Consider the following 72089-nt stretch of genomic DNA (forward strand, 5'->3'; position numbering starts at 1 on the left):
TACTTCTACTGAACAAAACGTGTGAGCCACAAACTTAAAACAAAGTAACATAAGGAGGTGGACATAAAATATGTGAAAATTAAGGTGTTATCTTTAGAAACCTCTGAGATATTAAAGCAAAGCCTTTTTGAAGGGAAACATGGGCTTTCTGAGCCTTTTTCAGTGTGTTTTTGTGTGCTGTGTGCCCACCTCTGAACCCAAACACTGTAAATTCACCACACATGTCAGCTTTAATGGTCTGATACCACAGTGAGAATTTGGTGAAGCTGGCTCAAACTGTCACACACATTCATTATTTTTGTGCTTCAGGCCTTGGTCTGTGCTTCAGTTTTGGTCTCATTTTGATGTGTGTTTCACATTTCCCTTTAACCAACACTCTTCATATTGGTCCCAGAGCTGTGTGTGGACGCTGTGATGACACACTGCAAAGGAAAGAAACTGAAGTCCAAGCATCACAGAGTTAGTTACTGTTAAACAGGGTTCCCTTCAACGCAGACACTTGAAACTTTACTCAGGTGTGGGTAGAAATTGTAAGAAGACACGGTGAAAAAATCACAGACTTTAGTCAAAGAACCACCGAGATATGAATTAAAACGTGGTAAAACCGGGCCTGTTCAGGCTTCTGACCAGTCTAATTAAAAAATAAAGGGGCTTCCCCTTAACGAAAATGCTTCAAAATTGTCACAGACATGCAGTGAAATTGTCTAATGGCTGGGTAAAAAAAATGGTGGACGTAGGTCAAAGGGTCACAGAGATATCCTCCATTTTGTGAGCACAGGCCTCAAAATAGACGAATTTGAGAGTTTGACCTATGACCTTTCCAAACTAAAACAGGTCATAACTGTGGATCGGATGGGCCGATTTACGTGGGAAAAGGGTTCTGGAAAGCTCAGAAGGAGGACTACAACATATGTCAGAATAGGACTTTTGGGCCCGTTTTTTGGGTCCGACCTGAACTCACATTTTCAGTCCAACTCATCTATGAAAGGGCTTAGCCCTTCAGAGGCTGTGTCACAGCAGGTGCACCCGGACTAATGAACTCTGTTATAGGTCGCACACACACAAACCATACATCTACGGAAAGGTCTCCTCAGGCCCAACGCAGCCGTCTTAAAACAGTAACTGTATGTGCTTCCTGCCAGGAGTTATGAGCCGTTAAAGCATTTATATGGCTTAACCAATTAAGTCTGAAAAAAAGCCTTTAACCTGATTCAAACTCTGTGAAACTTGACACAGCACATCCAGGCCTGCTCTAGGAAGAGCAGCACAAGTTTGGAGTCTCCAGCATGTGTCCTTCTCTACTTAGCCTTAGCAAGGAGATATGGAGATGGGACCAGTTTGTGTGTGTTCAGGAGAGGAATATGTGAGACATATCCAAAAATCAGAAAAATACTATGAAAAAAAGTACATTTATTCAGAAATTTTCTATAAAAATACAGTAATTTAAGATCCAGAAATGTCATCTTCAGTCCAGTATTAGAAGGTCTACCTGAGATCAACATAGTCAAATCTGGTGAGGCTGGGTCAAACTATATGGTTTTGGTTGGAAAAAAGGACCCGGAAACCCATTTAAAATGAATATGTGGATTTCACAGCTCTGGTCAGTGTGTTTTCAGTTTGGGTGGAGCATTTGTTTATTGTTGTTTATTTGTTTATTTATTGTTTATTTATTTATTGTGGTAGCTGTAGCATACTATACTGTATATGTTCATATTAATTCATTTGACAATTAATTAACCATTTATAATATAACACTAAAATTCCACAAATCTTTAATTTTTTAAAGTGTTTATTTGCCTTTTCCATGTTAAACTCCACCACTTCTTTTCCTAGAGTCTTTATGTGCTGTATTTCTGTCCTCACACTCACTTAAACAGCCTGTTGAAGCCCCACTGTACATGACTGTCTCCTTCTGTCAGTCTTAGCTGGTGCCCATCCCCCACCCTGAACCTGCAGTACATGAAACAATGTTTCATTTTGCAGACAGAGGCAGCTCAGACACACAACACACAGCTTTCATTTAACTGATATGTCCAGCAGTCAACAGGAAAGTGCAAAGAACTGCTGTGATGACACACTGCAAAGGAAAGAAACTGAAGTCCAAGCGTCACAGAGTTAGAAGAAAAAGGCACATTTCAGGGCCTAGTTCTGACCAGTCTAATAGCAGATTAAACAGGGTTCCCTTCAACGCAGACACTTGAAACTTTACTCAGGTGTGGGTAGAAATTGTAAGAAGACACAGTGAAAAAATCACAGACTTTAGTCAAAGAACCACCGAGATATGAATTAAAACGTGGTAAAACCGGGCCTGTTCAGGCTTCTGACCAGTCTAATTAAAAAATAAAGGGGCTTCCCCTTAACGAAAATGCTTCAAAGTTGTCACAGACGTGCAGTGAAATTGTCTAATGGCTGGGTAAAAAAATGGTGGACGTAGGTCAAAGGGTCACAGAGATATCCTCCATTTTGTGAGCACAGGCCTCAAAATAGACGAATTTGAGAGTTTGACCTATGACCTTTCCAAACTAAAACAGGTCATAACTCTGGATCGGATGGGCCGATTTACGTGGGAAAAAGGGTTCTGGAAAGCTCAGAAGGAGGACTACAACATATGTCAGAATAGGACCTTTGGGCCTGTTTTTTGGGTCCGACCTGAACTCACATTTTCAGTCCAACTCATCTATGAAAGGGCTTAGCCCTTCAGAGGCTGTGTCACAGCAGGTGCACCCGGACTAATGAACTCTGTTATAGGTCGCACACACACACAAACCATACATCTACGGAAAGGTCTCCTCAGGCCCAACGCAGCCGTCTTAAAACAGTAACCGTATGTGCTTCCTGTCAGGAGTTATGAGCCGTTAAAGCATTTATATGGCTTAACCAATTAAGTCTGAAAAAAGCCTTTAACCTGATTCAAACTCTGTGAAACTTGACACAGCACATCCAGGCCTGCTGTAGGAAGAGCAGCACAAGTTTGGAGTCTCCAGCATGTGTCCTTCTCTACTTAGCCTTAGAAAGGAGATATGGAGATGGGACCAGTTTGTGTGTGTTCAGGAGAGGAATATGTGAGACATATCCAAAAATCAGAAAAATACTATGAAAAACAGTACCTTTATTCAGAAATTTTCTATAAAAATACAATAATTTATGATCTAGAGATGTCATCTTCAGTCCAGTATTAGAAGGTCTACCTGAGATCAACATAGTCAAATCTGGTGAGGCTGGGTCAAACTATGTGGTTTTGGTTGGGAAAAAAGGACCCGGAAACCCATTTAAAATGAATATGTGGATTTCACAGCTCTGGTCAGTGTGTTTTCAGTTTGGGTGGAACATTCGTTTACTGTTGCTTATTTATTTCTTTATTGTGGTAGTTGTAGCATACTATACTATATATGTTCATATTAATTCATTTGACAATTAATTAACCATTTAAAATATAACACTAAAATTTCACAAATCTTTAATTTTTAAAGTGTTTATTTGCCTTTTCCATGTTAAACTCCACCACTTCTTTTCCTGGAGTCTTTATGTGCTGTATTTCTGTCCTCACACTCACTTAAACAGCCTGTTGAAGCCCCACTGTACATGACTGTCTCCTTCTGTCAGTCTTAGCTGGTGCCCATCCCCCACCCTGAACCTGCAGTACATGAAACAATGTTTCATTTTGCAGGCAGAGGCAGCTCAGACACACAACACACAGCTTTCATTTAACTGATATGTCCAGCAGTCAACAGGAAAGTGCAAAGAACTGCTGTGATGACACACTGCAAAGGAAAGAAACTGAAGTCCAAGCATCACAGAGTTAGAAGAAAAAGGCACATTTCAGGGCCTAGTTCTGACCAGTCTAATAGCAGATTAAACAGGGTTCCCTTCAACGCAGACACTTGAAACTTTACTCAGGTGTGGGTAGAAATTGTAAGAAGACACGGTGAAAAAATCACAGACTTTAGTCAAAGAACCACCGAGATATGAATTAAAACGTGGTAAAACCGGGCCTGTTCAGGCTTCAGACCAGTCTAATTAAAAAATAAAGGGGCTTCCCCTTAACCAAAATGCTTCAAAATTGTCACAGACGTGCAGTGAAATTGTCTAATGGCTGGGTAAAAAAATGGTGGACGTAGGTCAAAGGGTCACAGAGATATCCTCCATTTTGTGAGCACAGGCCTCAAAATAGACGAATTTGAGAGTTTGACCTATGACCTTTCCAAACTAAAACAGGTCATAACTCTGGATCGGATGGGCCGATTTACGTGGGAAAAAGGGTTCTGGAAAGCTCAGGAGGAGGACTACCACATATGTTAGAATAGGACTTTTGGGCCCGTTTTTTGGGTCCGACCTGAACTCACATTTTCTGTCCAACTCATCTATGAAAGGGCTTAGCCCTTCAGAGGCTGTGTCACAGCAGGTGCACCCGGACTAATGAACTCTGTTATAGGTCGCACACACACAAACCATACATCTACGGAAAGGTCTCCTCAGGCCCAACGCAGCCGTCTTAAAACAGTAACTGTATGTGCTTCCTGTCAGGAGTTATGAGCCGTTAAAGCATTTATATGGCTTAACCAATTAAGTCTGAAAAAAGCCTTTAACCTGATTCAAACTCTGTGAAACTTGACACAGCACATCCAGGCCTGCTCTAGGAAGAGCAGCACAAGTTTGGAGTCTCCAGCATGTGTTCTTCTCTACTTAGCCTTAGCAAGGAGATATGGAGATGGGACCAGTTTGTGTGTGTTCAGGAGAGGAATATGTGAGACATATCCAAAAATCAGAAAAATACTATGAAAAAAAGTACCTTTATTCAGAAATTGTCTATAAAAATACAGTAATTTAAGATCCAGAAATGTCATCTTCAGTCCAGTATTAGAAGGCCTACCTGAGATCAACATAGTCAAATCTGGTGAGGCTGGGTCAAACTATGTGGTTTTGGTTGGAAAAAAGGACCCAGAAACCCATTTAAAATGAATATGTGGATTTCACAGCTCTGGTCAGTGTGTTTTCAGTTTGGGTGGAGCATTTGTTTATTGTTGTTTATTTGTTTATTTATCGTTTATTTATTTATTGTGGTAGCTGTAGCATACTATACTGTGTATATTCATATTAATTCATTTGACAGTTAATTAACCATTTAAAATATAACACTAAAATTCCACAAATCTTTCATTTTTTAAAGTGTTTATTTGCCTTTTCCATGTTAAACTCCACCACTTCTTTTCCTAGAGTCTTTATGTGCTGTATTTCTGTCCTCACACTCACTTAAACAGCCTGTTGAAGCCCCACTGTACATGACTGTCTCCTTCTGTCAGTCTTAGCTGGTGCCCATCCCCCACCCTGAACCTGCAGTACATGAAACAATGTTTCATTTTGCAGACAGAGGCAGCTCAGACACACAACACACAGCTTTCATTTAACTGATATGTCCAGCAGTCAACAGGAAAGTGCAAAGAACTGCTGTGATGACACACTGCAAAGGAAAGAAACTGAAGTCCAAGCATCACAGAGTTAGAAGAAAAAGGCACATTTCAGGGCCTAGTTCTGACCAGTCTAATAGCAGATTAAACAGGGTTCCCTTCAACGCAGACACTTGAAACTTTACTCAGGTGTGGGTAGAAATTGTAAGAAGACACGGTGAAAAAATCACAGACTTTAGTCAAAGAACCACCGAGATATGAATTAAAACGTGGTAAAACCGGGCCTGTTCAGGCTTCAGACCAGTCTAATTAAAAAATAAAGGGGCTTCCCCTTAACGAAAATGCTTCAAAATTGTCACAGACGTGCAGTGAAATTGTCTAATGGCTGGGTAAAAAAATGGTGGACGTAGGTCAAAGGGTCACAGAGATATCCTCCATTTGTGAGCACAGGCCTCAAATAGACGAATTTGAGAGTTTGACCTATGACCTTTCCAAACTAAAACAGGTCATAACTCTGGATCGGATGGGCCGATTTACGTGGGAAAAGGGTTCTGGAAAGCTCAGGAGGAGGACTACCACATATGTTAGAATAGGACTTTTGGGCCCGTTTTTTGGGTCCGACCTGAACTCACATTTTCTGTCCAACTCATCTATGAAAGGGCTTAGCCCTTCAGAGGCTGTGTCACAGCAGGTGCACCCGGACTAATGAACTCTGTTATAGGTCGCACACACACAAACCATACATCTACGGAAAGGTCTCCTCAGGCCCAACGCAGCCGTCTTAAAACAGTAACTGTATGTGCTTCCTGTCAGGAGTTATGAGCCGTTAAAGCATTTATATGGCTTAACCAATTAAGTCTGAAAAAAGCCTTTAACCTGATTCAAACTCTGTGAAACTTGACACAGCACATCCAGGCCTGCTCTAGGAAGAGCAGCACAAGTTTGGAGTCTCCAGCATGTGTTCTTCTCTACTTAGCCTTAGCAAGGAGATATGGAGATGGGACCAGTTTGTGTGTGTTCAGGAGAGGAATATGTGAGACATATCCAAAAATCAGAAAAATACTATGAAAAAAAGTACCTTTATTCAGAAATTGTCTATAAAAATACAGTAATTTAAGATCCAGAAATGTCATCTTCAGTCCAGTATTAGAAGGCCTACCTGAGATCAACATAGTCAAATCTGGTGAGGCTGGGTCAAACTATGTGGTTTTGGTTGGAAAAAAGGACCCGGAAACCCATTTAAAATGAATATGTGGATTTCACAGCTCTGGTCAGTGTGTTTTCAGTTTGGGTGGAGCATTTGTTTATTGTTGTTTATTTGTTTATTTATTGTTTATTTATTTATTGTGGTAGCTGTAGCATACTATACTGTGTATATTCATATTAATTCATTTGACAGTTAATTAACCATTTAAAATATAACACTAAAATTCCACAAATCTTTCATTTTTTAAAGTGTTTATTTGCCTTTTCCATGTTAAACTCCACCACTTCTTTTCCTAGAGTCTTTATGTGCTGTATTTCTGTCCTCACACTCACTTAAACAGCCTGTTGAAGCCCCACTGTACATGACTGTGTCTCCTTCTGTCAGTCTTAGCTGGTGCCCATCCCCCACCCTGAACCTGCAGTACATGAAACAATGTTTCATTTTGCAGACAGAGGCAGCTCAGACACAACACACAGCTTTCATTTAACTGATATGTCCAGCAGTCAACAGGAAAGTGCAAAGAACTGCTGTGAGGAACACTTTTACTCCTCACTGTCATTACAGGTAAGAGCTGAACAAGTCTGACATACTTTTACTTCATTGTGTAAAGTAATATAGCTACTGGTTTTAACTTTTTAATACTAGGATTAACTTTTTAATACTAGCTGCTAGAATTATTGTGGTAGTTGTAGCATACTATATATATATATTCATATTAATTAATTTGACAATTAATTAACCATTTAAAATGTAAGATTAAAATTCCACAAAAGTATAATTTTTTAAAAGTGTTTATTTGCCTTTTCCATGTTAAACTCAGTCACTTATCTTCCTAGTGTCTTTATTTGCTGTATTTCTGTCCTTTCATTCACTTAAACAGGCCTTACAGTCTCACAGCACAGTTGGGAATTACTGTGACTCCTGCTCAGGCTTAGCTGCTGCCCATCCCCCACTCTGCTGCCCATCCCCCACTCTGCTGCCCCTCCCCCACCCTGCTCCTCTACCTGCACTGACTTCGCAGGGGGCGGAGTGCAAAGCGCATGCGCCGGACAGGCAGAGGACGGCAGAATTCAGTTCAGTTCCATCTCAGAGGAATAGTCCAGCAGTGAATACCAAACTAAATGTTTCAGAAGAGGATTCAGAGACTCAGAAATCGCCATAACCGCTGTGAAGAACACTTTTTCTCCTCACTTTCATTACAGGTAAGAGCTGAATGAGTCTGACATACTTTTGTGTAAAGTAATGACAGCTGCTAGCGTTAACTTTTGAATGCTAGCTGCTAGCTTTAACTTTTTAATGCTAGCTGCTAGCTTTAACTTCTGAAGTGTTTTTAATGTTAATGATAATAATGTAAAGATAAACCTCTTTGTTTTCAGAGTGATGGGTGTTAATAACCATGTGAAAACTTATGTGATTTTTAAAATAAGTTTAAGGTTAAGGTCTAGGGCACACGTCTGTGGCTGTTGCTCCGGGAGAGCGCATGTTGTCGTATAATTATATTTAGGACACTTCTTTGGAGATAGAGACATTCTTAGAGAAATAAAATTCGAACTCTGTCTACACCTGAAACTCCACCACATCCAAAGAAGCAAAAACATTTGCAAATGTACAGACGTGAGTGGGAAGAGTTGAACCTTTGGGTTGACAGCGTTAGTGGCAGTGGGTTCAAGGCAGACTGTAAAAGGTGTGGGCATGTGTTTTTTTTCTGGTGCTCATGGTGTTTTCCATACCCCAATCATCTCCTGAAGTCCATATGGTCAGGGACATCATGATGTGATCAGCTAGATTTCCTACAGTATATGGATGTGAATTTACCAGAGGATGCTTATAATCATGCTGATGTTTCCATAGACTCTACAGGATTTTAGTGACTCAATAAATGCCTAAGTTGTTTATAAGTTTTTAAATGCTTTTAAGTTTTTAATAAACATTTATTTAATAGCCTATATGTAATCAATAAATGTCCTTTGCCTATCTAAAGAAAAAATTAATCAGAATTCTGATATTTTAACAGCACTAAATATATAAATAAATAAATAAATGCATACACACATAAGTTAAAACATTAATTTTATTAAGATAAGATTTAGATTTGGAAAATTTCTTTGTACAGTATTCTACATTCAGTTGTTTATGTTTTTGCAGAATACAGTATTGCACACTGGTTGATCATTAAATTTAGTTTTTTTTGTCAGTGTGCTTTCACTGATTAAAATGTTGCCACCTTTTCAGACAGAACCTGTGATCATAAAACAATAGAAAATTCATAATGTTGAATTTCATTTAGAATTTGGGGCTCATGAATAAGGACAGATGTACAAATTTGCAAGTATTTTTATTTTTTATTTCCTCTTAAAGTAAAAATGTCCTCATGGATCACATAATGATTGTTCATTGGTCTGTTTTCCATAATAGTTATGTTTATTATTGCACACTGCAGTGACTACACAGTTTATCAATAACAGTTCCATGTTAATAAAGCACTTCAAGCTTTAAGTAAGACTAAATGCTTTTATTAAAATTAAATATACCACTCCTTGGGTGGTAGTGGCCCTGAGGAGCCGTGGTGGGCGTCCTTTATTTTCATTTCTGAGAGGCATAAACCCTAGTTAAGGTTGAGATGATTGTTGTGATTTATGGGCCTGTTTCTCTCCATGTTAGCCCCACCTTCATGTCATTACAGTTATTCCAATGTGAGTTGGTATACTTGATGTTGTATTTGATGACTGCAGATAAAATGTGGTTGTGTGGCTCAATCTGACTTGTTTACATGGGCATGTATGTTCTGTGAACCCTTTAAAGATGGTTTTGTAACCGGTGCCACATTTTTCCATTCACTGTACCTTCTTAACCATTTGCTTATTGAGAAATTCATTGGAAAGCTGAGATTCTGAGCTTTCTCTAGTAATACTGTAGGTAGAGGGGGCCACTGCCTGTGGGAGGGGTGGAGGTGCATGCAGGACTACAGTAAGTGTAGTTAATGACAGATGCTTCAGCAGTGTTTTAGCAGGTTTTAGCTGTGGTGTTGCTGTGAATTCTAGCAAATAATTGTGTAGTACTGATAGTGCTGTTTTGGAGTGTTCTACTAATGTGTATTGACAGTTTTTGTTTAGTTTAGCCACCGTTGCTTTTTTAGTGTCTTTATCTGTATTTTCATTTTTTGTATAGTTGATTTATAGTTGTATTGTATGTGTAAATCTTCTATAAATATGTGCATATTTGTGTATGTGGGGGGAAAAAAAAAAAAAAAAAAAAAAAAAAAAAAAAAAAAAAAAAAAATAAATATATATATATATATATATATATATATATATATATATATATATATATATATATATATATATATATACATATATATATATATATCCAGATGTATCCAGGGTGTACACAGATGCAGTGTGTGTATGTGAATCAGACGATGGATGTGTTTGTCAGTGAAATGAGGGGCTCTGTCTACAACTAGACACAAAGTGAACACAGACTATCACACAGGATCAACATGAACTAGAAAGAACCAAAAAGAACGACAACAACATGGACACACAATGATCTAGACAAACTACAATGGACCAACACATGGAACAGAGGAAAGGTTATTTCTTATTATAATTTCATTATGAACATTTAGTTTTTCATAATAAATATTCATTTATAATAAATATTATTTGCTGTAACATGGTTTTATGCATTCGTTACATATAATAGTAATAATAATAATAATAATAATAATAATAATAATAATAATAATAAATAGTAGTAGTAATGGACATATATTGATTGTTAATGTGAAAAAGATAATTCATATAACAGACAGGAGCAGTTGTTTGTTTACCTGCTTTACTAGTTTTCTGCTACTTCCTGTAGCCTTCATCAGAAGCGTCACATGATGTTACAATGACATGAAGAATTCTTCCAAGCCTGTAAGACATGTCATTGTAGCATCATGTGACGCATCTGACGAAGGCTACAGGAAGTAGCTGAAACTAGTAAAGCAGGTAAACAAACAACTGCTTCTGTCTGTTATAAGAATTATCTTTTTCACATTAATAATTGGAAGACCGTATATACCTGTACCAGACTTGACTTGACAAAAGAACTTGCAAAAAACATATTTTCTGGCACTATTTTGCAAAAAAAACCCCAAAAAAACCAAATACAAGCAGCCTGTTATAATGGTTGTCCTTAAAGGGTTATTTAATGGGCATTGCACATTGTTTTAGATAAAATGAAATGCTCCCCAACTCTTGTACAGTACCAGTAGCTTCAACTTATTTTAGAAATAAATCCTGTTTCACATCACTGCAAAGAAAAGACTTGTGGAAGCCACCTTTCTGTCTGTGACTGTTTACGGTGATATACTGTACAGACATGCAGCTACCTCAACTTTGAAGAGCCTTGACTCAGTATATCACGCTTCTTTACGTTTCCTTTCAAATGCAAAATCTCTCACTCACCACTGCACTCTCTATGGTCCAGAGGGCTGGACATCATTAACCGCTCATAGACAAAAACATTGGTTCCTATTCATCTATAAAGCATTGATGGGTAAACTCCCTAAGTACCTCAGTAATCTTCTGTCTGTTAACCATAGTCATGTCCATCTACGTTCCTCCAAGTGGTTCCATTTGACTGTTCATGACCTCTGACAGACTTTGGAAACACAACATTTTCCTACGATGCTCCATGGTTGTGGAATAATATTAAAAAAACTGTAAAACTACATCCACTCATTTCTGTTGATGATTTTAAAAGTATCATGGGGAATGCAGTGAGGGAGGAATGTCATTGTTTCTCTTGATGCCATTATGGTTGATTGACTGGACTGTGTTTTATTGTTTTATAGTTTATTGTGTATCATATATGTGTTTTGTATCATTTGGACTTTGTTGGCTGCTACCTTGGCCAGGTCTCCCTTGCAAAAGAGATTTCTAATCTCAATGGGACTTCCAGGTTAAATAAATGAAATAAATAAATTAAATAATATAAATGCTTTTGAGTACTTCAGGAAAAACTAATTCTGAGGTGATAAGTCTTAGTGTTTTTATTTTCAGATTGAATTGTTATTGAAGCTTAAAGTCTCACCTCAATAAACTGATGAAAATCTTTATTCCACATCATAAACAGTTTGTGCAATCATTAATGAATAAAAATTCATGCTTTCATCTCAAGAACTTACTTGATTATTCAGACACACTTCTGAAATCCAGAAGCTGGTTACAGAGTAAATACAGTTAGCATGGAATTAAGGCAAATATTTGGTTGCATATTTTAAATGTGATGTTTATTATTTGGGAGGGTTTGTCCTTCATTGAATTTATTGAACTGAAATAACTGACTCATATGTTTGTTTATTTTAGGATGTTAGTCTCAGTTCCCCATATGAAAGATGATATACATTATGTTGCTGTCTCCTTTTGTTTTATGTCCAGAGACAAATGACTGACAGACCAACACAAATGGCTGACACTTCACCAAAGGTATGTATTATTCCAAATCTGTCATTATGCCTTTTTCATCACTTAAACTTTCAACCATACAAAGACCTGTTGTCAGTTATGTTATTATGAGAATTAATATCCACCAAGATGCAGCAGAGTTGTATATCTAACAGGTCCTTGAACTACAGTATAACAGATGTCTTCACTGCTCATATAGATGGTAACATCCACTGTCTTCTAACGATGCTCTCTCCTTACAGCTGGGTGAAGTCTCGGAGAAAACTGATTCATCCAACCTTGAGGAGAAGAGAGGTAAAAAGTTCTTGGAACTTCTGGATAAAAACTGGAAATGTGATGTGTCTGTGAGTGCACACCAGAGTTGTTTGTCCCTCCCTACTGAGGGCTAATTTAGAATGACTGATGTTCACAGGTGAAAGTTCCACCTCCACCTCTGATGTCATCAGAAGGAAGACAGGCAGAGAAGTAGATGAAGGTATGACACACTGATGATGATGGTGCACATACAAACCTATACATGAGGGTACAGTCAACCGTCAGTTTATGCATAGATGCTTTCACTGTATATGGTACAGCTACAGTACACCAGCTCAGCTTGGGCTTTTTTCAGATGGAGACCCTGAAATGTCCTCCAGAAAGGGAACAGACCCCCTCTCTGACAGAGAGACAGCAGGTTCAGACACAGATGGTGACTTAACAAACATCCTTGTTATTGGTTTAATTGATTTATGAGGAAGTGAGAAGTTATGTTATTCTTCCCACTTTTTTTTTTTTAAATATATAGGTTTCCTGGCATTTTCATTTTGATTATTTTATATTTAGTGTGTTTTTGTCTTCTCTTAATAATCTTTGCTGCTGTCTTCATATTCAAAATGAATATTTCAATTCAATATCAGTTAGATTTGTTCTTTATGAAACAAACCCTTATGCATCTGGTCTGCCTAATGTTAATCTTGTGCCACTCAGATTATTCATAAACAGTTAACGATACACTACTGAGGGCTAATTTAGAATGACTGATGTTCACAGGTGAAGTTTCCACCTCCACCTCTGATGTTGTCAGAAAGAAGACAGGCAGAGATGACGGTATGAGACAGTGATGATGCTGTACATGATATTTGATCAGTGAATTAAACGTAGAGCCGTCAGATTACACATACAGACAGATGATTTTAGGAGCTTGTGCTTTGCACTTCATCCACAGTATGCAGGCTTATGCTGGGTTATTTTTTAGATGGAGACCCTGAAATGTCCTCCACAAAGGGAACGGACCCCCTCGCTGACACAGAGACAGCAGGTTCAGACACAGACAGTGAGTTAACCATTTTTATTATAAAACACTCTTTCCTCTGGTCAACCAGCTGTTGTGCTATGCCATGTAGATATTATCATAAACAACTGTATTATATTCTGTCTGTTCCTGTTGTAGATGTGAGCCAAGGAGTACCGCTGACACAGAGCAAAAAAACACCTCCAAAAAACACAACAAACACGTGAGTAAGAAATGAAAAAAAAAAACACATGACAATTCAAAGCCTCCATCATATTCTGTTTCTGTAATCGGTCAGCGATGCCAATAAAGCTTCATTGTGATGTCCATGATCTAACAGACCTTCTGTGTCACTCACAGCCCCATCTAAGTCTTCTGTGAAGCGGCCCTGGACTGAGAAAGAGAAGAGTGCTGTGAATAAACACCTGGGCAGGTTTGTAGGGGAGAGGAAAGTTCCTGGCAAGAAGGACTGCACAGCATGCATCGAACAAGAGAGGGCTTTAGCCCAACGGTCATGGAAGGATGTTAAAAACTTTGTTTATAACACCATTGTCGCACATAAAAGAAGAGATGCCTCACGTTTCCTGAGGTTTTGAGGCTGTTAACTCAGATATTGTTCTTTCAAATATTTACACCAAAACAAAGCATTTGTGTACGTTCATGCACTGTATTTTTGTGGTTTACTCTGGCAGTTCAATGTAAAAAAAGTACATTTCTTTTATTTTATTATTGCAGCTGACTGAAGCACTTTACTTTGAAATTGCACTTTAATTTATGCACTTTAATGTGTATTATTATTACTGCAATTATTTGAGGCACTTTAAAATTGCAGTTTGATTTATGTACTTGTTTATGCATTATTGTTGCAGTTTATAAAGGCACTTTAACCCATAAAGACCCAAACATCCACCGTCAACCTAAACCGTCTACTGATCTAAACTGTTTAATACCTGTTGATCCACTAATCCTATCAATACATGTCAATAATTGGAATTGGATCATTGACAGTGGATAGACACGCTGGGTTTATGTTCAATAAAATTAACAAAAGTGAATACAAAATGTATAAAACAAACCCTAACAAATAAAATAAATGACATGAACAGCATAAACCACAAACTGAACAAAACAGAATAAAACAATTATTAACCCCTGCAGTCTGATCTGTGACAGTGGATGGACACTGGATTTATATTAATGATGTATTTACTGAAAGTCACTAATTCCTTCGTTTTTCTTTGTTTCTGATATAATAATCCTCAACTGAGATTTTATGAACATTTACCTGATCAGTGAGTTAAATATAGGAAAATACCTGATGTACACTGAAAAAACACAAAATACAGAGAATAATATGATAATAAATGGATATAATTTAACCAGTCTGTACTAATTCAAGAGAACTCTTTTGGGAACACCACAGAAGTAGCACTGGGTCTTTATGGGTTAAATTTAAATACTAATTTAACTTATATACTTTGTGTACTCAGGCACAGAAAACCGAGGCAGTTTTTACATTTCCAGAGTAATTAAAATAAAAGTTGACTGAAAAATGAATTCCTTTCAGATTTATTTTGAGTTTGATTGATAGATAACTGTGAAGTTTGGTTTCTTGAAAGGAAAAAAATGTATAGTTGAAGTACATCAGTCATGTTGACTAATATTTTTTGTCTTCTGCTCATCTAGGAACTTCAAATGATGTAATTCTACTCAAATATCTCAAGTTTTTAGTGGAAAACACTTAAAATACACCCCCACCCCGCCCCCCCCCCCCAACGGTCCTCAGTCAGAGGGTAGAATGGGTTTAAAAAAATTCAAAAATTTTTTTGTGTGTTTCTACAAACTGAGGTGGAAAATGACATGAGCCTGCCACCTACTGTTGTGATTGGGCATTCATTTGTCTCTAAGTATAGCAGAAAGGGTGGTCCTCACTTCTCAGGTTAATTCACTCGGACCTCACTCCTTATGCTGTACAGGAATGTGTGTGAGAGTGTGTGTGTGTGTGTGTGTAAGTGTGTGTGTGTGTGTGTGTGTGTGAGGTGTTGTGTGTGTGTGTGTAAGTGTGTGTGTAAGTGTGAGTGTGTGTAAGTGTGAGTGTGTGTGTGTGTGTGTGTGTGTTGTTGTGTGTGTCCACTCTTGTAAACACAGGTTCCAGACCAGACCACTTGTGTGAGTCCATGTTCTCAGACGGTTCCTTCAGCAGTCCAGTGTTGGTGTGTAGGAGTCCAGAAGGTCCTGTTCAGCCTGAACAGCCTCCACAGGTCTGTGTGGTCCACATGTTCAGGACTGTGAGGAACCCTGCAGCCTTCAGACTGTGGAGCCCATGACAACAGGCTGGAACTGAACAGTAGGACCAACCACAGCTCACACATGATTGATTCCACATCCTAGTGGAATTACTGTGTGTTCTATTTAATGATCATCTGTGTTTGAATTCAACAGTCCAGTTAGCTCAGTGAGAACAGCCTAATCATTTATGTCTCTGATTAGAACCTCTGATTATTGACATCATCTGGGTTTGATCCAGTTTTCATTCACACCTCCATGTCCTGTCTATGCTTTTTTTTTTTTCTCAGTTAGTCCACCGGTTCAAACTTTAACCACCATGACATTATCAACTATAGGAGAGTTTTGTTTTATGTAAAGTACTAAAGGTACAAAAATGGACCATTTCAACAAACATTTGTACCCTTTTAAGTACAAGCTGGTACCTGTAGTTCTGAGAGTGTAGGGATGGAACCATCACCAGTAGAACCATAAACAGCAGTACAATCCCAGACGGTTAGTATTAGTGTTTAAATTCTAATTCTCATAATAACTGTTTGATTAACACACTTTTAGGGGAAAAACCCTCTGTACAGATCTGCTTTAATGTCAAATATTTGAGTAGAGTTTGAATTTATTCCAGTTTTACTTTTGTATACCTAATATTTGAACCAATATTCACTTTTAAAGTCTGTGAAAAGGTTCGTTAAACATCTGTGTGTTATTTATGCAATAAATTATTTACATTTTTCAAATCAGATTTTATATTTTTTTGGTGTGTTTTTGTCCTTTTGTGTTTTTATAGTAGGTTAAAGTGAAAAAATAATAGACAGATGATCTAGATGAAGTTGTGCTGAAAAAACAGATCCAAACATGGGTATAGTAAACATTTGTTTCTATAGTATATAAAGGCCAAATCAAAAGGACTGAAAAACAGACAAAATAGACTCAGACCACTAAGGGTTAATATGTGAATGTTTCTGACACAGAAGGGACAGTGGGACTGTTATTGTATTTTATTTATTTATTTATTTATTTTTAAATACAACTTGGTTAAATTCTTTCAGTGTGTATTTGTACTTTTTGAACAATTTGAGCACAATTTCAACAATACCGCGATGATAATGAGAACTGTGATAATTTTGGTCACAATAACCGTGATATAAAATTTTCATTTGAGGGGGGGGCTTATTTCAGGACAAAAATTTAAAAAAAATTCCACAGGAGTGTTTAGAACATCTGCATCAGAAAAGCCCCCCCCCCAGTGATAACAGATCTGTGTAAGATGGAAACTAATAGTTTCTACATAAACAAATTTCCCCAAATCCATCATGAATGCCGGTGGTTGGAAACAGAATATTTCATTTTCACATTTAAACAGAACAAAGCCGCTGCAGGAAACTTTAGCTGACATGTTCACATGGACTGGACCCAATCCAAACCCAGCTAGTGTCCCTTATTGTGTATGTGCAGTAGGAGTTCTCAGCAGGTTTGTCCATTTTCAGTCCTACACACGTCTGTCAGATGTTCCAGGGCCGTTTACTGATCACATGTGCAGTCTGAATGAACTGGAGCAGCACATTTAGACCAGGTCCAGGAGCATGTGTGTTTTTATCTAATGACTCATTTTAAAGTGGATTTATGGACTCACTGTCCTCACTGGAACTGCTGATGTCACTGTCTCTTAATGGATGTGGAAATGACCATAAATAGTCCCTTGCCTGATCACAGGTCCAGTTTTCAGGTATACAGTGTAGTTCTCCATTAGTCCACAGGGTGGCAGCACAAAATAACTCAGTGCCATCCACAGAACACACTGGTTCACTGACTGTACATCCAATGAAAAACCTCTGGTCAGTTCCTTCTGTTTCAGCTCCTCCACTCCTCGGTGCTTCGTGGTTCCTCATGAATCCATCTCAGAGAATCATCTGGAAGGATGTTTCACCGCCTTTAAAGTCACATGATGGACCGAGGAGGCGGAGCTACAGGAAGTCTGCCTCACCTTCTGTGACATCATCAGAGGGAGGGGTGAGGAGTGGAGGAGAAGAAGTGAGGAGTGGAGGAGAAGAAGTGAGGAGTGGAGGAGAAGAAGGGAGGAGAAGAACTGAGGAGTGGAGAAGAAGAAGGGAGGAGAAGAACTGAGGAGTGGAGGAGAAGAAGGGAGGAGAAGAACTGAGGAGTGGAGGAGAAGAAGGGAGGAGAAGAACTGAGGAGTGGAGGAGAAGAAGGGAGGAGAAGAACTGAGGAGTGGAGGAGAAAAAGTGAGGAGTGGAGGAGATGAAGTGAGGAGTGGAGGAGAAGAAGGGAGGAGAAGAACTGAGGAGTGGAGAAGAAGAAGGGAGGAGAAGAACTGAGGAGTGGAGGAGAAGAAGGGAGGAGAAGAACTGAGGAGTGGAGGAGAAGAAGGGAGGAGAAGAACTGAGGAGTGGAGGAGAAAAAGTGAGGAGTGGAGGAGATGAAGTGAGGATGTGCTGCTGCTTTCACATCTGTCGATCATCTGGACTCAGCTGATCCTCACACAGTCCTGATCACAGTGACTGTTCCACAGATCACCACCTCCATCTGAAGAAAGAAGAAAATACAAACAGATCAGAAAGAAATGTTTACAGAGACATTTCTGAATTTATTCAAACCACAGAGGAATCACTAAAAATAATCAAACAGACTTCTAATCATGGAGGTGTTCACCAAACCAGAACAAACTGACATTACTTACTCCAGTTTCTCCAGTTTACAGTGTGGACTCTGAACAAGGTCCTCCAGTTCTTTAACATCTGAATCAAACAGGTTGTTCAGACGTAAGTCGAGTTTTATCAGATGTGAGGGATTGGACTTCAGAGCTGCCGCCAGATAAGAACAGCTGATTTTGGACAAACTGCAGTAATTCAACCTGAATAAAGAAGAAATGATGGAGATTCAAATTAATGAACATTTCAGACAAATATATTTAGGTTTTCAACATGAATGTGAAATATTCAACATTCATTTCAACCAAACAGTTTTTACTGACTGTAATTTTTGTAGCTGACAGAAAAATCCAACATTAAATGGTGTCGACTATACAGTGGTTAGAAAAACTCTGTGAACCCTCAAAGTTTTCTGCATGAATTGCTCATAAAATGTGATCTGCATCTCAGTCACCAGTACAGACAAACACAATGTGTTGAACCCAAAACCACACAGCAAATGGGGGGTTAAGTGCCTTGCTCAAGGGCACGTCAGCCAAAAACTCTCCACCAGTCCAGGGAATGGAACCTGCGACCCTTCGGTCACCAGTCGACTCTCCAGCCAATCCAGGCCACGGCAGCTCCAATCATGGAGGACCAAATGGAATCCTGAGTTTGTCAACATGTAAACATAGAAGTAAAGTGACTAGAGTGGCTTCAGAAACAGAAAAACCACCTTTTGGAAAGAGCCAGTCAGAGCCCAGAGCTGAATCCAATAGAGACGCTGTGGACTGAACTCACCAGAGCCATTCACAGCAGACATGCTCAGAATAGAGCTGAGCTGATGCACTTGTGTCACAAAGAATGATCCAAATGTCCCTGGACATTGTGCAGGTCAGATCAGCAGCTCCAAAAACACTGGTTTAAGGTTATTGGTGCAAAAGGAGCTTCAATCATTACATTCACTGGGACTGTTGAAGAGTTGTGCTCAATAAACACATGAAATATTAGTAGTGTTTGTGTGCTATTAGCTTAAACACATTGGATTTGTCTGGACTTGTGACTGACATGGAGATTAGATCAGATTTTATGAGCAATTCATGCAGAAAACGACAACATTTCAAAGGGTTCACACAACTGTTCTTGGAACTGTAAAACAACAGAATGGATGTCAGTTCTGTTTGTTCATAAATGAGGTTCAGCTGCTCCTAAAACAGAACTCTATCAAACTAACACTGAACTGACCTCAGATCCTGTAGTTTACAATGTGGACTCTGCAGGAAATCACACAGCTCCTTCACTGATGAATCCTGGAGGTTGTTTCCACTCAGATTCAGTTTTATCAGATGTGAAGGATTGGACTTCAGAGCTGAGGCCACAGAAGAACAGCTGATCTGGGATAAACTGCATCTCCACATCCTGAAGAAAGAGTCAATGATGTAAATTATATCCATTCAGGATCCAGTTCTACATGTTTAGGGTTTAATCCCATGTTTCAGACTGTTTTTGTCAGATTTCTATGTGTAAACTCAAATGTCTAAAGTGTCAGACAAATGTCAACAGTAAACAGACCAGTATTTACACATTATTTCTACATGTGTATAAATCTGCATCAAATAGAGGGAATGTTTCCTTATTATTCACATTAATGTCAGTATTTAGTGAGTGTCAAACTGTTGGAATCTGTTTTCATGCTTTGATGTCATAGAAATGCAAACCCCAGTGGATGATGTTCTCTATGACATCACCAAAAGTCTAAAGCTTTGCCATTGGAGCTGAAGTACTGTCCTGCAGTAAATGCACATCATTATTCCACCACTGTCACTGATGGAAATGTTTGAGCTGAATATTCCCTTTCTCTCTGATGTCATATTAGTTGGAGTGAACAAACACTGAAACTAGGACTGCTTTTCTTTGGAGTCTTTCCACCTATACATCTGTAGTTTCAGTTCACAACTCTCATCTGTGTTGTTGTTCATTTGGGAGCTTTGTCATTAATGGCTCATCTTTTCATGTGGGACAGATCATCACACTCATATGACTGGACTCCTCACTTTCTGGACCTGAACAATGACTGGACTTGTGGGATTTTCATCCTACAACCTTCAGACGTTCTACACACATAAAGGTGAACACTCTAGACTTACTTGTAGTTTGGACATAGTTTGGAACTTTCACCTCCGTCATTTTGGCTCATGCTGTTTTACACTCTTTACAGTTTCTGTTGGATTTGATCTGTGGTCAATCACATGTTTAAAAAAGCACTTTTACAGCTTTAGATTCACTTCAGATTCCACAATTTACACTTGATGATCATCTTGTCTATTTGAACAGATGCAGTATTTGATCATGTGTTGATTCTTTCTTTGTTGTGAACACAAAGTAAACTCTTCCTCCATGTTGAACTGTTGTCTGAATACAGTTGGTGAACATTTGAACAACAGTGTCTTCCTGTTCTTGGTGTTCTTCAGTTTCTGTCAATTCTTTGTGTTTAGATACTGATGAATCTGTCATGACTCTATTGTACTGATGGAGTGGATTCTGATCAAATGGACATCATTATATTTCAGACAATTCCATTTTCAGTGTCTGTCAGTGCATCCATAAACACACACACTGTTTATGTTTATGGTCATTTTAACATGTACAAATTCATATTATTATTTAAAAATAAAATACAATACAGGTATTTTGGATTTCATTTTGATATGTCTGATGAAAAGCAGTTTTTTTTTCTTTTAACAAGTTCCTTCATATATTTGTTCTCATCTCTGATGAGGCTCTGTCGTTAGTAAAACATATAAACTCTAGAACAGTAACAGTGAACTGACCACAGATCCTGTAGTTTACAATGTGGACTCTGCAGGAAATCACACAGCTCCTTCACTGATGAGTCCTGGAGCTTGTTTAGACTCAGACCCAGTTTTATCAGATGTGAAGGATTGGACTTCAGAGCTGAGGCCACAGAAGAACAGCTGATCTGTGATAAACTGCAGTTATTCAACCTGAAGAAAGAATAAATCCTACAGATTAAAATGTATTCATGATCCAGTCAGATGTGTTCAGGTTTTAACTGGTGACTTAACTCGACTGAACTTTACACTTTTGTTCAATCACTTTCTCATTTGTTTCAGTTCCATGTCTACAGAGTCAATGTCTTCTACAAACACACACCTGAACACATCAGTTCACATCTGATGTAAAATAACCTTCAACCAACTAAAGCCTTTAAACTTCACCCAGTGACTCCTCCTGCTTTAACTAGAACAGATGCTGTTTGTCATTAGACGACTGTCCCTCAAAGTACAATGAAAAAATACTAATGACTTCAGTCACTGTAGAACACATACACTGTGTGTTTCCTCTAGTTTAACCTGTTTCAATGTTACATTGTAGAATAAAAGACAAAACCTTTGAGTATGTGTACAGATAATAAAACATATAAACTCTAGAACAGTAACAGTGAACTGACCTCAGATCCTGTAGTTTACAATGTGGACTCTGCAGGAAATCACACAGCTCCTTCACTGATGAATCCTGGAGGTTGTTTCCACTCAGACTCAGTTTTATCAGATGTGAAGGATTGGACTTCAGAGCTGAGGCCACAGAAGAACAGCTGATCTGTGATAAACTGCAGTTATTCAACCTGAAGAAAGAATAAATCCTACAGATTAAAATGTATTAATGACACATTTTATTTATTTATTTTTAGGGCGTCAAAATTAACGCATTAACTCAGATTAATCCATCATCATGATTAATCTGATCATAAATGTTAACGTCATTAACCCATCTGCAGCAGAATGACTGTGAACGTCTGCTCCAACACATTTGGGTCAGTTTGTCCAGTAGAGTTAGAACAGAACCAGCAGAACCCACCCATAAAGAACAGAACCAGCAGAACCCACCCACAAAGAACAGAACCAGCAGAACCCACCCATAAAGAACAGAACCAGCAGAACCCACCCACAAAGAACAGAACCAGCAGAACCCACCCATAAAGAACAGAACCAGCAGAACCCACCCACAAAGAACAGAACCAGCAGAACCCACCCATAAAGAACAGAACCAGCAGAACCCACCCATAAAGAACAGAACCAGCAGAACCCACCCACAAAGAACAGAACCAGCAGAACCCACCCATAAAGAACAGAACCAGCAGAACCCACCCACAAAGAACAGAACCAGCAGAACCCACCCATAAAGAACAGAACCAGCAGAACCCACCCACAAAGAACAGAACCAGCAGAACCCACCCATAAAGAACAGAACCAGCAGAACCCACCCATACAGATGGAAGACACTAAACAGCCCGTTGTCCCTCTGGATGGAAATATGAGGACAAAAAAACCCAGACAAACAGTCGACCCACAGAAAATCTTGGACCCACTCTGCAGAAGGAGTTTTCTATTCACTGAAGCACTTCCAGATTCAAATACCACATTAACACCAAGCAGACGTTAGTCTGGATTCTGCCAACACTTGGGCTGACAGAATCCAAACTTGTGACAAACATGTTTCGTGCAAATATATTCCCTTCTTCTTTCTTCAGACGTGTGTGAACCTTACATATGAAACATTTTCAGTATTTTTAAAAACATCTCTTTCATCGTAGGTTTTCAGTGTCAGTTTTGGTTGTCTTAGATCAGATCAGGAACAGCTGTTGTTCCACTGGACCACATGGTGCTTCAGTAATTAGCACTATGGCCTCTGAGCAGAAGGAGGATTCCAGTACCAACTGTGTGTACCTTTGTGTGTGAGCGCTGCATGTTCTACCCCTGTCTGCATGGGTTCTCTCTGGGTTCTCCAGGTTCCTAACATCCTCCTTCTTCATAGTTTCAATGGGAAATCCAAATCCCTCATAGGTGTGAATGTGAGAATGAATGGTTGTTTGTGTGTGACAGTACTGCAGTGAACAGGGTGGACCCCACCTTCATCTATAGGTAAGCAGGATCACCTCTGGCACCCCCATGACCCTCAAGAGGAAAAACACATGGATGTGTTTGGACTGAACAGTAGACAGTCAGTGAACTAACCTCAGAGTTTCCAGTCTGCAGTTTGGACTCTCCAGTCCAGACGCCAGTTTCACTCCTGAATCCTGTAGGTCGTTGAAACTCAGATCCAAAAGTCTCAGATGTGAAGGATTAGACTTCAGAGCTGAGGCCACAACTTCACAGTGAGTCTGTGAGAGTCTACAGGCAGAAAGTCTATAAATACAGAATTTACAGGAAATTAATTCTGAACACATTTATTGAACATCTGAGTCTGAACGAGGTCAGGATATGGTGTTGTGTGACACCAGTTTAATGAACAGTTCGAAGGTTTAAAAAAGACAAGAAAACCAGATGAATAAAATAGACGAGTATAAAGACAGATGGAATGACAGCTTCCAAACAATCAAACCAAACACCCTAGATCTGCCCCTAGTGGCTGGATGTAGTATAGTTCAGACTGTTCTCCTGTTCTATGGGACTTCAGACAAACTACACAGTCAAAGTATACATCCAATAAATGTTCATTAGGCTGATATTTATTCAAGAAATCATTTGACTAATTACTTAGATTTGAATAAGTTACATGATGATCTTAAAATGAGTGATCGACCGCTTCAATGACCAATCAGTGTCAAGAATCCCTCAGAAACACAAACACAAACCAATCAGTCATCTGGTGGGTGGAGCTCACATCCCAGTGTCTCTACTCCATTGACTCTGATCATACAACCATCATGGCAGTTCCCATATTTCACTTTGACAGAAACACAAGACAGAGGGTCATGTGATCCATCTGTAGATTCAGTCTATGATTCATACTGTTCATATTCTCATCAGTACTTACTCGGCCTCTCTGCAGTTCCTCACAGCTGGGATCAGTCTGCGTCTTCCTTCATCTGATGTGTTGTACTTCTTCAGGTTCAGTTCATCCAGAACCTCCTCTGACATCTGCAACATGTAGGCCAGAGCTGAACACTGGATCTCAGACAGTTCCTTCTGTGATCTGTTCTCTGACTTCAGGAACTCTTGGATCTTCTGATGGACTGTTTGGTCCTTCATCTCCGTCAGACAGTGGAAGATGTTGATGCTTCTGTCAGGACAGATGTCCTCAGTGTTCATCTGCTTCAGGTTCATGATGACTTTATGGATGCTCTCTGGTCTGTTCTCTTTTGGACCCAGCAGACCTCCTAAAAGTCTGTGGTTGGACTCCAGACAGAGGCCATGAAGGAAACGAACAAACAGATCCAGGTGTCCGTTCTCACTCTCAAGGGATTTCAACATGACTTCAGCAAGGAAAACATCCAGGCTGTCACTGAGGCTAAAAGTGACTCTGAAACGCCTCACGCACATGGAAGGTACGTCTCCTACCAACCTCTCCAGAACCTCATTGTTGTTGCTGGTGTAACAGTGGTAGATGTAGACTGCAGCCAGAAACTCCTGAACACTCAGGTGAACAAAGCTGTAGATTGTTTTCTGGAAGATTACAGTCTCTGTTTTGAAGATCTCTGTACAAACTCCTGAGTACACCAAGGCCTCTGTGACGTCCAGACCACACTGATCCAGGTCTTCTTGGTAGAACATCATGTTTCTTTTCTCCAGTTGTTCAAACGCCAGCCTCCCCAACTTCAGAAGGACTTCCATGTCTGCCTTTGTCAGCTCTTCTACACTTGTTTCATGTCCTTTTTTGTACTTCTTCTTCCTCTTTGTCTGGACCATGATGAAGTGTGAGTACAGGTCTGTCAGGGTCTTGGGCAGCTCTTCTCTCTGCTCTGAAGTCAACATGTGCTCCAGAACTGTAGAACTGATCCAGCAGAAGACTGGGATTTGACACATGATGTGGAGGCTCCTGGATGTCTTGATGTGTGAGATCATTTTGTTGGACAGATCTTCATCACTGGATCTCTTCTTGAAGTACTCCTCCTTCTGGTCATCAGTGGTGAAGCCTCGGACCTCTGTTACCCTGTCCACACATGAAGGAGGGATCTGATTGGCTGCTGCAGGTCGAGATGTTATCCAGATGAGAGCTGATGGAAGCAGGTTCCCCTTGATGAGGTTGGTCAACAGGACGTTGACTGATGACTTGTGAGTGACGTCTGAAACAACCTGACAGTGGTGGAAATCCAGTGACAGTCTGCTTTCATCCAGGCCGTCACAGATGAACACAAGTTTGCAGACGCTGATCTGCTCTGCTGTGACCTTCTGTAATGTTGGATGGAAAACATGGAGCAGCGTCAGCAGACTGTACTGCTCATCTGTGACCAGGTTCAGCTCTCTGAAGGACAGCAGAACCACCAGACTGACGTCCTGGTTTTCTAAACCCTCGGCCCAGTCCAGAGTGAACTTCAGCACCGAGAAGGTTTTTCCAACTCCAGCCACGCCGTTGGTCAGAACCACTCTGATGGGTTTCTGCTGCTCGGGTAAGGCTTTGAAGATGTCCTGACACCTGATTGGCCTTTCTTGGATGATCTTCTTGGAAACTGTCTCCAGCGTCCTCACCTCATGTTGGGTATGAACGTCTTCACTCTGTCCCTCTGTGATGTAGAGCTCAGTGTAGATCCGGTTTAGACGGGTTCTACTTCCTGTTTCCTCAGTTCCTTCAGTCACACATTCACATCTGCTCCTCAGACTGAGTTTATGTTCAACTGCAACCAGACAACAAACACAGCTGGGTCAAAACATCTGTTCTCATCTGTCAGTCAATGTTAATACTATTTCATATTGACAACAGTTTCCAAATGACAAACCCTAGACCTGTTACTATGGAAACCACTGATCAGACATGGATCTGATTTATACAAACAGGAATCATTCCAAAGCAGTTTTAACAACACGGACAAGATGATTGTCACTGACCAAATACTGAATAATGGGATTGAATTTACAGAGAATCAGTGAGTTACTTTGACCATCATCCTCTGGAAAACATTGAATTTGATCAATAGGAAATCAAATCAATATTTCAGTTGATCATTTCCAACATTTGATAGAAAATGTAGTTCAGTCTAATGCAGTTCAGATGTTCTTTGTTGTGATGCTCAGTCAGTGACAGTTGAACACATGTTGTGTTTAGTGAAGTGCAGACATGTTCAGACAGATGTCCAGTCTTACTTTGGACAGAGCTGTGGATCTGCAGCTCAGCTCTTGTTCTGGATGTTTCTTCACACTGGGGACAGGAGGAGTCTCCTGATGAACCAGACTGGTCCCAGTATGAAGTGATGCACTGTCTGCACAACCAGTGTCCACAGCTGGTCCGGACCGGATCACTCTGGACCTTCTGACACAAAGAACAGGATGGTTGGTCCACCTCAGGAACATGAGTCCTCTCCGTCTCTCTGTGGACATCAACACATTGTTTAGAAGAAGCTTCTTCAAAGTTCTTTCAGATCAGCTGTTCAAAGGATCACATCTACACTCCAAACTCTGTGCTGGGTCAAGGACCTGGTCTGGTCGGGGATCAGACCCAGGACCTTGTTGCTGAGCGGTGCCAGTGTAAACCACTGAGCCGCCTCAACTCACAGTCTGTCTGAAAATGGCAGCTGGAAGGAATGATGAGCCTCCATTTCAGCTCACATGTCCAACCCAATGCACTGCTTGATTCTTTTGAAGCCCATGTTCAGTCAAACCCACCAGACCTGTGACCCAACAGCCTTAACCCAGCACTCGGGTTCTGAAAACAACCCAGCATTTCTAAGTGTGTCCACACCACACAGAGGACTTCCATCTAAAACTGCTCTGGTCTTACTGGTCTGTTTCAGAGCTGATTCTCACACAAACATGTGTTTAATGTTCATTCAAATGAAGAAAACACTTCAAGCAGAAAAACAGGCTCTTAGTGTCTGAACCTTTACACACATTTGGTTCAGGATTGAACGTCTTTCTTTTTGTCACATGTGAGTGAGTCTCATGTGTTTCACAGACTTTAAGGCTGTTGTTCATCTCAGAGTCTCAAACATCTTTTATTCACAGCAGCTGGAGTCCAAATGAGGAGTTTAGAGCATTTCACTAAAGCTGGACTGGAAACTGTCAGTTCTACTCACACACCTGAGTTTGATTTGAACCAGTTACTGACAGGAACTGATCACATTTCACCTGCAAACTTCATCAACATACAAGCAAGAAGAGTATTAACAGTAATAGTAGAGGACTGTATATGATCAAAAACACACACAACTATGAACGTAGAGGGATCGGACTAATGGTTACAGCTGTCAATCAAGACTTCAATTAGATTAAAAATTCTTCTGTCAGATGAATTCATACATGTCAAATAAAGATCAGAAATAATGTCTCATCTGTAGAAACAGTCTCTTACTCTGTGTCTGAAGGTCCAGGTTCAGGACTAAAGTCTGGAGGATCATCCTTGGACCGGTCACTCTTCATGGACAGACATGTGGACACTGGACACTCTGCTCTGGGTCTGTTATACTGACCTCTGGAAACAACACAAGTCCAACAGTTGGATTGGACAGTATGTTAGTGTTATTCACATGTGAACACTTCATTTTCTATCACCTTTGGTTATTATTCATGTGTGTTTTGATTCTGTCTGAAGGACACATTTGGACTTTAAAGTGGACACATCATGTCCTGTTGTGTCTCTACTGTTGTTGAACCAATAAAGTCCAACTAGAATCAGTGTCTCATGTTTGTTGAACTGTGACAACCTGTCAACTGGTAGTTTACGTCCATGTCAGAACATGTGAAATAAACAGATGCCTCCAGACTGACCAGCTCTGATTTGATTCAGATTTGATGAAAACTGTTATTAATCCTAGTAAACATCAGAAAAACTGAGCCTGATGTTTTCATTATTTATTGAAAAATAATCAGCCACAGTAGAACCACAACATGTGAAAGAAATATACAGATTGGACAGATATGATTAGCTCAGATGTGGAAATACACCAGGACCAAACTGCTCCTGGATCCTAATAAATACGTAAATAAATCAAAGCTCTGAGGCTCAAACGACACATCTGTGTGAGTGTTCATCTAGTTGTAACTTGGTACAGATGCTGCTGTGGATTTTCTTTTCCACACGTTAAAGACATCTGACACTTTAGACCAACTTCTTGTCCATGTGTCCTTTAGTCCTTACCTCTGTCTGTTACTAATTTAATGGCATTGACTGTCAATCTAAAGTGTGTCGGAACCAGTGTTGGGAGTAATGCATTACAAAAGTAATGCATTACAGTAATAGATTACTTTTTGCTGTAACACAGTAGTGTCAGGCATTACTCATCAATTTTCAGTAATATTTTACTCAGTACATGTTCAATAGTACTTGTGTTACAACACACTTTTGTCCATAATTTACTCACATGAAAAAAACAAAATAAAACTGGAAGACTGTGAGACCTGAAGGAATCCAAAATGTGTCTCCAGTTCTATTTCCTGTTGGTGTTCAGCCAATGGGTGCAGACGGCAGAGGACAGTCCACTGTCCACATGGACGTCTGCTCAGTACTAAACCTAACTCTGCTTTAAGGCTCCAGTAATGCATTACAATTCTGAGTTAGTTTAGTTGGATTTCCAGCTCATAGAATCATCAGAAAACAAAGAACCAAACATGGTCAAACTCAAGTTTTCAGCGCTCCAAAAGGAGTGGGAAGAAGTCGAACTTATGGACTCCACCCCCTAATGATTACATTCATTCTGCTTCCACTGCTTTAACACACTTTTTTTCTATATATTTGTATAATAACACAGAACATCCATACAAACCATTCACATACACTTCTTTTAGTCACCTCACACACAATCAGATTTGAATAATCAAATGGTTTTAATATAAACTAGAATATTTATATGCACTTTAAATATTTACTATAAATACAATCATTAATAAATGTGATAATATCTCCTAGTCTGAGACAGTAATATTGTAATGTAAGGAATTACTTTGAAATACCAGTAATCTGTAATGGATCCCAGTTTGGCAGTAACTTGTACAACACGGGTTGGAACAGCCAAATGCATGTCAGTTCTTCTGTCAGACACTGTGGTCCACAGCCCCTCCCTCTGCAACTTCCTGTTGCACTCATCCTGTTTCCTGCGTCTGAGTCAATATAAAACTGAAGGACTTTTGGAGTTGTCTTTACAGGGTAACACAGTTGACAGGTACAGTTGACATTTGTGCTGTTTTCAGCCCTAAAACCAACAGAACCAGAACACCACATGGCATTTTTACACACAGATTCTTCTAAATATCATATTGTAGCGGCTGTTTGTCACCAAATGTAAACGACTGAAAAGTCACTGAACTGCAGACTTGAACAGAACTCAAATAACCACTAGATGCACCATGGGTTTACATGGATTCCAAGGGGTTTATTTTCAGGCTTTCTGCAGGAAAACAACAACCAAGGCCTTTCTGCTGTCTCTGCTGTTCAGACTGGACTGGACTGGACTGGACTGGACTGACTGGTAGAAAACCAGAGGCCCACCCAGGTGCATGATGGTCTAAGTTGGTGCTGCCTATTTATACCCAGGTGCCCACGGTCTAAACCAATAAGAAAACACAAAACAAAAAGGAGCTAAATACTAAAGAATGAAAGAAAGAACCATGAAAATCCAAAAATATATGTTCAATATGAAACAAACAAAAAGCAAACAAACCAAAAATCAACAATTAGTAAAAAATACTAAATTACTGAACAAAAAAGGTCAATGAACTTTGAACCCAAACTAAACAGACAAATAGCTCCTACACATATATACAACTGAGTCAAAGTCACATTGAAAGTTATTTATACAGATATTGTCGTAACACAGTTGACATAAAAGTGCCATAAATACACACTTGACTCCCACAGTACTGTATATGAAATAACTCAGACAGAGGAGACAGAACTTGGAGTCTTTTCAGGGTTTTCTTCAGGAGGAAATGACATCATGTGGAGCAGGTCATGTGATTTGGAATAAACACACTTCCTTCACAGGTGCTTTTGTCATGGGTAACTGAGATGAAAGTCATTTATCTGACACAGATACAATTTGTTATTTTTCATATCAAATTTGATATATTGTCAAAAAAGAAATATCTGTCATGATTATGTCATCTGAATAAAAAGAACACAATCCAAACAGTTTTTTAACTTAGTTCATTTTATTATTGTTTAACTAATTAGAAGGTGGTTGTTATTAAATTTGGACGGTTCTTTAGTTGACATTTTAGTCTATCCAGTCATTTATTAATTATTTATTAATCATTTATTAATAAGTGATTGTTTCCATTATTAAATAATTATGGAATTTTTAAAGACATGATCATAATGAACACAAAATAAATATATTATTATTCTTTTACTTTTCCTACAGATGTATGTCAGATCTATCCCCAGGACTTCCACAGTCCCTCAGTTCTATATTGACCCGTCTGCATCGAGGCCTCTGTCAAACAGCTTTAATATGAGTTAAATGTCACAATAGACTCTGGATGTGAAATGAAATCACTGCTAAAACGTGTCCTGCAGATCATTTGAAAGAATAAACAGTCTCTTACTCTGTGTCTGAAGGTCCAGGTTCAGGACTGAAGTTTGGAGGTCTCCACATGGACCGGTCACTCTTCATGGACAGACATGTGGACACTGGAGACTCTGCTCTGGGTCTGTTATACTGACCTCTGGAAACAACACAAGTCCAACAGTTGGATTGGACAGTATGTTAGTGTTATTCACATGTGAACACTTCATTTTCTATCACCTTTGGTTATTATTCATGTGTTTTTATTCTGTCTGAAGGACACATTTGGACTTTAAAGTGGACACATCATGTCCTGTTGTGTCTGTAGTCAAATATTAAAGGTGTGTGACAGTGGACTCACTGTGGATCAGAGGGTCCTGGTTCATTACTGCCCCCTGGAGGTTCCTTTATGGCACTGGTTCTCAGTCTTGTTCTCTCAGGCTCCCCTTCGGAGGACGAAAACTCTCCATGCCCCCCTAAACCCCACAACATTGTAACAGTGGTGCAATTGTAGCTTTTATTCAAAGAAACATCAGTATTGTAAATATGTTTTTCTTTTCCTTTAATAATTTTTGTTCAAATTAAAAACAACTTAAATTTTTGCTTGAACAATACAAGTCAATTCAACAGGACTGCTCCCTCTGATGATATTTTTCTAAATAAAAATAGGAAATCTGCAATTATCGTCCAACTATGACAATAAAGTAACTATTTTTAGATCAACAAACACATTTTGGTAACAAAGATGAACATTTTAACAATATCAGTGACTGCAGTGTACCTGTTTACATTGCATATCTCAGAACATTAAAGTGCAAACTGTACAAAATCTCAGTTTTTCTTCTAGTCTAGTCACAGATCACCATGGCACTAGATTTGATTGTTGTACGTCCCTAAAATGAGTCCAGGGTGCTCCAACGCTAAAACATTAGTTCCACCTGATACATGTTCGAACCTGAAGAAGAAAAAAATAAAAAACACCCACGAACAATCCCATGCCCCTCCCCCCCAGCAGTCCTTCACCCCTCCCCTCAGGGGCCCGCCCCACAATTTGACAAACACTGTTTTATGGACAAACCCCTGTTTGTATCATGGGATAACTCTGCTCCGTCCTCCTCTTCATCCACACTCAGACTCATCCTGTGAACTTCAGTCAGTCTGAAAGGACAAACAGGAAAACTACTGTGAGCTCACCTCACTAAAACACTGGGTTCATCCGTCACAAACACTGACACAACAGGAAATAAGCCAGTGGACACAGAGTCCAGTAAACCTAGTGGACACTCAGCCTGGAAGGGGACTCCATCCATGTTTACAGTTCCAGTCCACACCCACAAAACCCACTGAGAGACTAGAACAGGAAAATGATCTGAATGTCAGACTCACCCTGAACCAGACGTCTTCTGTTCTTCTGTCAAAATGGAGTCTGAACTCTGAATACTTTCACTTTCACATGGAACTGGCTCACCAGGTGACTCCTCCCCCTGCCTCCCCCTCCCTCCCCCTCCCTCCCCCTCCCTCTCTGCATTTACTGGAAGTCATGTGTTCAGTCTTTGCTGACACAGTTTCAGTGTGAGGCACATAAAACCACCACAGGATGTGTTTGGTGTCATTCTTCTCCACATTGTAGGTTAATACTCAGAACTATGAAGTGACAGATCTGCAATTATAGAACAGACCCAGAACAGCCCAGAAAGTGTTTGATCTTTTAGATTGTTCTAAGTGGACCCCCTTCTGCTCATTCTGTCAGATTCAGGAGGTCAGCTGGAATGGTTCTCCACCAGTTCTGAACCAGTTCCCAGAGGTTCTGAGAACCTGTTGGATGTTTTCCCTTCACTCTGTGGTCCCACTCCTCCAGACCACGTCATGTGGGTTCAGGTCAGGTGGACGTGGAGGCCAGGTCATGTGACGTAGACTCCATCACTGTGTTTGTTGAACAGACGGCTGAATGTTCAGTCAGTGAATAGAAAAGAATAAAGAACAGAACAGACAGACTCACAGTGTCACAGAGCTGACAGAACATCAGCCAAATACATCTGTGTTAAAAATATATGAGTCACCTTTTACAATTGGATGGAGTTTGGATTCAGAAAAGTTCACAGGTTGTGCACTTCAGATTGTGTTGTTTCTAAGGTTTAAACCCAGTTTCCATACTGGTATTGGTAGAAATATCCTACACTTCACTTTAGACAAGATAATCCACAAAGAAGACAAACACAACACGTCTGCGCTGCATTTTATACTGAATGAATGTCCAGCTTTTCCCACTCACTATGAGTTGGAATTAATAAGCACAGCTGCATGAAAATAACGTAGGTTCTATAGAATAATATTGGAGAATATAAAATAAATATATAACTGGAGCAAACACAATCGCATTTGTATCAGACTAGGGCTGGAACCAGATGAAAATTTCAGATCATGGTTACAGTGACCAAAATTATCACAGTTCTCATTATTATTGCAGTATTGTTGAAACTGTGCTCAAAATGTTCAAAAAGTACAAATACACACACTGAAAGAATTTAACCAAGCTGGATTAAAAAAAAAAAAAATAAATAAAATACAATACCAGTCCCAGTGTCCCTTCTGTGTCAGAAACATTCCAATATTAACCCTTAGTGGTCTGAGTCTATTCTGTCTGTTTTTCAGTCCTTTTGATTTGGCCTTTATATACTATAGAAACAAATGTTTACTATACCCATGTTTGGATCTGTTTTTTCAGCACAACTTCATCTAGATCATCTGTCTATTATTTTTTCACTTTAACCTACTATAAAAACACAAAAGGACAAAAAACACACAAAAATATAAAATCCTATTTTAAAAATGTATATAATTTATTGCATAAATAACACACAGATGTTTAACGAACCTTTTCACAGACTTTAAAAGTGAATATTGGTTCAAATATTAGGTATAGAAAATTAAAATTGTAATAAACTAAACTATACTCAAATATTTGACATAAAAGCAGATCTGTACAGAGGGTTTTTCCCCTAAAAGTGCGTTAATCAAACACAGTTATCATGACAATCAGAATTTAAACGCTAATACTAACCGTCTGTGATTTTACTGCAGTTTATCGTTCTACCGGTAATCCTTACATCTCTATATCAGACTTCATGGTTTGATTTGTTCCTAACTCTGGGCCCACCCCACGGCTGTCCTCTACTGGCCTCTAGTGGATACAACCACAAACTGATTTTTCATGGAACTGATGAAACCTGTTCAAGCTGGAAAGAAGACCCCACAGCTGTTCACACACACACACTTTACTACAGCGTTGTTCAACCTTGGGGTCAGGACCCTATGTGGGGTCGCCTGAAATTTATAGTCATAAAAATTACAAAAATATATAATGTAGCCTAAATGTCCTTTAAAATTAACGTTTATTTGCACCATACACTGTAAACAAACAAACAAAAAAACAAAAACAAACCTGTATTATTCCAGCAGCAGGGGTTCCGAAAAAATACTGTAAAATAACAGAAAATAACCATCTCATAAAAATACGGTAATTTTCCACAATTCAAATACAGTTTTTTGCCCTAACTTTACATGAGATTTTGCATATTTTATTTTTTTGACTTTTTAATGTTTAATAAAGAATATTTTCATGTATTAAAACAATCCAATTATATATATATATATATATATATATATATATATATATATATATATATATATATATCTCATTAAAAGTAAATGAAGGCACCTAAGTAAAAAAGTAAATTAAAAAAAACACTGCATCCTCTGTTATTTATTTATTTATTTTTTTACTTATTTTCGAATTTTTTTATTTGTATTTTTTATTTATTTTTTTATTAAAAATATTTATTTTATTTTTATATATATATATATATATATATATATATATATATATATATATATATATATATTATTTTTTTTTTTTTTTTTTTTTTACTTTTCTTATTATTATCATTATTTATTTATTTAAAATGTATTATTATTTATTTTTAAACACTGCATCCTCAAATGACGCGAGATTACAATCACGCTAAACACCAAAATCTCACTCAGGACTCGCGAGATTTGACCAGCTGTTTCGTCTGTGTGAGTGTGTGTTTTTTTTTTTTTTTTTTTTTTTTTTTTTTTAGACTCAACGCTAGTCGGTCAACACGTGGGGAGGAGACCCTGACTTTCCACACGGACACATTTATGAACCCACCTGAATCCTGACATTAAGTCTGTGCTGTTTTCATCGTGGCGGCCTCGCGGACCTTCAAGTACTGTAAGTAAAGCTCGTGCAGGGGGGGGCGGGGGGGGCAGAGGCTAATTCACACATGAAGGGGACACAACATGCTAACAGTGTGTATCCAACACACACACACACACACAAACACTGACCCGGTCCACGCACACACACATAACCGGGTCACCCGCTCGGTTCCGGTCCACCTGAGTGTCCGCGTGCGTCCGGTGGAGGCGGTTCTGCTCCGGGCACGCGCATGTCATTGAACCGTTAGCCTCCGCATCTTCCCTGCACAGTCCCGGCTAGCTTAGCCCCGGCTCGGCTGGACTGTTGTGTAACTGTGTCCGAACACCGGCTGGAGCTTCGGTACCGACCCGTTTTTTAAGGCGGAACCGGAACAAGGAACGGGTTCGACCCAGACTACAGGAGACCGGGTTACAGCGGACCGGGACTGGGACCGGGACCGGGACCGGCTAGCATGAAGCTAACGTGTGAAGGTCTGAGGCCCGTGCAGGACACACACACTCAGATGTCCTTTAACCCCCCCCTCCAGGCTGTGGTGCATTTGGGTGAAACTGTGGGATCCGGTTCTTTTGGGTTGTTTTTGGTTGTTTTTGCTTTGGCACAGGTGTCAGACACATGCAGGACAGGCTGTTTATCCTCCTGTCAGTTCAGTCCAACTCCTGTTAGTTCAGCCCAGTCCGGTCTGCAGTGGACCTGAAATAAGAACACCAGACACTAATACTGTCTACACACCTGGACCCACTTTTACAGCCCAAAAACTACTGTGATGCAGTGAAGATGTGTCCATCTAACTGTCCTTGAAAAACATGAACAAACACATTTATGAGGAAAACTCAGTGCAATTTGAACAGTTTTCTGTCTGAGGTTATCATTTACACATGTTAACTACAGCGGACAGTGGAAAAACAAATACACGAAAAACATTAATAACCTACAGATTATTGGTAAAATTACACCTCAGACATTTCAAAATGTTCATATTTGTTCAGGTTATTCCTGTTTTTCTGAAATGATAATTTGTTTTAGTGTAAATACAGTAAAATGACGTGACGATGTTTACATTTACAAAGAGACAAATGTGGGGTTGTGAGTATTTACATGTTATTCTGATAGTATTTGACTGATCCAACGCACTGGAGATTAAATTGATCTGTTTGTTGAACCTGAACTAAAATGATTCATTTCTTCAGTGTAATTTTTCCATTTCATAAATTCATCCCAGGGCCGGACTGGACCCTTTTGTGGGCCAGTTTTGGCCCCTGGGCCGCATGTTTGAGACCTGTGCTATAACATAAAAAATAAAAATTAGAAAAAAGTGTAGAAAATGCAAAAATTACATCAAAATTAAATATACACGGCCATTTTGAGCGAATGTCACATGATCCAGGTATGGCCCCTGATTGGCTCCTTGGACATAGAACTAGTGATGGGACTGTTGGTTCTTTGAAGGGAGTCGTTCAATCAGGAGTCGTTCACTGAAAAGAGTCGTTCAACAGACTGGCTCTGTTATGTTTTTTGCATTCTTTTGAAACACCAGTGTTTGAATGACTAAATCGGCTCCATGTGATGATTGACATTCCATTTTAAAAGTGTTTAATTGGCGCAGCAGTTTAATATTATCTTAGCGTAAAAAAGAATCGTTAGTTCAAATGTGTGGGTTAAATCCATGACATGAGAGGTGACATTAGACAAATGATGGAACTGGAGCAAAAACATCCCAGTCCATTCTGTGGACTAGTCTGTAGAAGAAAAATGAAGAAGAAAAGAAAACATTTTCTGATGAAAGAACATTTTATTCTCCTCAAAACAAGAACAATAAATGTGTGGAAACATACGGAAAAAACTGCACAAAACACAACAGTGATGAATCAGTGCAGTTACTGAAATACCTGAACTGGAGTCACATTCTCAGAACTAGAACAGTCTGTTGGTAAAGTGACAGGCAATCGGACACTCCCTCCTAAAAAAAAATAAAATAAAATAAATGGCTCTTTACAAAGACTCAGTTCCCATCGTTCATTTCAAAGAGCTGTTCAAAAGATTTGATTCATTCGTGAACGTCACATCACTATAAATCATAAATAATAAATAAATCAGTGCAAAAATACAGGACTTTTGAAAGCAATGATGAATAAATGCATTTAAAGAATCAATAAATAATCAATAAATACTAATGCAGACTAAAAGACCCTAGTGCACAGGTGTCAAACATGCGGCCCAGGGGCCAAAACCAGCCCACCAAAGGGTCTGGTCCGGCCCTGGGGATGAATTAGTGAAATGCAAAAATTACACTGAAGACATAAACAGTCAGTCCTTTTATTTTAGGGCCCGTAGAAAGCCCTACTTTAGTCTCCAGTGGGTCAGATCAGTAAAATACGACCAGAAAACCTACAAATAATGACAATTCCAAATGTTTCCTCTTTTTTAGTGTAAAAAAAAAAAGTGAAATGACATGAAATTGTGTAAATTTACAAACTAGCATTTCACAAAAAATATGAAAAACTAGAAATGTCTTAAGAGAAGTAAGTGCAATTTGAGTAATATTCTGCCAGTTACTCAAATATTTTGCGTATTTTTCAGATCCATTGTGATCTGTCAGTTATAATGCACATTTGTAAATGATAAGCAGAGGCAGAATACACTTAAAATTGCACTTATTTTTCTGAATAATTTTTTGTTTTTTTCATGGTTGTTTCATGTTATTCACATTTTTAAAGGGACAAGTTTATAGATGTAAACATTTTCATAATGTAATTTTACTGTTTTCACTATAAAACACGTTGAAATGTTTGGAATTGTCATTATTTATAGGTTATTATGTAATTAATTTATTGGTCCGGCCCACTTCAGATCATGTTGGGGGGGTATGGCCCCTGAACTAAAATGAGTTTGACAGCCCTGCCCTATTGGTTCTGCTAATATTTTAACAAAGAGAGAAAAAAAACCAACCCCCCCACAACAACACACAAAAAAAAATATAAAAAATGACTAAAACGGCTTCTGTCAGAGTTTAAAAGTGTGATAGCTGAAGGAATAAAAGATTCTGAATATCTGTTGGTTCTCCTCTGGCCCCCCAAAGGTTCCACTGCGGCCCTGCAGGGTGAAAGTGCAGAACTGAACCTGAACAGTCCAGGTGGTCCAGATCCTTTTGGTTCAGGTTCCACATACAGACCAGTGTGATCTACAGTCAAAAGAACAACACAATTAACCAGAAAGAATGACAAACACATTTTCTAGGTGAAAAAAATAAGATTACACTGTGAAAATGTTTACATTTACAAAACTATTTTTGATCACATTAAAATGCAAATAAATGCACAAATAAAACCACAGATGAACAACCTGAACTGTGCAGTTTGAACAATATTCTGCCTGTTCCTAAATGTTTGGTGCATTTATGGATCCACTGGGATCTGCAGTTGTGTTCAGAATAACAGATGAAATATTGGAGAAACTGTTCACATTTTAGTTCAAACTCCAACATTTGAACAATATTCTGCCTGTTCCCAAATGTTTATGGAACACTGTGGAAATGCACATGTAGAAATAAGAAGTCCAGGCAGAAGAGTGTTACAATTGCACTAATTTTTCAAATGAAATGTCTGTTTTTTTCAGGTTATTCACATCTTTTTTGTAAAATTTAAGTATTTTCATAATTTAATTGGGTGTTTTTGTACTAAAACAAAATGAGAAACTTGGATTTGTCATTGTTTACAGGTTAAGTCATTATTTTACTGGTGTGGCCCGCTCTAATGTGATCCACAGTAAAAAAAAAAAAAAATAACAACACAATAAACCATAAATAATGACAACCACAAATTTTCTTTGTGAAAAATTGAAGTAAAAAAAAAAAAAAGATTACACTGTGAAAATATTTACATTTACAAAACTATTTTTTTATCACAATAAAATGCAAATAAATGCTTAAATATAAACAAAGATGAACAACCTGAAATGTACAGTTTGAACAATATTCTGCCTGCCTGTCTGAACAAATATTATTATTATAGTTAATAGTGCATTTACATGTATGAGTCTGAACAAATATTATTATTATAGTTAATAGTGCATTTACATATATGAGTCTGAACAAATATTATTATTATAGTTAATAGTGCATTTACATATATGAGTCTGAACAAATATTATTATTATAGTTAATAGTGCATTTACATATATGAGTCTGAACAAATATTATTATTATAGTTAATAGTGCATTTACATATGAGTCTGAACAAATATTATTATTATAGTTAATAGTGCATTTACATATATGAGTCTGAACAAATATTATTATTATAGTTAATAGTGCATTTACATATATGAGTCTGAACAAATATTATTATTATAGTTAATAGTGCATTTACATATATGAGTCTGAACAAATATTATTATTATAGTTAATAGTGCATTTACATATGAGTCTGAACAAATATTATTATTATAGTTAATAGTGCATTTACATATATGAGTCTGAACAAATATTATTATTATAGTTAATAGTGCATTTACATATGAGTCTGAACAAATATTATTATTATAGTTAATAGTGCATTTACATATATGAGTCTGAACAAATATTATTATTGTTAATAGTGCATTTACATATATGAGTCTGAACAAATATTATTATAGTTAATAGTGCATTTACATGTATGAGCCTGAACAAATATTATTATTGTTAATAGTGCATTTACATGTATGAGCCTGAACAAATATTATTATTATAGTTAATAGTGCATTTACATATATGAGTCTGAACAAATATTATTATTGTTAATAGTGCATTTACATATATGAGTCTGAACAAATATTATTATAGTTAATAGTGCATTTACATGTATGAGTCTGAACAAATATTATTATTGTTAATAGTGCATTTACATGTATGAGCCTGAACAAATATTATTATTATAGTTAATAGTGCATTTACATATGAGTCTGAACAAATATTATTATTATAGTTAATAGTGCATTTACATATGAGTCTGAACAAATATTATTATTATAGTTAATAGTGCATTTACATGTATGAGTCTGAACAAATATTATTATTGTTAATAGTGCATTTACATATATGAGTCTGAACAAATATTATTATAGTTAATAGTGCATTTACATGTATGAGTCTGAACAAATATTATTATAGTTAATAGTGCATTTACATATATGAGTCTGAACAAATATTATTATAGTTAATAGTGCATTTACATATATGAGTCTGAACAAATATTATTATTATAGTTAATAGTGCATTTACATGTATGAGTCTGAACAAATATTATTATTATAGTTAATAGTGCATTTACATATGAGTCTGAACAAATATTATTATTATAGTTAATAGTGCATTTACATATATTAGTCTGAACAAATATTATTATAGTTAATAGTGCATTTACATATATGAGTCTGAACAAATATTATTATTATAGTTAATAGTGCATTTACATATGAGTCTGAACAAATGTTATTATTATTATTATTATAGTTAATAATGCATTTTCATATGAGTCTGAACAAATATTATTATTATTATAGTTAATAGTGCATTTAGATATGAGTTTGAACAAATATTATTATTATTATAGTTAATAATGCATTTAGATATGAGTTTGAACAAATATTATTATTATTATTATTATTATTGCAGTTAATATTAATAACAATAGTGGTAATAATAATAATAACTCAGAGACCACTTGGCTTTTATAATATAGACTAGGTGTGTCAAACTCATTTTAGTTCAGGTTCCACATCCTTCCAATATGATCTGCAGTGGGCCGGACCAGTAAATTAACAACATAATAATATATAAAAATAATGCCAACTCTTAGGTGGTTTTTGGGTGTTTTTTAGGTGTTTTTTTGGCTGTTCTTTAGGTGTTTTTTTGGCTGTTCTTTAGTTGGTTTTTGGATGGTTTTTAGGTGGTTTTTGGATGTTTTTAGGTGGTTTTTGGGTGGTTTTTAGGTGGTTTTTATGTGGCGTTTGGGTGGTTGTTGGGTTGTTAACATTTGAAGTTGTTAATTCAAGATTTTTTGCTAAATTTAAGACTGTTTATTTGCTTAATTCAAGATTTTTTTTACTTAATTGAAGACTTTATTTGCTTAATTCAACATATTTTCCTTAACTCAAGCTAATTTATTTATTTATTTATTTATTTTTGCTTTATTCAGTTCCAGACTGTGGAATTTTTGACTTTGTAAATTCATCCCAGGGGTCAGATTGGAGCCTCTGGGGGGGCCACATTTGGCCCCTTGGCCTCATGTGTGACACCCCTGCCTTAGCATTCAACTTTTCCAACCTTTTTTTGGTTTGTTTGTGTCTTCCAGGTGTAGCTGTTAGACTCTTGTGGAAATGCCGCTGAGGTTTCGCTCGGTCGTTCCCTACACGCTGCCCGGGGTCCTGGCGCTGATCGGCTGGTGGTGGTACATCTCACGGAAAAAAGAGCGCCACATGGGCGGCGAATGCCTGGAGGGCGCCGCCTCTGCTCCGCCCACTGTGGGCCTTAGAACGCCGTCTCCAGCAGAGGGTAGCAACGGGCTAATAGGAAAAGGCAGCGTATCCCCCTGTGATGACCCCCAAAGCCCCGCCCACAGACCCACAGAGGTCAGCACCAGGAGAATAGACGCCCAAGCCCCGCCCTCACCAGAACGCGGCGGTGAAACGGTACTAAGAGCCGAGGACGCGTCGCGTACGAGTCTGGGAGCGGCTGGACCCGGTGGAGAGGAGGGGCTGCAGACGGAGCCCCGCCCACAAACGGACCACACCGCACAGGAGGTCCAGCCCACCCAGTTTACCAAAGGCACTAGCTCCGCCCCCTCAGGCGTTCAGAGACCAGAACCAGAAGGGGAAGTGGCGAAGCACCAGGGCACCACGGGTCCAGAAGACGAGATCTGTGTAGTGCCAGCACCAGGGGCGGAGTCTGTGGCCACGCCCACTTCAGCACAGGAGCTCAAAAACCACATTGGAACCAGCACACCTACCTCCCCTGCTCCGGTCCAAATCCAGACCTCTACAGTCCAGGTTCCAGCCCAAGCCCAGACCTCTACAGTCCAGGATTTAGCCCAAGCCCAGACCTCTACAGTCCAGGTCCCGGTCCAAGCCCAGACCTCTACAGTCCAGGATTTAGCCCAAGCCCAGACCTCTACAGTCCAGGTCCCGGTCCAAGCCCAGACCTCTACAGTCCAGGATTTAGCCCAAGCCCAGACCTCTACAGTCCAGGTCCTGGTCCAAGCCCAGACCTCTACAGTCCAGTTTCTGGCCCAACACCCCCCCCCCTCGTTACCCGTCCCAGACGACAAAGCGAACGGTGACAGCGAGGAGCCGGATCTGGAGCTTTTGGCGGCCGGCCTGATCACTGAAGTCATCTCAGCAGCTACCAAAGAGGTCCTGGGTGTCACCGACGGCACAAGGCTACGTTCCCAGCAGGACCGCCCTCTGACTGGCCCCTCCCACATGAGATGTGAGGCCAGGGAAGTGCTGGAAACTGTGGAGGAGGAGGCGGCGAAGGCGGTGCCTAACGGCTGCTCCTCCTCCACCCCGGCGTGGGCGCCCGGCAGCTCCCAGAAAGGCCCCTGGTCCGCCCACCAGGCAGCCCAGAGCGCACCTCTGCTGAGCGTCAGACTCAAAGGGGACGAGGCGGCGGCGGCGGCGGAGGACTCGGCCTGCAGCACGTGCCACTCGGAGGATGGCGTCAGCAGCGAGGACCTTCAGAACAGCACGGATGTGATCCAGGTCACGGACTTATCGGCGGGAGACGCCACGCGGCCTCAGGCGGAGGCGGACAGCTCCACAGACGCCGCGGTTTTGGCCTTAAGCGAAGAAGACTCTGTGGACGCGGTGTGTGATCTGAAGAGGCTGAATGGGATGGGCCTGAGGAACGGAGTGCATGGGACATGTGACCTGGAGACGGACCAGTCTGGAGGTGAGACCAAAGTCTGGGTCCAGTCTGGGTCCAGTTTGGGTTCAGTCTGGGCCCAGTCTGGGTCCAGTTTGGGTTCAGTCTGGGTCCAGTCTGGGTAACCCTGTTATTCCCAACACTGGGAGCCACAGTATGTTTTTTTTCTTCCATCCCTGCAGACAGGGTTGGTACGGGTGTTTGGAACCCAGGAAAATGCTTGAATTTCAGTGTTGTGTTTTCAAGGTCTGGAAAGTGTTTGAATTGGAACTGTGGGATGTGGTTTACTGAATGTGAACTCCGTTAGGTTAGATGTCAAACCAAAGCAACTTACACAGAGGTGATGCATTTAGAAAAATTAAACTTTGTAAAAAATAAAAAATTATTTAAAAAATTAATTAAAACAAGAAAAGCACTCAGAGAGTGCAGACTGCTGCCAAGACACATCTGCCCCCCCCCCCCCCCCACCATCACCACCACCACCACCAAAAGTTAATCATTTTTTCCTTGTGCCAGTATCAACATTTACTGAAAATTTCATGAAAATCCATCCATAACTTTTTGAGTTATCTTGCTAACAAACAAACAAACAAACAAACAAACCCTAGCAAAAACATAACCTCCTTGGTGAAGGTAACCACATACAAACATATATAAATGAAAAATGTGTGGTCAATGGGATTTTCAGTGTAAATGTCCACAGAGTCCACATTCCACAGTGGATGTGGACACTTTAGTTCCAGATACAAGAGATTGTTCTAAGCTACAGGTGGATCCAACTGGAGGAGAATCGGAGTCAATTGGAATTTTCTAAAATGTCTCAGTGATGACAGATGGAAAACTGTAGATGTTGTGACCTTGCTGTGACCTTGAACTTTGGCCTACTAGGACCAAAATGGACTGGGTTGGTCCCAGGGCCTAGGCCTATCTGTGGGGAAGAGTTGGGAAAGATGGGTGGAAGAGTTTTACACTGAAGATGAACAAACAAACAAACAAACAAACACATAAAGCAAAGTGATCACAGTACCTCCTGGTGGAGGGAACAAACAAACCATGTAGATGACATCACTGGAGGATGTGAACAGGAGACTGTGCTGCTGGAGAGGATGATGATGGTGGTGGTGTTGTGTGTGTGTTGTGTTTGTGCAGGTTCTGACGTGAACAGTATGGACTCGGTGGACAGTGGCTGCACTATGGGTGGAGGAGGGGAAAGCCAAACCAACCACCACGCCTCCTCCTCCTCCAGCTCTGAGCTCATCATCTGGGAGGTGGAGGTGCCCAAGGTGAAGAACAACACACACAAACACACACACACACACACACACACACACACACACACACACTATTTGGGTTTAACTTCCTCTGATGCTCCAGTATTGGACCTGGGTTTGGAGCTGCACAAGTTTTAGAATATGTGAAAAAGGAAAAAAACTCAGAATGTACAGGTCTGAGCTGTCATGTTTATATGTGAGGAGGAAAATATGGAAAACCAAGCGCAGTTTAAAGTGAAACCACACAACACTGGACTGACCCTGACAGGGGGACCTGGACCTGGGACTGACAGGGGGACCTGGGACTGACCCTGACAGGGGGACCTGGACCTGGGACTGACCCTAAACACAGCCTGAACTGAACCGTCCCTCTGTCCTTTTTCAGCATCTGGTCGGTCGGTTAATTGGGAAACAGGGCAGATATGTGAGTTTCCTGAAGCAGAACTCTGGTGCAAAGATCTACATCTCCACCCTGCCTTACACACAGGAGTTCCAGATCTGTCACATAGAGGGTGAGTCCTACTGTCCTACTGTCCCACAGTCCTACTGTTCTACAGTCCTACTGTCCTACTGTTCTACTGTCCTACTGTCCCACAGTCCTACTGTCCCACTGTTCTACAGCTCTACTGTCCTATAGTTCTATTGTCCTACAGCCCTACTGTCCTACAGTCCCACTGCCCCACAGTCCTACTGTCCCACGGTTCTGCAGCCCTACTGTCCCACTTTTCCACTGTCCTACTGTCCCACTGTTCTACAGCTCTACTGTCCTACAGTCCTAGTATCCCACTGACCTATTGTCCTACAGCCCTACTGGCCCACAGTCCTACTTTCCCACTGTCCTACTGTCCCACAGTCCTACTTTCCCACTGTCCCACTATTCTACAGCCCTACAATCCTACAGTCCTACAGCCCTACTGTCCCACTGTCTTACAGTCCTACTGCCCCACAGTCCTACTGTTATACATTCCTACTGTCCCACTGTCCTACTGTCCCACAGTTCTACAAATCCTTCTGTCCCACTGTCCTACAGTCCTACTGTCCCACTGTCCTACTGTCCCACTGTCCTACAGGCCTACTGTCCCACTGTCCTACTGTCCCACAGTTCTACAAATCCTTCTGTCCCACTGTCCTACAGTCCTTCTGTCCCACTGTTCTACAGTCCTACTGTCCCACTTTTCCACTGTCCTACTGTCCCACTGTTCGACAGCCCTACTGTCCCACTGTTCTACAGCTCTACTGTCCTACAGTCCTAGTATCCCACTGACCTATTGTCCTACAGCCCTACTGGCCCACAGTCCTACTTTCCCACTGTCCTACTGTCCCACAGTCCTACTTTCCCACTGTCCCACTATTCTACAGCCCTACAATCCTACAGTCCTACAGCCCTACTGTCCCACTGTCTTACAGTCCTACTGCCCCACAGTCCTACTGTTATACATTCCTACTGTCCCACTGTCCTACTGTCCCACAGTTCTACAAATCCTTCTGTCCCACTGTCCTACTGTCCCACTGTCCTACAGGCCTACTGTCCCACTGTCCTACTGTCCCACAGTTCTACAAATCCTTCTGTCCCACTGTCCTACAGTCCTTCTGTCCCACTGTTCTACAGTCCTACTGTCCCACTGTCCTACTGTCCCACAGTTCTACAAATCCTTCTGTCCCACTGTCCTACAGTCCTACTTTCCCACTGTCCCACAGTCCTACTGTCCCACTGTTCTACAATCCTACTGTCCCCTGTGTCCTCAGGTACACAGCAGCAGGTGGACAAAGCCCTGGCTCTGATTGGGAAGAAGTTTAAAGACCTGGACTTGACCAACCTGTACGCCCCCCCGGCCCCCCCGCTGACACTGCCGTCTCTGCCCATGACCTCCTGGGTAAGAGCCTCTCCCCTGGGTTGGCCCATCCTCTGCAGCCTGGTGGACGTGTCCTCTATCCGCTAACACCTGTGTCTGTCCGCTAACTTCTGTGTCTGTCTGCTAACGCCTCTGTCTGTCGTCTGTCCACTAACCCCTGTGTCTGTCCTCTGTCCACTAACGACTCTGTCTGTCCTCTGTCTGCTAACGCCTCTGTCTGTCCACTAATCCCTGTGTCTGTCCTGTGTCCGCTAACGCCTCTGTCGTTCCTCTGTCGGCTAACGCCTCTGTGTGTCCTCTGTCCACTAACCCCTGTGTCTGTCCTCTGTCGGCTAACGCCTCTGTGTGTCCTCTGTCCACTAACCCCTGTGTCTGTCCTCTGTCGGTTAACGCCTCTGTCTGTCCTCTGTCCGCTAACCCCTGTGTCTGTCCTCTGTCCGCTAACCCCTGTGTCTGTCCTCTGTCCGCTAACGCCTCTGTCTGTCCTCTGTCCGCTAACCCCTGTGTCTGTCCTCTGTCCGCTAACGCCTCTGTCTGTCGTCTGTCCGCTAACCCCTGTGTCTGTCCTCTGTCCGCTAACCCTCTGTCTGTCCTCTGTCGGCTAACGCCTCTGTCTGTCGTCTGTCCGCTAACCCCTGTGTCTGTCGTCTGTCCGCTAACCCCTGTCCGCTAACCCCTGTGTCTGTCGTCTGTCCGCTAACCCCTGTCCGCTAACCCCTGTGTCTGTCGTCTGTCCGCTAACCCCTGTGTCTGTCCTCTGTCTGCTAACGCCTCTGTCTGTCCTCTGTCCGCTAACCCCTGTGTCTGTCCTCTGTCTGCTAACGCCTCTGTCTGTCCTCTGTCCGCTAACCCCTGTGTCTGTCCTCTGTCTGCTAATGCCTCTGTCTGTCCTCTGTCCGCTAACCCCTGTGTCTGTCCTCTGTCTGCTAACCCCTGTGTCTGTCCTCTGTCGGCTAACGTCTCTGTCTGTCCTCTGTCCTGTCAGCTGCTCCTGCCCAGTGGGGTGACGGTGGAGGTGATCGTGGTCAACATCGTGTCAGCGGGTCATGTGTTCGTGCAGCAGCACACCCACCCCACCTACCACGCCCTGCGCAGCCTGGACCAGCAGATGTTCCTGTGCTACTCCCAACCCGGGACCCCTGCCCTGCCCTCCCCTGCAGAAGGTAAGGGCTGGTACTGACGCGGCTCTGGGAAGACGCTCGTAGCATGTCAGTCTGTTTTAGAGTTTAGAGTTTCACTGGAGAGCTGACCATGTCCCAAGAGTTAGTCTGTGTCCGGGTATCGGGTCGTTGAGCCCCCATCCACATTGCATTCTTGGGACATGGAATGTCACTTTGCTGGGGGGAGGAGCCGGAGCTTGTGAGGGAGGTTGAGAGATACCATCTACATCCAGTGGGGCTCACCTCCACACACAGCTGGGATTCTGGAACCCAACCCCTCCAGAGGGGCCGGACTCTCCATTTCTCTGGTTTTGCCCGTGGTCAGCGGCGGTGGGCTGGTGTGGGCGTGGTCATAGCCCCTCAGCTCAGCCGTCATGTGTCAGAGTTCACCCCGGTGAACCAGAGGGTGGCGTCCCTGCCCCTTTGGGGTGGGGACAGGTGCCTCACTGTTGTCTGGGTCTACAGGTCCAACAGTAGTGCAGAGTACCAGATCTTCTTGGAGTCCCTGGGAGGGGTACTGGATGGTGCTCCGACTGGGGACTCCAGTGTTCTCCTGGGTGACTTCAATGCCCACGTGGGCAACGACAGTGAGACCTAGAGGGGGGTGATGGGGAGGAACGGCCCCCCCGATGTGAACCTGGGTGGTGTTTTGTTATTGGACTTCTGTGCTCGTCACAGTTTGTCCAGAACAAACACCAGGTTCCATCACAGGGATGTCCAGAAGTGCACGTGGCACCAGGACACCCTGGGCCAGAGGTCCATGATCCACTTCGTTGTCGTGTCATCAGACCTCTGGCCACGTGTTTCGGACACTCAGGTGAAGAGAGGGGCGGAGCTATCAGCTGATCACCACCTGGTGGTGAGTTGGATCCGCTGGGGAAGGAGGAAGCAGGACAGACTGGGCATGCCCAGACGTGTTGTGAGGGTCTTTTAGGAACATCTGGCAGAGCCTGATGTCAGCGTGGTCTTCAACTCCCACCTCCAGAAGAGCTCCTCCCAGATCCCAGGGGAGGCTGGGGACATTGAGTCCGAGTGGACCATGTTCTCCACCTCCATTGTCGAAGCAGCTGCTCGGAGCTGTGGTCCAGGGTCTCCGGTTCCTGTCGTGGCAGTGATCCCCGACCCTGGAAGTAAGGGATGCCGTCAAGCTGAAGAAGGAGTCTGATGGAGCCTGGTTGGCTCGTGGGACTCCCGGGGTAACTGATGGGTACTGGCGGGCCAGGCGTGCAGCAGCCAGAGTGGTTGTGGAGGCAAAAACTCAGGTCTGGGTGGAGTTTGGGGAGGCCATGAAGGAGGACTATCAGTCGGCCTCAAGGAAATTCTGGCAAACTGTTCGATGCCTCAGGAGGTAAAGCAGTGCACCACCAACACTGTTTACAGTGGAAGTGGGGTCCACATGTAGAACCTGCGGGTCCACGTGTAGAACCTGCAGGTCCAAGTGTAGAACCTGGTCACCAGTGTCCCGGTTTCAAGTCTTCTGTCCCTGAACACACCCTGTCCAACTGTCTTTGTGGACTTGAACGTCCCCCCAGTCCACCAGACGACTACAGATGAGACAGCATACGTCAGGAATGTATTTAATTAACAACTGTTTCATCAAAGTGTTTGAGGCTCATTAATGAACATCATGTCAACCTTATTATTATTATTATTATTATTATTATTATTATTATTATTATTATTATTATTGTTGTTGTTGTTGTTGTTGTTGTTGTTGTTAATACTGTCTGTGTGTATCTGTGTATATATTCCAGTAGGTGTAATCTGTGTATATATGTGTGTATATATTCCAGTAGGTGTAATCTGTGTATATATATGTGTGTATATATTCCAGTAGGTGTAATCTGTGTATATATATGTGTGTATATATTCCAGTAGGTGTAATCTGTTTATATATCTGTGTATATATTCCAGTAGGTGTAATCTATGTATATACAGTACAGGCCAAAAGTTTGGACACACCTTCTCATTCTTCACATTTTCTTTATTTTCATGACTATTTTCATTGTAGATTCTCACTGAAGGCATCAAAACTATGAATGAACACATGTGGAATTATGTACTTAACAAAAAAGTGTGAAATAACTGAAAACATCTCTTATATTCTAGTTTCTTCAAAGTATCCACCCTTAGCTCTGATGACTGTTTTGCACACTCTTGGCATTCTCTTGATGAGCTTCCAGAGGTAGTCACCTGAAATGGTTTCCTAACAGTCTTGAAGAAGTTCCCACAGATGCTTAGCACTTGTTGGCCCTTTTGCCTTCACTCTGCGGTCCAGCTCACCCCAAACCATCTCGATCGGGTTCAGGTCCGGTGACTGTGGAGGCCAGGTCATCTGGCGCAGCACTCCATCACTCTCCTTCTTGGTCAGATATCCCTCACACAGCCTGGAGGTGTGTTTGGGGTCATTGTCCTGTTGAAACATAAATGATGGTCCAACTAAACGCAGACCGGATGGAATGGCATGTCACTTCAGGATGCTGTGGTAGCCATGCTGATTCAGGTTGCCTTCAATCTTGAATAAATCCCCAACGGCGTCACCAGCAAAGCACCCCCACACCATCACACCTCCCCCTCCATGCTTCACGGTGGGAACCAGGCATGTAGCATCCATCCGTTCACCTTTTCTGCGTCGCACAAAGACACGGCGGTTGGATCCAAAGATCTGAAATTTGGACTCATCAGACCAAAGCACAGATTTCCACTGGTCTAATGTCCATTCCTTGGGTTTCTTGGCCCAAATAAATCTCTTGTGTTTGTTGCCTCTCCTGAGCAGTGGTTTCCTAGCAGCTGTTTGACCATGAAGGCCTGATTCACGCAGTCTCCTCTTAACAGTTGTTGTAGAGATGTGTCTGCTGCTAGAGCTCTGTGTGGTATTCATCTGGTCTCTAATCTGAGCTGCTGTTAATTTGCGATTTCTGAGGCTGGTGACTCAGATGAACTTATCTTCAGCATCAGAGGTGACTCTTGGTCTTCCTTTCCTGGGGCAGTCCTCATGTGAGCCAGTTTCGTTGGAGCGCTTGATGGTTTTTGCGACTGCACTTGGGGACACATTCAAAGTTTTTGAAATGTTCTAGACTGACTGACCTTCATTTCTTAAAGTAATGATGGCCACTCGTTTGTCTTTACTTAGCTGATTGGTTCTCGCCATAATATGCATTCTAACAGTTGTCCAATAGGGCTGTCAACTGTGCATCAACCTGACTTCTGCACAACACAACTGATGGTCCCAACCCCATCAATAAGGCAAGAAATTCCACTAAGTAACCCTGACAAGGCACAGCTATGAAGTGGAAACCATTTCAGGTGACTACCTCTGGAAGCTCATCAAGAGAATGCCAAGAGTGTGCAAGGCAGTCATCAGAGCTAAGGGTGGCTACTTTGAAGAAACTAGAATATAAGAGATGTTTTCAGTTATTTCACACTTTTTTGTTAAGTACATAATTCCACATGTGTTCATTCATAGTTTTGATGCCTTCAGTGAGAATCTACAATGTAAATAGTCATGAAAATAAAGAAAATGCGAAGAATGAGAAGGTGTGTCCAAACTTTTGGCCTGTACTGTATATGTGTGTATATATTCCAGTAGGTGTAATCTGTGTATATATATGTGTGTATATATTCCAGTAGGTGTAATCTGTATATATATGTGTGTATATATTCCAGTAGGTATAATCTGTATATATACAGTACAGGCCAAAAGTTTGGACACACCTTCTCATTCTTTGCATTTTCTTTATTTTCATGACTATTTTCATTGTAGATTCTCACTGAAGGCATCAAAACTATGAATGAACACATGTGGAATTATGTACTTAACAAAAAAGTGTGAAATAACTGAAAACATCTCTTATATTCTAGTTCCTTCAAAGTATCCACCCTTAGCTCTGATGACTGCCTTGCACACCCTTGGCATTCTCTTGATGAGCTTCCAGAGGTAGTCACCTGAAATGGTTTCCACTTCATAGCTGTGCCTTGTCAGGGTTACTTAGTGGAATTTCTTGCCTTATTGATGGGGTTGGGACCATCAGTTGTGTTGCGCAGAAGTCAGGTTGATGCACAGCTGACAGCCCTATTGGACAACTGTTAGAATGCATATTATGGCGAGAACCAATCAGCTAAGTAAAGACAAACGAGTGGCCATCATTACTTTAAGAAATGAAGGTCAGTCAGTCTAGAACATTTCAAAAACTTTGAATGTGTCCCCAAGTGCAGTCGTAAAAACCATCAAGCGCTCCAACGAAACTGGCTCACATGAGGACCGCCCCAGGAAAGGAAGACCAAGAGTCACCTCTGATGCTGAAGATAAGTTCATCTGAGTCACCAGCCTCAGAAATCGCAAATTAACAGCAGCTCAGATTAGAGACCAGATGAATACCACACAGAGCTCTAGCAGCAGACACATCTCTACAACAACTGTTAAGAGGAGACTGCGTGAATCAGGCCTTCATGGTCAAACAGCTGCTAGGAAACCACTGCTCAGGAGAGGCAACAAACACAAGAGATTTATTTGGGCCAAGAAACCCAAGGAATGGACATTAGACCAGTGGAAATCTGTGCTTTGGTCTGATGAGTCCAAATTTCAGATCTTTGGATCCAACCGCCGTGTCTTTGTGCGACGCAGAAAAGGTGAACGGATGGATGCTACATGCCTGGTTCCCACCGTGAAGCATGGAGGAGGAGGTGTGATGGTGTGGGGGTGCTTTGCTGGTGACGCTGTTGGGGATTTATTCAAGATTGAAGGCAACCTGAATCAGCATGGCTACCACAGCATCCTGAAGTGACATGCCATTCCATCCGGTCTGCGTTTAGTTGGACCATCATTTATGTTTCAACAGGACAATGACCCCAAACACACCTCCAGGCTGTGTGAGGGATATCTGACCAAGAAGGAGAGTGATGGAGTGCTGCGCCAGATGACCTGGCCTCCACAGTCACCGGACCTGAACCCGATCGAGATGGTTTGGGGTGAGCTGGACCGCAGAGTGAAGGCAAAAGGGCCAACAAGTGCTAAGCATCTGTGGGAACTTCTTCAAGACTGTTAGGAAACCATTTCAGGTGACTACCTCTGGAAGCTCATCAAGAGAATGGCAAGAGTGTGCAAAGCAGTCATCAGAGCTAAGGGTGGCTACTTTGAAGAAACTAGAATATAAGAGATGTTTTCAGTTATTTCACACTTTTTTGTTAAGTACATAATTCCACGTGTTCATTCATAGTTTTGATGCCTTCAGTGAGAATCTACAATGAAAATAGTCATGAAAATAAAGAAAATGTGAAGAATGAGAAGGTGTGTCCAAACTTTTGGCCTGTACTGTATGTGTGTATATATTCCAGTAGGTGTAATCTGTATATATATGTGTGTATATATTCCAGTAGGTGTAATCTGTATATATATGTGTGTATATATTCCAGTAGGTGTAATCTGTATATATATATATGTGTGTATATATTCCAGTAGGTGTAATCTGTATATATATATGTGTGTATATATTCCAGTAGGTGTAATCTGTATATATATGTGTGTATATATTCCAGTAGGTGTAATCTGTATATATATATGTGTGTATATATTCCAGTAGGTGTAATCTGTATATATATATGTGTGTATATATTCCAGTAGGTGTAATCTGTATATATATATGTGTGTATATATTCCAGTAGGTGTAATCTGTATATATTTATATGTGTGTATATATTCCAGTAGGTGTAATCTGTATATATATATGTGTGTATATATTCCAGTAGGTGTAATCTGTATATATATGTGTGTATATATTCCAGTAGGTATAATCTGTATATATATATATATGTGTGTATATATTCCAGTAGGTGTAATCTGTATATATATGTGTGTATATATTCCAGTAGGTGTAATCTGTATATATATGTGTGTATATATTCCAGTAGGTGTAATCTGTATATATTTATATGTGTGTATATATTCCAGTAGGTGTAATCTGTATATATATATGTGTGTATATATTCCAGTAGGTGTAATCTGTGTATATATATGTGTGTATATATTCCAGTAGGTGTAATCTGTATATATTTATATGTGTGTATATATTCCAGTAGGTGTAATCTGTATATATATGTGTGTATATATTCCAGTAGGTATAATCTGTATATATATATATATATGTGTGTATATATTCCAGTAGGTGTAATCTGTATATATATATGTGTGTATATATTCCAGTAGGTGTAATCTGTATATATATGTGTGTATATATTCCAGTAGGTGTAATCTGTATATATTTATATGTGTGTATATATTCCAGTAGGTGTAATCTGTATATATATATGTGTGTATATATTCCAGTAGGTGTAATCTGTGTATATATATGTGTGTATATATTCCAGTAGGTGTAATCTGTATATATTTATATGTGTGTATATATTCCAGTAGGTGTAATCTGTATATATATATGTGTGTATATATTCCAGTAGGTATAATCTGTATATATATGTGTGTATATATTCCAGTAGGTGTAATCTGTGCAGCTCCTGCAGTGGAAGGCTCCTGGTGGAGGGCTCAGGTCATCACCTTCTACAAAGAAACCAGTGAAGTGGAGATCCGATATGTGGACTATGGAGGATATGACCGGGTCAAGATCGACTCCCTGAGACAGATCAGGTCTGGACATGTCCCCCCTGTCCCCCCTCTGCTCCTGTCCCCCCTCTGCTAGTGTCCTCTGTACAGATAGTTTGTTTGTTTGTTTCCAGGTCGGACTTCGTAACGCTCCCGTTCCAAGGCGCTGAAGTCCTTCTGGACAACATCGCACCCCTCCCAGGTACGCCTCGTGTCGTATAGTCGCTTTGACGTTTGTGATGGAACTGGGTTTTCATCCATCTGTGTGTGTGTGTTCTGAACTGTGTTTTTTTTTTTTTTTTTTTTTTTTTGGTGGGTATAAACTAATTAAAACTAACTACCTGGAAACATGGAGACTAAAGTTGGGAAAAAGCAGCAGAGTCCTGTCTGGGATTTATTTGAATACGACCACAGAGAAGAAGAGAAAAGAGACCACTGAACTACAACTAAAACTAAGCCTTTAGAAAAAAAGGAAAAGTAATAAAACTATCAAACCTGCTCTAAAAATGAAGTAAAATCTAACTGAATTAGAGAAATTGGGTGTTTTTTGTGGTTTTTGGTGATTTTTAGGTCCGTCTGTGTGTTCTGGACTGTGTTTTCGTCTGTTTTTGTGTTAACTGTGTTTTCGTCTGTGTTTTCGTGTTCTGAACTGTTTTCATCCGTGTTTTCGTGTTAACTGTGTTTCTGTCCGTGTTTTCACGTTCTGAACTGTGTTTTCGTCTGTGTTTTCGCGTTCTGAACTGTGTTTCTGTCTGTGTTTTCGCGTTCTGAACTGTGTTTTCGTCTGTGTTTTCACGTTCTGAACTGTGTTTTCGTCTGTGTTTTCGCGTTCTGAACTGTGTTTTCGTCTGTGTTTTTGCGTTCTGAACTGTGTTTTCGTCTGTGTTTTCGTGTTCTGAACTGTTTTCATCCGTGTTTTCGTGTTAACTGTGTTTCTGTCCGTGTTTTCACGTTCTGAACTGTGTTTTCGTCTGTGTTTTCGCGTTCTGAACTGTGTTTCTGTCTGTGTTTTCGCGTTCTGAACTGTGTTTTCGTCTGTGTTTTCGCGTTCTGAACTGTGTTTTCGTCTGTGTTTTCGCGTTCTGAACTGTGTTTTCGTCTGTGTTTTTGCGTTCTGAACTGTGTTTTCGTCTGTGTTTTCGTGTTCTGAACTGTTTTCATCCGTGTTTTCGTGTTAACTGTGTTTCTGTCCGTGTTTTCACGTTCTGAACTGTGTTTTCGTCTGTGTTTTCGCGTTCTGAACTGTGTTTCTGTCTGTGTTTTCGCGTTCTGAACTGTGTTTTCGTCTGTGTTTTCACGTTCTGAACTGTGTTTTCGTCTGTGTTTTCGCGTTCTGAACTGTGTTTTCGTCTGTGTTTTCGCGTTCTGAATTGTGTTTTCGTCTGTTTTCGTGTTCTGAACTGTTTTCATCCGTGTTTTCGTGTTAAATGTGTTTCTGTCTGTGTTTTCGCGTTCTGAACTGTGTTTTCGTCTGTGTTTTCGCGTTCTGAACTGTGTTTCTGTCTGTGTTTTCGCGTTCTGAACTGTGTTTTCGTCTGTGTTTTCACGTTCTGAACTGTGTTTTCGTCTGTGTTTTCGCATTCTGAACTGTGTTTTCGTCTGTGTTTTCGCGTTCTGAACTGTGTTTTCGTCTGTGTTTTCGCGTTCTGAATTGTGTTTTCGTCTGTTTTCGTGTTCTGAACTGTTTTCGTCCGTGTTTTCAGGTTCTGAACTGTGTTTTCGTCTTTGTTTTCGCGTTCTAAACTGCGTTTTTGTCCGTGTTTTTGTGTTCTGAACTGTTTCCGTCTGTGTTTTCGTGTTCTGAACTGTTTCCGTCTGTGTTTTCGCGTTCTAAACTGCGTTTTCGTCCGTGTTTTCGTGTTCTGAACTGTGTTTCCGTCTGTGTTTTCGTGTTCTGAACTGTGTTTCCGTCTGTGTTTTCGCGTTCTAAACTGCGTTTTCATCCGTGTTTTCGTATTCTGAACTGTGCTTTCGTCTTTGTTTTCGCGTTCTAAACTGCGTTTTCATCCGTGTTTTCGCATTCTGAACTGTGTTTTCGTCTGTGTTTTCGCGTTCTGAATTGTGTTTTCGCGTTCTGAATTGTGTTTTTGTCTGTTTTCGTGTTCTGAACTGTTTTCGTCCGTGTTTTCAGGTTCTGAACTGTGTTTTCGTCTTTGTTTTCGCGTTCTAAACTGCGTTTTTGTCCGTGTTTTTGTGTTCTGAACTGTTTCCGTCTGTGTTTTCGTGTTCTGAACTTTCCGTCAGTGTTTTCGCGTTCTAAACTGCGTTTTCGTCCGTGTTTTTGTGTTCTGAACTGTGTTTCCGTCTGTGTTTTCGTGTTCTGAACTGTGTTTCCGTCTGTGTTTTCGTGTTCTGAACTGCGTTTTCGTGTTCTGAACTGTGTTTCCGTCTGTGTTTTCGCGTTCTAAACTGCGTTTTCGTGTTCTGAACTGTGCTTTCGTCTTTGTTTTCGCGTTCTGAACTGTGTTTCCGTCTGTGTTTTCGCGTTCTGAACTGTGTTTTCGTCTGTGTTTTCGCGTTCTGAACTGTGTTTTCGTCTGTGTTTTCGCGTTCTGAATTGTGTTTTCGTCTGTTTTCGTGTTCTGAACTGTTTTCATCCGTGTTTTCGTGTTAAATGTGTTTCTGTCTGTGTTTTCGCGTTCTGAACTGTGTTTTCGTCTGTGTTTTCGCGTTCTGAACTGTGTTTCTGTCTGTGTTTTCGCGTTCTGAACTGTGTTTTCGTCTGTGTTTTCACGTTCTGAACTGTGTTTTCGTCTGTGTTTTCGCGTTCTGAACTGTGTTTTCGTCTGTGTTTTCGCGTTCTGAACTGTGTTTTCGTCTGTGTTTTCGCGTTCTGAATTGTGTTTTCGTCTGTTTTCGTGTTCTGAACTGTTTTCGTCCGTGTTTTCAGGTTCTGAACTGTGTTTTCGTCTTTGTTTTCGCGTTCTAAACTGCGTTTTTGTCCGTGTTTTTGTGTTCTGAACTGTTTCCGTCTGTGTTTTCGTGTTCTGAACTGTTTCCGTCTGTGTTTTCACGTTCTGAACTGTGTTTTCGTCTGTTTTCGCGTTCTGAACTGTGTTTCCGTCTGTGTTTTCGCGTTCTGAACTGTGTTTTCGTCCATGTTTTCGCGTTCTGAACTGTGTTTTCGTCTGTGTTTTCACGTTCTGAACTGTGTTTTCGTCTGTGTTTTCGCGTTCTGAACTGTGTTTTCGTCTGTTTTTTCGCGTTCTCAACTGTGCTTTCGTCTTTGTTTTCGTGTTCTCAACTGTGTTTCCGTCTGTGTTTTCGCGTTCTGAACTGTGTTTTCGTCTGTTTTCGTGTTCTGAACTGTGTTTTCGTCTGTTTTCGCGTTCTGAACTGTGTTTTCGTCTGTGTTTTCGCGTTCTGAACTGTGTTTCTGTCTGTGTTTTCGCGTTCTGAACTGTGTTTTCGTCTGTGTTTTCGTGTTCTGAACTGTGTTTCCGTCTGTGTTTTCGCGTTCTGAACTGTGTTTTCGTCTGTGTTTTCGTGTTCTGAACTGTGTTTCCGTCCGTGTTTTCGTGTTCTGAACTGTCCTTTCGTCTTTGTTTTCGCGTTCTGAACTGTGTTTCCGTCTGTGTTTTCGCGTTCTGAACTGTCTTTCCGTCTGTGTTTTCGCGTTCTGAACTGTGTTTTCGTCTGTTTTCGCGTTCTGAACTGTGTTTCCGTCTGTGTTTTCGCATTCTGAACTGTGTTTTCGTCCATGTTTTCGCGTTCTGAACTGTGCTTTGTTACTTTCTCGGATCAGGAGAGGATCGGTTTTCGGCCGAGGCCACGTCGGCGTTGGAGGAGATGACCAGAGGCGTGGCTTTGCTGGCACAGGTACGCCCACCTTCAGCTTCAGCTTCAGGCCACGCCCTCGTCCCCGCCCACATTAACGCTGTCCTTTTGTTTTGCTGAAGGTGTCCAACTACGACAACAACACCGGCCTCCCCCTGGTCCACCTGTGGAACATGGTCGGAGACGAGGTACGACGGCCACGCCCCCTGGGCCCTCAGAACCAATCAGAGTTCGTTCTGTACAGTCTGCAGACTTGGAGTTGATTTAGTTTTTTTTTGTTTGTTTTTTTTTTCTTTTTATTTCACTAAAGAAAATCCTCCAGATGCAGTCCAAACATAATGACAGTGGCTCTGACTTGTTACACTTCTCCTTTGTGCACTCACCCCCAAAGATACAGGTTCAATTCTAGCTTTTATTTATTTCAGGTAAACAACATGTTCTTACAATTCTAGTTCTGGTCATTTCATTAGTTTTCATTCACGATAACCTTGGCCTCTATCTATCTGTCATTTTATCTATCTATCTATCTATCTATCTATCTATCTATCTATCTATCTATCGTTCTATCGTTCTATCGTTCTATCGTTCTATCTGTCGTTCTATCTATCGTTCTATCGTTCTATCTATCGTTCTATCGTTCTATCGTTCTATCTATCGTTCTATCTATCGTTCTATCTCTCTCTCTCCCCCCCCCTCCCTCTCTCTCCCCCCCCCCCTCTCCCTCTCTCTCCCTCTCTCTCTCTCTCTCTTTCTAAGTCTAACCCGTGTGTGTGTGTGTGTGTGTGTGTGTGTGTGTGTGTGTGCGCAGGTCATCTCTGTGAATCGTACTCTGGCTGAACGGGGTCTGGGGGTCTGGGTGGACAGCTTCTAACCCCCCCCACCACCACCTCCACCTCTGACCCCCCCACCCTGACACACCACTGGATCCAAGAAGAGTCTGTTTCTTCTTCTGTTTTTGTTTTTGGTCCTTTTTTTTTTTGTCCTTTTGCCCTTTGACTTTGGAAAACAAATTAAAGTGTTTTGTTCAGGCATAAACGGTCCAGATGGACGCACTGCTTCAGTCACATACTGCGCTTCTACGAACTAAAACGGCAGAACAGACACAGGGACTTGTACATTTTTAAAAAGAAAATCTATATTGTAATTAAATAAAGGTTCCACCCATATTTTTTTCCCCCTTTCCCCATCGGAATTAATTAATTAATTTGGCTCTGGGCCTTTGCACACTGACTGGGAATCTGAATGCTATGTGGAAGGACCCCGTTAGACCGGACCACTTAGACCCAGCTCCGTTAGGCCGGACTATGTAGACCCAGATTCATCAGACTGGACTACGTAGACCCACCTCCATCAGGCTGGACTATGAAGACCCACCTCCGTCAGACCGGACTACGTAGACCCACCTCTGTCAGACCAGACTACGTAGACCCAGCTCCATCAGACCGGACTACGTAGACCCAGCTCATCTTCAGTCGCTTCATTTCAGAAGTTCAGGTTCTTCAGGACCGTGTCTCCGCTGTCGCCTCAGACCGTCCCGCTAACGCTCGTCAGTGGACGTCTGTGAGGACGCCGTCGTCCCACCTCCACCTGGACCCACCAGCTGGTAGCCCATCTGACTTTCTTTTGGTTTCTATTTATTTTCTTTTTTTCTTTTTTTTTGGGGGGGGGCTAATCATTCTGTGTCAAACAGCTGTGTCTCCAAGAGGCAAAGAACAACAGAACCTGAGCGCCCCCCCCCCCCCCCCCCCCCTCCCCCACCGACACACTGGGCCTAACTTCATACCAGGATCAGATCCAAATCACTTACTGGTGGTTCTGTTGGGGAAAAAAAAAACAAAAACGGGATCAGAAAAATAACCCCGTCTCTCAGAAATTCCAAATCTATGGAAGTCCGTCTGTCATCAGATTTTGAATTCTAAAAGCCACTGAATTTCTAAACACTGAATTTTTTTGCACTGAAATTAACTATCTGAATTTTTTGTCTCTCAATTTAACTATGCTCATAAATTTAGAATTAAAAAAATTCAGAAGCAAAAAGTTCAGATCACACATGTGGAACACCGCAGTATACGACACTGGTTGTTATTTTGTTGTTGATGAGGTTTAAGCCAGGGTTCTAAACTGCTGTTCTTTAGGTTCCACATTCAGTCTGATCTGATCTGCAGTGGACCCAACCAGTCAAATAAGAACAGAAGAACCCAGAAAGAATGACAACTAGGGATGGGAACCGAGAACCGGTTCCTGGTAGTTCGATTCCTTGGAATCGTTTGCCTGCTTAATGATTCCACCTTCGTTGTGCATGCGCGATGACGTCACACGTACGCTGCATTGTTTTGATCAGAATGAAGACAACATGGAGTTAAGGCAGAAACGGTCTAGACAGACCACACCAGGTCTAAACAGACCACACCAGGTCTAAACAGACCACACCAGGTCCAGACAGACCACACCAGGTCTAAACAGACCACACCAGGTCCAAACAGACCACACCAGGTCCAAACAGACCACACCAGGTCTAGACAGACCACACCAGGTCCAAACAGACCACACCAGGTCCAAACAGACCACACCAGGTCTAAACAGACCACACTAGGTCTAAACAGACCACACCAGGTCCAGACAGACCACACCAGGTCCAAACAGACCACACCAGGTCTAGACAGACCACACCAGGTCCAAACAGACCACACCAGGTCTAGACAGACCACACCAGCTCCAAACAGACCACACCAGGTCTAAACAGACCACACCAGGTCTAGACAGACCACACCAGGTCTAGACAGACCACAGCAGGTCCAGTTGAACTCTGTCAAAGCTTCCATTTCTTCTACAGGTGGACTCCCTCCAGTCTGTTCAAACATTCGTCCACATGTGATTCATGTGATTCTCTACTCAGCGGTGCTTGTGAATCTAGTGTCAGAGTGAACACCAGGCCGTCATCTGGGTCCAGTTCTGGTTCTGGTGCAGGACACAAACGTCGTACCCCCTCAAATACAAGTTTCTGAAGGTAGGGGAAAGGAAATGAGGAGCACAACAACAGGAGACGAGCAGAGTGGAACCGGTTCCACGTAGAAGAAATGCAGCAACAGAGGAAATAGTAAAGAGTCTGGAGTTTGACTGGCACTGCCCCCCCCCCCAAACCGGGCCCGGTGTCATCTGTTCTTATTAGTTCATGCTGTATAGGTTCTATTTTCTGTGCAGATGGAAATATAACAGACAGTTCATGCAAACTCACCTGTTTGGACTCTTTTATTCCCTCAGCCAATGAGAATCGATAACAGAATTGGATCGATAAGCAAAATCGATAATGGAGTCGGAATCATTACATTTTTAATTATTCTTATCCCTAATAACAACTGCAAATTTATGTGTTTTAGTGCAAAAAAAAATGTAATTATGAAAATACTTACTTTTATGAAGTATCCAAACAAAAAAGATGTGAATAACATGAAGAAAAAAGAAATTTCTTCAGTAAAATCAATGTAATTTTCTCAGTCTTCTTCCTCCACTTCTCATTAGTCCATGTGCATTCTGGATCAGATCTGCAAAGACACTAAACACTGAGGAACAGGAAGAAAAGAGTTCAAACTGGACTGAACTGTGTGTGTGTGTGTGTAGTGCACACACACACACACACAGCAGTGGGCGCTGCAGATCACTGCTCCAACTACTGCATCTGTCTGAGTCCAGCTGACGTTCATTCAAACCACCTCCTTTACTCAAATGTGGACAAACTGACAGAACCACTAGATGGCGCCAGCGTCTCATGGCAGCCGTTGAAGCCCCGCCTTCACTTTGGAGCTCAGGTCCGTTCACTCTCAGCTCAGTAGAACTGGTGGAACCTGAGCCGCATTTCTGACAGATGGAACATGGACTTTCAGTCAGACGAAGAAATGTCATTTCTGTGAGACGGGGTTGAGTCTGTCCCAGAACCAGAACCTCTCCTAGAACCAGAACCTGCCCCAGAACCAGAACCTGCCCCAGAACCAGAACCTGTCCTAGAACCTGCCCCTGAACCAGAACCTGCCCCAGAACCAGAACCTGCCCCAGAACCAGAACCTGTCCTAGAACCAGAACCTGCCCCAGAACCAGAACCTGTCCCAGAACCTGCCCCAGAACCAGAACCTGCCCCAGCCTTAAACCTCCACAGTGGAGCAGACCTGAACAGTCCTGGATGTTCAAACCATTTCAGGTCAGTTCAGTCTAAAGTGGGTCAGAACCAGGAAAATACTGTCAGAAAAAACCATAAAGACTGAAAAACACACATTTATTTCTTTGTTTTAGTGAAAAAACAAAAGTCAAATTCCACCGAAGTGTTTCCGTTTCCAGACCGTCTTTTCCTACGTTACAGTGAACCTGGACAAACGATAAACTGAGGGAATATTGTTCAAATTACGCTGGTTTTTCTTCAGAACCTTTAGGTTCATATTTGTTCATGTTGTGTTCAAGTACAGTTCGTAGATTTAAACATTTTCATGACAGAATTGGACTTTTTTTTTTTTTCACTCAAACACAGAGAAAACTTTGGAGTAGGGATGTAACGATTACCGGTTTAACCATAAACAGTGGTAAAATCACAGACAGTATTAGTGTTTCAATTCTAATTCTCATGATAACTGTTTGATTAACACACTTTTAGGGAAAAAACCCTACGTACAGATCTGCTTTTATGTCAAATATTTGAGTATAGTTTGAATTTATTACAGTTTTAATTTTCTATCCCTAATATTTGGAACCAATATTCACTTTTAAAGTCTGTGAAAAGGTTTGTTAAACATCTGTGTGTTATTTATGTAATAAATTATATACATTTTTCAAATTGGATTTTATATATTTTTGTGTTTTTCTGTCCTTTTGTGTTTTTATAGTAGGTTAAAGTGAAAAAATAATAGACAGATGATCTAGATGAAGTTGTGCTGAAAAAACAGATCCAAACATGGGTATAGTAAACATGTTTCTATAGTATATAAAGGCCAAATCAAAAGGACTGAAAAACAGACAGAATAGACTCAGACCACTAAGGGTTAATATGTGAATGGTTCTGACACAGAAGGGACACTGGGACTGTTAATTTATTTTAAATCCAACTTGGTTCAATTCTTTCAGTGTGTGCATCAGTACTTTTTGAACATTTTGAGCACAATTTCAATAATACCGCGATAATAATAATAACTGTGATAATTTTAGTCACATTAACCCTGATGTAATTTTTCATATGGTTCCGTCGCTGCTTTGGAGTTGTCATTATTTATGAGTTCTGATCCTGTTGTTTCTATTCTTGGACTGGTTTGGCCCACTTTAGACCAGGTTAGTCTGGATGTGGAACCTGGACTCACATGGGTTTGTGGTGGTGGGTGGCTCTGGTTCTGGTTCTATGGGGGACCAGGGGCTTATCCAAGTCAACAGGATTCCATAGAATTAGACGTGAAGGTACGGGTCAATCTGATTTTCCATCTGACATCTGGATTTTTCATGAAATTAAGCAGAAAAAAGTGGAATTATTGAAACGAACAAATATGACTGACATGGAAAATCCTGAATATTTTAAAAAAAGAAATGGAAGTGTTGGTGCAAGTGGACGTGAAGAACCCAGCTGGATCACCTGGTCCTCCGAGTCCGACATGTTTGGGCCGGTTCTGGAAAGTGCAGAACCGGAGTGAGACACGGAGTTCTGCAAAAAAAAACACTGGAAACACTGAAGGAAAAAACTGACAAAGAAACAAAAAACCCACTAGAATGAATAAGCGCTGCTTTAAGTGTAGAACACCACATCCAGACGGTTTGGGTTCTGCACAGGAAACGGTTCTGTACATTGCACTGACCTGTTAGCCGTTAGCCGTTAGCCCACAGGTGTCAAGCATGCGTCCTGGGGCCAAAACCGGCCCACCAAAGGTTCCAGTCCGGCCCTGTGGGATGACTTTACAAAGTGCAGAAGAACTGTCGAGGGCGCCAAACTCAAAAATTACAGCATAATAACCTGGAAAGGATGACTCCAGATGTTCTTCTTGGTTTAATGTGAAAAAATAATATGACATCATGCCTCTAAATAATGGCAACACCAGTTTTTTCTCTTTGATTTATTTCACAGAACATTAAATTCTGATCTCCTTTAATAATAAAACATCAATAACCTGAACAAATCTGAACAACCTGAAATGTCTGCAGCACAGGTGTCCAACATGCGGCCCGGGGCCAAATCCGGCCCACTAAAGGGTCCGGTCCGGCCCTGGGGGTGAATTTGTGAAATTCAAAAAATACACTAAGATCTGAACAATTCTTTTAGTTCAGGTTCCACATTCAGACCAATTTTATCTCAAATGAGCAGGATTCAGTCAAATACGATCATAATAACAAATAAATAATGACTGCAAATGTTTGTCTTTGAAAATGTAAATATTTTCATGTATTTACACTAATTTAATTCGGCAAAAAATGTGAATAACCTGAGCAAATATGAACAACCTGAAATGTCTTAAGAGAAGTCAGTACAATTTTAATAATATTCTGTCTGTTCTTAAATGTTCTGTGTTTGTAGATCCACTGTGATCTGTACGTTCTAATGCACATGTGGAAATGATGAACTGAGACAGAATAGTGTTCAAATTACACTGATTTGTTTCAGTTTGTTCATGTTATTCACATTGTTTGAAAGGACAGTTTGTAGATGGAAACCTTTTTGTAATGGAAATGTACTTTTTTCGCTCTAAACACAGAGAAAAGTTTGGAGTGTACATTATTTCTGTATTATTCTGTTCTTATTTGACTGGTCCGGCCCACTGCAGATCAAACTGAACTAACAGGAGTTTGACAGCCCTCCGTTAGCTGTTAGCCGTTAGCTGTTAGCCATTAGCTGTTAGCCGTTAGCTCACAGGTGTCAAACAGCAGGATGAATTTGTGAAATGCAAAACATTACATTGAAGATATTAACGATCAATGGTGTCCAAAGCCTTTTAATTCAGGTTCCACATACACACACATACAGTCCAGTTAGATTTGAAGTGGGTCAGAACCAGTAAAATATGATCAGAACAACCGATAATGACAACCCCAAATGTTCTCAGTTTATCATTTACACGTGCGTTACAATCACACAAAACATTTGGTAACAGGCAGAATACTGGTACAACTGCATTTACTTTTCTGAAGACATTTCCGTTTGGTCATATTTGTTCAGGTTTTTTACATTTTTTGTGAAAGTATAGTTTGGTAATGTAAACATTTTCATGTAATGTTACTTAAGCAAAAAATCTTGAATTAAGCAAAAAAAAATTGAATTCAGCAAAAAAAATAAATAACTTGAATTAAGGAAAAAATGTTGAATTAAGCAAAAAAAAAAAAATCTTCAATTAAGTAAAAAATATCTTGAATTAAGCAAAAAAAGAAAAAAATTAGCGTGACTTAAGGAAAAAAAGGCTGAATTAAGCAAAAAAAAAATCAATTAAGTAAAAAAAAATCTTAAATTTAGCAAAAAATCTTGAATTAAGCAAAAAAAAAGCTTGAATTAAGAAAAAAAATCTTGAACTAAGCCAAAAATCTTGAATTAAGAAAAAAATCTTGAATTGAGCAAAAAAAAAAAAAATTAGCTTGAATTAAGGAAAACATCGAATTATGCAAAAAAAAAAAAAAAATCTTTAGCAAAAAAAATCTTTTTTTGTTTTTGCAAAGTCAAAAATTCCACAGTCTTGAATTTAATTAAAGAAAATATCTTGAATTAAGGAATAAATGTTGAATTAAGCAAAAAATCTTCAATTAAGTAAAAAAATCTTGAATTAAGACCAAAAAAAATCTTAAATTTAGCAAAAATCATGAATTAATAACTTATTTTTTTGTCTTTTAGTGCAAAAAAATCACATTAAATTGTGAAACTCTTTCCATTTCCAAACTCTCCTGTTCCAATAAAATGTGACTAACCTGAACAAATGTGTCCAACCTGAAATGTCTGTATTAAATTCAGTCCAGTTTGAACTCTTTTCTTCTGTTCCTCAGTGTTTAGTGTCTTTGGAGATCTGATCCAGAATGCACATGGACTAATGAGAAGTGGAGGAAGAAGACTGAGAACATTACACTGATTTTACTGAAGAAATGTCTGTTTTTTCAGGTTATTCACATCTTTTTTGTTTGGATAGTTTATAAAAGTAAGTATTTTTACTATTTAATTGTTTTTTTTTCACTCAAACTCAGACATAAATGTGCAGTTGTCATTCTTTCGGGGTTCTTCTGTTCTTCTTTTCCTGGTTGGGTCCACTGCAGACCAGGTCAGACTGAATGTGGAACCTGAGCTAAAATGAATGGTAGTATCTTGGTACAGTTTTGACATTTCACACATTCATCCCAGGGGCTGGACCAGACTGGACTGGATCTGGACCGGACCGGACCCTTTGATGGGCCGGATCTGGCCCCCGGGCCTCATGTTTGACACCTGTGAACTAGCAGCGGGACGACTAGCAGGATTAGCTAACACATGCTAACATGCTAACACTGCAGCTGGAGTCCCTTTAATTAAGAACACTGTGTTCTTTCTGGTTCGGACGTTTCCGGTCTTTGGTTTTCCTTCGGGTGTTGTTTCATGAGACTTGGTTTTGTTCGGATGAAATTTAAGATAAATGAAGAAAATCCTGAAGTGAAATGAAGTCCAGCAGAGGTGTCGAACTCATTTTAGTTCAAATGGACCGAAGCAGTCCAATAATACCAGTGAAAAAAGTCAAATTCTGTTCTGATCAGGTTTACGTCGACATCGTTTCTGTAAAAATCTGAATAACATGAACAACTGGAATCGTCTGAAGAAAAACAAGTGCAATTTTAACAATATTCTGCCTCCGTTTATCCGTTTATAAGGGGTTAATGTTGATAGTGTATGAAACTATTCACCAGACATGGCACGTCTGCTAAATTTGCTGAGTTTCTGAGCGTGTTGACGGGTCAAATGGCAGTTTAAACTGAAAAAAGCATAAAAACGAACAAATTTTAATAAATCCATAACTGTACATCCTATCTCAAAAATTTTTGCACAGGAGAGTTGGGGTGAGTTTTCTGAACGTATGGATATATGACATGTGGAAAAAGTCAAAATTGAAAAATCAGTCCCAGACATCGCATTTTTCCGAGCTTATAAAAAAAATAAAGACAGTAATTACAAATTTGCGAAGACAGTTTTTTGAGAAGGGTTCACTCTATCTTTTGGTGCTATTTAGAAGCCAATATGACAAACGGCCTCAGACTGGTTTTAATTTGAAGGTTTTACTTCGAAAGGCAATTTGCCGACTTTCTGTAGGAGTTCCCATATTTTTTGTAGTGTTCGATGTAACGAACATTTTGACACTGGTTTCATGTCTGTCGGACATTCCTGCTGGCCACTATGGAGGTTTCTGTGTTTTTTGACATAGGTGGCGCTAGAGAGCCCATTTTGGCACCTACGGGGTTAATTTTTACATTTTACCAAATTTTTCACCAGAGCCGACATACGTGCCAAATTTGGTGAGTTTTTGAGCGTTTAGGGGGTCAACATCCAGTTTGAAGTGGCGGACGGAAAATAATAAAAAACGAACGAAAAACAACAGGGGCCTTGCCTTCGTTTTTTTTCCGAAAACTAAGCATATGTTCCGGTCAATTAAATGTGTCCGGATCATTTCCGTCTGGTTTGGCAACATTTCAGCCGGAAAATTCTGCATAAATCGCTCCAAAAAGTGTAAATTCTTTTTATTTGGGTCGTCTCAGGGGTGCGGCCATATTGCTTTCGTCTCCATTCGTCTCGACCAATGAGACGCTCGTTTACAACGAGGAACTTGTATCGACGACTCCGATTGGTCCGTCGATGACACGTGGTCCGTTTGGCGTATCTGGAGACAAGATGGCGGGTTTGTTTGAGTATTTTAGTGCAGATGTGTTTGGTGTAAATATTCAGTGACATCCCGTCAGAGTTCCTGGTCCGTCAGCGTGTGCATGAACTGAAGTCCGTTCCAGTGGTTCTGGTTTACAGGAAACGGACAAACAGGGATTTTCTGTGGCAGTACGTCTGAAGGACGAACAAAGCACGTTTGTTCCTTATTGAAGTCATTCAGAAAAGTTCGGGTTTTCTTCTTCCCTCACTTCCGTCACTGGTTACAGTCGAACAGAACCTTTAGTACCAGGCAGAATACTGGTTCAATTGTATTAACTTTTATTAAGACACTTCAGCTTATTCACATTTTACTGGAGAGTTTGGAAATGTCACTGTTTTCAGAATTTAATGATAGTTTTTGGACTAAAACAAAGACAAAAATGTCAAATTGTTGATTCAAGATTTTTTGCTTAATTCTAGATTTTTACTTAATTGCAGATTTTTTTGCTTAATTCAACAGTTTTCCTTAATTCAAGCCAGATTTTTTTTTTTGCTTAATTCAATTCAAGACTGTGGAATTTTTGCCTTTGCAAATTCATTCCAGGGGTTGGATTGGAACCTCTGGGGGGCCCCATTTGGCCCCTGGGGCTCATGTTTGACACCCCTGCTGTGGATGTTCATTCCAGCTCAGGTTCCAGGTGATGGTTCTTGGATCCGAAACAGATCCAACTGAACAAACAGGCTGTTTGTCCTGAACACAAACCCAGTGTCCATCCACTGGCACTGATGGGTTTGACTGGACAAGCAATGCTGTAGAAGATGACGGTGTTTCCATGGTAACCACAGAGCCTCTGAACGTCCAAATATGGTCATATCTGATGACCGCTGGATCTGACACCAATTATTGACACTTAACCTGTTGATCGGTTCAGAAGTTCGGAAACATTTGACTGAAGTTGACCGTTTTTAGTCGCTGGTGGTCGTTTGGGTCTAAATGGGTAAAAATCCTTTTTTTTTTTTTCGTTTGTGAAATGACGGGACGTTCCTGTCCCATTCTTTGGCGGCTTTGTGCTGGTCCACTGACAGAAGGGAAGTGTGGGACCTGTGCTGTTTCCTGGTGGCTTTGTCCCAGGCTTCGTCATCCGTTCTCTTCTTTTCGGTCCAAACGTAAACCTCCGCGTCCCTCCTGGTTTGGCGGCCGTCCCCTTCGGCACAAACACACTCTTCTGCGCGGTTCGTACGTGGAAATGCCACGTGTTCAGGTGTGCAGGTTAGGGCGCTCCAAAAAACAGGTTTTCACATTCTCTGGATTCAAACCCTGCATTTGGTTCCATATGTGGCCAAATGACTTCGGTCCAAATTTGATGCAAATTCCTTCATATTCAGAGGCGTTCCAGACAGGAGCAGATGTGTGTGTACTCCAACAGAACTGTCCGAATGAACAAACAGAAGAACCTGTCGTTTTCTTCTCCAGATCAAACTGACACTCACACAAATGTTCCTTAGACAGTCCTCAACCACTGTTGGTTTATTGAAATGACCAAAAATGGTCCTGTGTTCTTTGACAACTTGTTGCCAGTACTGTTTGTGATCTGCATTTGTTGTTTGGCTGCAGTTGAAGTCTGTAATAAGCTCCGCCCCTCTGTCAGTGACATCACTGACAGCTTTAGTGGAATGCCCAGTTTTCTCCTCCTTCTGAAAGTGTGCATCATCAGCCCAGTCTACTGGAGGAACTGTTCCGAATGTTTGTGCACATCCAAACGTTCACATGACAAACAAAACCATCCACAGGAGTGTGTGGAACATGTGCATCACAAACACAGCGCTGACGTGGGATTTGAGATTAAGCCCCACCCCCAGATCTGACCTTTAGTGACCTTGGAAGGTCAAATGAATGTCATTTCCTGTTGGACGACAGGAGCCTCAGCCCAGGTGTGAACCAGCTGTTATGAACCACTGTTACCATAGCAACAAGGCAGCTTTATTTACAGGACATGAGGGGACAGGACCTCTTCATTTACAGGACATGAGGGGACAGGACCTGTTCATTTACAGGACATGAGGGGACAGGACCTGTTCATTTACAGGACATGAGGGGACAGGACCTGTTCATTTACCAGGACATGAGGGGACAGGACGTGTTCATTTACAGGACATGAGGGGACAGGATGTGTTCATTTACAGGACATGAGGGGACAGGACCTGTTTGTTTAGAGGACATGAGTGGACAAGACCTGTTCATTTACAGGACATGAGGGGACAGGACCTGTTCATTTACAGGACATGAGGGGACAGGACCTGTTCATTTACAGGACATGAGGGGACAGGACCTGTTCATTTACCAGGACATGAGGGGACAGGACGTGTTCATTTACAGGACATGAGGGGACAGGATGTGTTCATTTACAGGACATGAGGGGACAGGACCTGTTTGTTTAGAGGACATGAGTGGACAAGACCTGTTCATTTACAGGACATGAGGGGACAGGACCTGTTCATTTACAGGACATGAGGGGACAGGAGCTCTTCATTTACAGGACATGAGGGGACAGGATCTGTTTGTTTAGAGGACATGAGGGGACAGGACCTGTTCATTTACAGGACATGAGGGGACAGGATGTGTTCATTTACAGGACATGAGGGGACAGGACCTGTTTGTTTAGAGGACATGAGGGGACAAGACCTGTTCATTTACAGGACATGAGGGGACAGGACCTGTTCATTTACAGGACATGAGGGGACAGGATGTGTTCATTTACAGGACATGAGGGGACAGGACCTGTTTGTTTAGAGGACATGAGGGGACAAGACCTGTTCATTTACAGGACATGAGGGGACAGGACCTGTTCTGTTGGATAGAACCACAAGTTTGAGATGGTCCTTCAGGGGTCAGTTGGAGGCGGTCCTTCAGGGGTCAGTTGGAGGCGGTCCTTCAGGGGTCAGTTGGAGGCAGTCCTTCAGGGGTCAGTTGGAGGTGGTCCTTCAGGGGTCAGTTTGAGGTGGTCCTTCAGGGGTCAGGGGTCAGTTGGAGGTGGTCCTTCAGGGCTCAGTTTGAGGCGGTCCTTCAGGGGTCAGTAGGAGGCAGTCCTTCAGGGGTCAGTTGGAGGCGGTCCTTCAGGGGTCAGTTTGAGGCGGTCCTTCAGGGGTCAGTTGGAGGCGGTCCTTCAGGGGTCAGTTGGAGGTGGTCCTTCAGGGGTCAGTTTGAGGCGGTCCTTCAGGGGTCAGGGGTCAGTACACATTTCAACCACTCTTCAGTTACTTATCTCAGGTCAACGGTCAATGAGGTTGGACCCTGGTGCTCGTCAGTGTCACATGTAGATGAGGACGGGGGCGGGGACTGCGGTGGAGACGGGGGCGGGACGGCATCCACCTGTCGGATCAGTAGCCATATTGACTTCCTGTCTGTTTCCCATCAGTGGTCCAGTCTACAAACCTTTGTGTTTTTCACATCAGACTACATCTGACAGACCAGTTTCAGACCAGTTTGAAACTAGTTTCAGACCAGTTTCAGACCAGTTTGAAACTAGTTTCAGACCAGTTTCAGACTAATTTGAAACTAGTTTCAGACCAGTTTCAGACCAGTTTGAAACTAGTTTCAGACCAGTTTCAGACCAGTTTGAAACTAGTTTCAGACCAGTTTCAGACCAGTTTGAAACTAGTTTCAGACCAGTTTCAGACTAATTTGAAACTAGTTTCAGACCAGTTTCAGACTAATTTGAAACTAGTTTCAGACCAGTTTCAGACTAATTTGAAACTAGTTTCAGACCAGTTTGAAACTAGTTTCAGACCAGTTTCAGACTAATTTGAAACTAGTTTCAGACCAGTTTCAGACCAGTTTGAAACTAGTTTCAGACCAGTTTCAGACTAATTTGAAACTAGTTTCAGACCAGTTTCAGACCAGTTTGAAACTAGTTTCAGACCAGTTTCAGACTAATTTGAAACTAGTTTCAGACCAGTTTCAGACCAGTTTGAAACTAGTTTCAGACCAGTTTGAAACTAGTTTCAGACCAGTTTGAAACTAGTTTCAGACCAGTTTCAGACCAGTTTGAAACTAGTTTCAGACCAGTTTCAGACTAATTTGAAACTAGTTTCAGACCAGTTTCAGACTAATTTGAAACTAGTTTCAGACCAGTTTGAAACTAGTTTCAGACCAGTTTCAGACTAATTTGAAACTAGTTTCAGACCAGTTTCAGACTAATTTGAAACTAGTTTCAGACCAGTTTCAGACCAGTTTGAAACTAGTTTCAGACCAGTTTCAGACTAATTTGAAACTAGTTTCAGACCAGTTTCAGACCAGTTTGAAACTAGTTTCAGACCAGTTTCAGACCAGTTTGAAACTAGTTTCAGACCAGTTTCAGACTAATTTGAAACTAGTTTCAGACCAGTTTCAGACTCATTTGAAACTAGTTTCAGACCAGTTTCAGACTCATTTGAAACTAGTTTCAGACCAGTTTGAAACTAGTTTCAGACCAGTTTCAGACTAATTTGAAACTAGTTTCAGACCAGTTTCAGACTAATTTGAAACTAGTTTCAGACCAGTTTCAGACTAATTTGAAACTAGTTTCAGACCAGTTTCAGACTAATTTGAAACTAGTTTCAGACCAGTTTCAGACCAGTTTGAAACTAGTTTCAGACCAGTTTCAGACTAATTTGAAACTAGTTTCAGACCAGTTTCAGACTAATTTTAAACTAGTTTCAGACCAGTTTGAAACTAGTTTCAGACCAGTTTCAGACTAATTTGAAACTAGTTTCA

The 72089-nt window shown here is 40.9% G+C and overlaps 2 protein-coding genes across 2 annotated transcripts; one reads left to right on the forward strand and one right to left on the reverse strand.

The window, feature by feature from the left end:
- Positions 1–17945: 17945 nt before the first annotated feature.
- Positions 17946–32172, reverse strand: LOC115416451 (NLR family CARD domain-containing protein 3-like). The gene is made up of 11 exons (XM_030130224.1): positions 32113–32172; positions 31805–31884; positions 31088–31202; positions 30767–30886; positions 27576–27695; positions 26372–26595; positions 24108–25905; positions 23306–23476; positions 21742–21915; positions 18320–18493; positions 17946–18165 (listed from the first exon to the last, which is right to left on the reverse strand). Exons 2-11 carry the CDS (start codon positions 31863–31865, stop codon positions 18153–18155), a joined length of 2970 nt encoding a protein of 989 aa, XP_029986084.1. The 5' UTR covers positions 31866–31884; positions 32113–32172; the 3' UTR covers positions 17946–18152.
- A 2663-nt stretch (positions 32173–34835) lies between these two features.
- On the forward strand, positions 34836–58913 carry akap1b (A kinase (PRKA) anchor protein 1b). The gene is made up of 12 exons (XM_030130230.1): positions 34836–34981; positions 41299–42005; positions 42237–42893; positions 44016–44149; positions 44523–44649; positions 45884–46011; positions 46976–47153; positions 53637–53787; positions 53877–53944; positions 57488–57561; positions 57642–57707; positions 58328–58913. Exons 2-12 carry the CDS (start codon positions 41324–41326, stop codon positions 58388–58390), a joined length of 2328 nt encoding a protein of 775 aa, XP_029986090.1. The 5' UTR covers positions 34836–34981; positions 41299–41323; the 3' UTR covers positions 58391–58913.
- The last annotated feature ends 13176 nt before the right edge of the window (positions 58914–72089 follow it).

Source organism: Sphaeramia orbicularis, unplaced genomic scaffold (genome assembly GCF_902148855.1).
Source record: "Sphaeramia orbicularis unplaced genomic scaffold, fSphaOr1.1, whole genome shotgun sequence".
NCBI lineage: Eukaryota > Metazoa > Chordata > Actinopteri > Kurtiformes > Apogonidae > Sphaeramia > Sphaeramia orbicularis.

What these genes read in the sequence shown, in the direction of transcription:
- LOC115416451 (XM_030130224.1), bottom strand. Translation starts at nt 31,865, where the DNA reads ATGAGTCTGAGTGTGGATGAAGAGGAGGACGGAGCAGAGTTATCCCAT. An exon ending in ATCCCATGATACAAACAGGG is followed by an intron (nt 31,203 to 31,804) that starts GTTTGTCCATAA and finishes TGTGGGGTTTAG; the next exon opens with GGGGGCATGGAGAGTTTTCG. An exon ending in AGGAACTGCAGAGAGGCCGA is followed by an intron (nt 23,477 to 24,107) that starts GTAAGTACTGAT and finishes CTGTATTTATAG; the next exon opens with ACTTTCTGCCTGTAGACTCT.
- akap1b (XM_030130230.1), top strand. Translation starts at nt 41,324, where the DNA reads ATGCCGCTGAGGTTTCGCTCGGTCGTTCCCTACACGCTGCCCGGGGTC. An exon ending in CCAGATCTGTCACATAGAGG is followed by an intron (nt 44,650 to 45,883) that starts GTGAGTCCTACT and finishes CTGTGTCCTCAG; the next exon opens with GTACACAGCAGCAGGTGGAC. An exon ending in GGAACATGGTCGGAGACGAG is followed by an intron (nt 57,708 to 58,327) that starts GTACGACGGCCA and finishes GTGTGTGCGCAG; the next exon opens with GTCATCTCTGTGAATCGTAC.